This window comes from Pyrgilauda ruficollis, unplaced genomic scaffold (genome assembly GCF_017590135.1).
Source record: "Pyrgilauda ruficollis isolate IOZ18807 unplaced genomic scaffold, ASM1759013v1 scaffold139, whole genome shotgun sequence".
In the NCBI taxonomy this organism is placed as follows: domain Eukaryota; kingdom Metazoa; phylum Chordata; class Aves; order Passeriformes; family Passeridae; genus Pyrgilauda; species Pyrgilauda ruficollis.
This window is the reverse complement of record NW_024512432.1, coordinates 1,189,572-1,250,855: the sequence shown is the minus strand read 5'-3', so window position 1 is coordinate 1,250,855 and position 61,284 is coordinate 1,189,572. Positions and strand designations below refer to the sequence as shown.

General features: G+C 50.7%; 2 protein-coding genes and 2 long non-coding RNA genes across 12 annotated transcripts; 2 read left to right on the top strand and 2 right to left on the bottom strand.

Moving 5' to 3' along the window:
- The first annotated feature begins 20,537 nt into the window (after positions 1–20,537).
- Positions 20,538–21,415, top strand: LOC121349351. The gene is made up of 2 exons (XR_005954508.1): positions 20,538–21,069; positions 21,215–21,415. It is a non-coding gene; the product is annotated as an uncharacterized LOC121349351 (long non-coding RNA).
- A 42-nt stretch (positions 21,416–21,457) lies between these two features.
- On the top strand, positions 21,458–25,960 carry LOC121349328 (translation initiation factor IF-2-like). Its single transcript, XM_041459607.1, has 8 exons — positions 21,458–21,574; positions 21,687–21,731; positions 22,259–22,370; positions 22,530–23,294; positions 23,423–23,558; positions 23,992–24,084; positions 25,251–25,481; positions 25,657–25,960. Exons 1-8 carry the CDS (start codon positions 21,458–21,460, stop codon positions 25,721–25,723), a joined length of 1,566 nt encoding a protein of 521 aa, XP_041315541.1. The 3' UTR covers positions 25,724–25,960.
- Positions 25,961–28,906: 2,946 nt separating this feature from the next.
- Positions 28,907–36,539, bottom strand: LOC121349363. Of its 6 annotated transcripts, none has more exons than XR_005954514.1 (8): positions 36,338–36,539; positions 34,761–34,854; positions 33,630–33,741; positions 32,235–32,338; positions 31,405–31,619; positions 30,963–31,116; positions 29,819–29,958; positions 28,907–29,612 (listed from the first exon to the last, which is right to left on the bottom strand). It is a non-coding gene; the product is annotated as an uncharacterized LOC121349363 (long non-coding RNA). The 6 variants fall into 6 exon arrangements; XR_005954515.1 differs by lacking the exon at positions 36,338–36,539 and adding an exon at positions 35,469–36,255; XR_005954516.1 differs by lacking the exon at positions 36,338–36,539 and adding an exon at positions 36,202–36,219.
- Positions 36,540–38,438: 1,899 nt separating this feature from the next.
- RASSF6 (Ras association domain family member 6) lies at positions 38,439–53,407 on the bottom strand. Of its 4 annotated transcripts, none has more exons than XM_041459682.1 (12): positions 53,225–53,407; positions 51,750–51,862; positions 48,778–48,867; positions 44,729–44,807; positions 44,363–44,514; positions 42,491–42,582; positions 41,877–42,061; positions 41,678–41,779; positions 40,660–40,711; positions 40,024–40,142; positions 39,840–39,937; positions 38,439–39,120 (listed from the first exon to the last, which is right to left on the bottom strand). In XM_041459682.1, exons 3-12 carry the CDS (start codon positions 48,846–48,848, stop codon positions 39,045–39,047), a joined length of 1,026 nt encoding a protein of 341 aa, XP_041315616.1. In that variant the 5' UTR covers positions 48,849–48,867; positions 51,750–51,862; positions 53,225–53,407; the 3' UTR covers positions 38,439–39,044. The 4 variants fall into 4 exon arrangements, with proteins under 4 accessions (XP_041315616.1, XP_041315614.1, XP_041315617.1 ...); XM_041459680.1 differs by having other exon boundaries at positions 51,750–51,831; XM_041459683.1 differs by lacking the exon at positions 51,750–51,862 and adding an exon at positions 51,334–51,408.
- Positions 53,408–61,284: the final 7,877 nt, after the last annotated feature.

The following is a 61,284-nucleotide window of genomic DNA, read 5'->3' as shown; positions in this document are numbered from 1 at the left end:
CTGAACCTTTTTGTCATGTTCTTTTTAACGTGCCAGCTATGATTTTATTATCAGTGAATTAACACAGAAAGTTCATCTTGAGAAAAGAAATAAGCATGGGAGGTTTAAAGCATTTGAAGTCAAAGTCTCCCTTAATTCTTCCAATATAACTTTTATGTACCTCGTTAAAGTACATCCACTACATTAATCATTCCATATTCACTGAAATATGTCAAGATCAACAGTATAAAAGTACAGGTGGAATACAGAATCAAACAGAAATTACTGTTTCACTTGAGACCCTCTGTACATCACATTAAAGCTGAGGGAGATAAAAATATAGGTACAACTAGCATGCAAGCTTTTGCTTCCAGTTATGATCAAACTACCAAATCCTTTTGCTGTTTATGCTTCACTAGACTGCTTCTGTTTCTGAAAGGAACAAGCTGTGTCCAAGCTGCTGAACTGAACTTATCTAGAAAGCATGAAATCAGAGGTTCCCAACATGTGCCTTTACAGTTAACGTCCACCACAAAATTAGTACTTTCTTTAAGAACATGTGTTTTAAAGTGGGAGCATCTTTGGAACCTTTGATTAGGTATTTTTAGAATCAAAAACCAGACAGAATTTGGACACTCAAAGCACTGCCTGTATTCTGTGTTGGTGTAGCAGCAGGTAGAGCAGGTCTTGGTTGACAACCAGAGCTGCTGTAAACTGACATGATGTTTGTCTTTTAAAGAAAACCAACTCCTGCACTGTCACCTACTGCTGTGGGAATTATGGCCTTCAGAGGATCCTGCATTTTACACAGCTCTGGATTATGTCCTTTTTAGGGGCAAATGGAACCCTTGCATTTACCAGTCCTTTAGATAAAAGGTGCCATTTAGAAAAGACCCATTGCTGGGCTCCCTTTCCTTTGGGACCTGCAACACAGCTCCATGTTTCTATGAAGCAGTTGCTGGAGTATTCTTGAACAGAATTGGAATGTGGGAACAAGTCCAGTGTTAATTGTAAACATGGCACGAATTCAGTGACCAAGGGCAGCAGACCAGGTCGAAAAGTTATCAGTTTGCATTTGACCTTAAATATTTGGCTTCCACAAGTATGTCTGTTTGACAGGTTTGTCTCCTACTGGTGTATCTTATTCTTTGTACAGTCATTTATACCAGCATACAGAGGCAAGAAGATTATCTGGATCAGAGTGGTAACATGCACTCACTTAACCCTTCTGTCCTACATATTCATCAGTGCTGTTCCTTCTCTTGTTCTCAATTTACATCTAAGATGACATTTCGGACAAGGGAGCAGAAGAAAAGATCATTATTCTCTGCAGCACAAGGGCCAGATTTTCCATTGCTTTCCACCGTGCCAGGGAAGGACAGTTGGCTTCACTGTGGCTCAGGGGGAGCACAGAGCAGCCCAGGGGCTTGGTGTCCCCTCTTTGAGCCAGCTGCAAGGACAGCAGGAGATGAGCTGGGAGGTCGGGTGTATGGCTCATATTCTGTAACCTAAACAAACGCCATCAGCTGGGCTGCATCACGTACCTGTGCCCTCTGAATGCCAAAAGCTCAGTAAGCGCACAAACTTTCTCAGGACCCCTGAGCTGTAGGAGGGTTTTCCCTCAGCCATTCACAGAGAGGGACGCAGCCTTGGGTTGATCTGCTTGGTTCAGCAGCATTAGCGGGCTCCCTCACTACACGAGAGCTCATCTCCCTTGCAACCAACAAGAAAATTCCTTGAATGCCAGAAAAACTAACTCTTGCTCTTTCTTGCCCAGGCAGTGCCTAGTAGTGTCTTTGGATCCAAGTATAGTTTTAGTAAAGTAGTTGAAGTGATAAATCAGGTAACTCTGTAGCAGAGTGACATGGGGGGGATCATGATGATTGTTACTGAACTGCATTGCAGCAAACAGGAAAACAGCAAGCAGAGCTGCTCTTTGGCCCCACGCTGCAGGTAAAGAAACAGCCCAAGCCATATTTGACTAGCAGGAACCTCTGCAGCTAAATATAAAACATAATGTAATTGTATTGTTGGGGTGCTCTTCACACCAGTGTTGCAGTGCTAGAGAGAGGCAAAGAGAAGTTTTCAATTTATTTTTGAAATTATGAAAAACCTTCACCAACATTAAGGGTGAGATTTGAAGTATTTGAAGAATATAGACTTTGTATGCAGTGCTCCCCAGTGATGTTTGACACCCCAGATGGGAATCCTGTGGGTTAGGCAGGATCAGTCAAATTGCTTCTGACAAAACTGGTCCAAAACTCTGTTTGCGTTTTTCTGACCTGTGTTCTCATGTAATGGTAATTTGCAAGCTGTGGGTATTCAGCTTCACTGAAGGGACAAACAAAAAGCTCTCTGCTGCAAAACAGTTTAAGCAGTTGGGAGGGAGAGCTCAGGCCTTAGTTCACATACTCGTTATTCTCTTTATTTTGAGCCATTTCAGCATCAGTATATACCTTGTTCTGCTGCAAAACAGTTTAGGCAGTTGGGAGGGAGAGCTCAGGCCTCAGCCTTTCTCTGCAAAACACAGCCTTACTTCACATACTCTTTATTTTGAGCCATTTCAGCATCAGTATATACCTTGGTTTTGACCTATTGAGGGAGGATAAAACACATGGTCTGTGCACTCAACATATTTCACCATTTTAATGAGCTAATACGCATTGTTATCAACAGCATATTTCTTGTTTTAATACCTCGATCCTGACAGTCTGAAGTATGTCTTTAATAGCCCAGAAACAGTCCTGCTGTGAGGGGAATGAGGCAGTGCAAAGCAAGGCTGAAACACAAAGCCTGCTCCAGCTCACCAGCACCTTGTGCCAGCAGAGCACTGCAAGCTGAGTGACACACAGGGCTTGGCTTCAGACAGGTGGCAGAGCTGGGAAGGCAGAAATCTTCCAGGCATAACTCCATTAACCTCTGTACCCGTTTCCAAAGGGAACTGTCATTTCCCTGTCGGTAAGTTTTCATCCGGGCTGTTGCTGACAAGCCATCAAAGCATTTGGCCAATCCTGCTCACACAACCAGTTGTACAGTCACAGGGGAGAGGACAGGAGCTAGACCTGAGAAGGCTTTTGGCCTCCTGCTGTGCTTAGATTATGATTTAATGCTAAAAAGTTGGCATGGCAACCAAATGCTTGGCAACAAAAGGCCAAGGAATGGGTCCAGAAGAGGGCCAAGCAAAAAGCACTGCCCAGCTCTTCCACGGGCAGATCTGTGCCCTGCATACCCATCTTGTCAGCGCTTCTGTAGCAGCCAGGGTTACAGCAGAAGAAGGCATTATTAATAAGCTAGGCAGGTCTGCAATAAGTGAATAGCAAATTTCTCCAAAACACTTGAAATGGACCCTGGCGCCTCATTCAGGCTCCTTGTGCTCCGTCCACCAGTTGCCACACGTTGCCAGGAGACAGTCTTGCTCCACAGGAGGACTCGCCACTGGCTGCCATTGTGCTGTCTCTCTGCGTCCCCCTCCTCCCCTGTCCTGCTCTTGCCCTCTCCAATAGCAGAAGCCTGGCAGTGCTCTGTTTCTCAGTTCTGACACAATAACTTATTTTAATTTGAAAGTTTTCAAAAGCGTTTTGGTTTCTCTGCAGTGATTAACTGAGCAAAATCCCCAGTCTGCACAGCTCCAGGCTTGCGACACGCAGGCTGGAGAAGGGACACGATTGCCTTAGAGGGTAGGGCTGATCTACAGGGGGATTTACATGGTGAATACCACTCACTTGCTGCATGAGCACCTTGGGTGCATCTCCTGAAGTCCAAGGTATTAAGTTTGGGCACCTGGTTAGGGTACACAAGTTCTATTTAGTCTCACTTGTGCTGGGAACTTTATATAGTCCATTAAATCATGCCCTTGGCTATTTAAATGTTCCCAGACTGTTTTTGATCATATAGGGCCTCAGAAACCTCTCTTGCCTTTGGATATTGGCAAGCTTAGTCCCATGCGCATCAGAAAAGAAGCCCTTCATTCTTCAGCCTTCCTGAGGCACTTCCCTTATACCCCTAAGGAAACCTTTTGAATATAGACTCGGTACGGGCTGATACAGCGTCACCTTCCCAAGTCTGCTGCTGCCAGTGCCAGTCTCTTGATAAAGAGAGCTGGGCTGCTAAGCAGATAAGTGAAGTTAAAGGTTAATCAGTTCCAGGGCTGGTTTGCCAAATACTGTGAGCCAGGGATCTGTTTATGCTGCCATTTGGCATCATCTTCCGTGGTCAGAGCAAACTGAAAGGTGGCAGCTGAGGAGGAGACTGCTGTTGTGACAGAGACCTCGGCACTGAGAGGCTCCAACACAACAGTGTGGCCAGGGTGTAACTGGAGAGCACAGTACTTCAGCTTCCTCGAGGACCTTGGAAAGCAGACAGAAAATGAGCAGGGATTTCAATGTGCTCTTTGCAGGGACTTAATGACACAGCCTGTCCCTGTGCCTGTGGGGAGGGCAATTCCTTTGCCTGTTACTCTCAGTGCTGCATCCAGACTGAGGCATCATCCTGTCTCTACCTGGATGAGAAATCCTTCACTGTCTGCAAGTAAATTAAACTGAGTGTCCAATCTCTATCACTCCAATACTTTTTCTAATTCCAGCATTCCTTTTCTCTGTCCGATACTTCACCATCCCACCTCTTTTCCCTCCCTAATGTCAGAGATTTCGAGATGCTCTTAAACAGACGCACATCAGCTCTTTCCCTCCATATCATTTAACACAGACAAACTGACACAAAGAAAATAATTTTCATTAAGTGGACAGGCTAATTAGACTAATGTATTTCATTTCACCAGAATTTCACTGTTCCATTTCCAATTCACTCTGGCACCATGGGACACATTCTCCTCATTCTTCCTTCCCATCGCTAGGAGCAGTGACAAATGAGTTACATCTTGTTGCTCTTCTGAGACTCCCCAGTTGAAAAGGACATTGGAAAATAAAGCATCAGCCTCACTGTTTCCAGCTTTCACAATCTGAACAGAGGAGCTGTCTTGTGATCCAAGAGCACAGGAGTGGATTGCATATCAGCAATCCCAGCTCCATGCCTTACTAGGTGAAGATAAATAGTTGAGATGTTCCCTAGTACAAAACGGGAGGGGAATTTCAGACTACTCGGGCAGCAGGGTGACTCTCCAGGGTGCCAGGTGATCCAGTGCAGCTGGCCAGTGTTGCGGTGCACTTAAAGCTGCGTGGGGAGCACCAAGCTGCTCATTTCACCCTCTCTCACCATGCAGTCCTAATGACCCTGTTAGCAAACCAAATGAGCTGTGCTTATAAGCCTCACTCATAGCTGTTTTGTTTGTAGAACTCCATGAGGCGATTGTAGCTTGTCCTGGTTCATGTGAACTTACTTCCCAGCTCTGCTTTTATGAGCATGTGGAACTACAGACTGAAATCTTTCAGATACACCAGAGACAGACCGTAGGCCTGGCGCAGACAAACTGCAGGTTCCCCAGTGTGTGGAAGGGTTATGTTTGCCTGTCACTGCCTGCCCATCCCTCTCCTTTTGTCTTTGATTAAAGACACAAGCCACACACTGACCAGCACGTGGACAGCCAGCAAAGTAAGTGCAAGGAGGTTCACAAGCACACACACATACAGCTGAGGCTTTGTTCCGGTCGTGTTTACTCACAGGGGGAACAGTTGAGCATTGTTTCTGTTTGACAAATTGTAACTGTCCAGCTAGGAGAGATCTAGTTCCAGCTGGTTACAGCTGCTTGCATGTCTTACCTCCTCCCCCTCCCTCTTCCATTACTCTCGAATCCATCTTACCTAGGGACAGAAAGAACAAGTGCTAAGCTATTTGTTGGATTCCTTCCCACTTGGAGGTGACACTGACCGCATCAGGCTCCCTACTCCAGCAGAGGTAAGGTCCTTGTGAAGCATGGCTCAGAAGGTGAACCCACACCTGCAGGTGTCCCAAAGACCTTAGGGTCCTGCACTTGTCTTACACTTAGGAGCAGTGAAGAGTGAGCCTGTCAAAGTCCCCACCAAGTGCTCTCAGCTTGTCAGGCACTAGAGAACAGCAGACACTTGATAGTGTTGGAGCACAGCCACAGGAATCTCAGAGCTATTTACTACCTAATTACTTTTTTGCCTTGTATAGCACCTGATGCAGCAGACGCTGATCGTCCACTGTACAACACCAAATGTCATGTACGACTCTTGATCCCAGTCTCAGAAAACGAGTATCAGAGCACTCTATTGTCAGAACAAAGCTGCTCATTTTCTGTTAGACAGAGTAAGGCCAGAATGCCCCTAAGTGCTGGATTTGCATCCTCTTTCCATCCAGTAAATTATGTTACCTTTTTCAAGACAACTTCCTGCTTTAGAAGGACATCGAGGCTCTAGCACAGCAGAGGAAACAGCTGTCTCAAGGACTGTCACCTCAAGTCTTCACAGAGAAGGGGTGGCAGAATCAGTTTGGTGCTAAATGACATAAGATAGGTTAAAGATCTGCAAAGAGAACACAGTGGTTCTAGAAATACAGAACCAAACTGAAATTCCTGGCTCAGCGAGGCCTAAAGTCTTACTCCTAAAGACATCGGTGTCTACCAACTCCATACGAACAGGTGCTTGCTAGCTTCACTGTTCAGTCACAAAGGTGGATTCAGAAACTCTCTAAGCCATTTTCCAATTTATCCCACTTATGGAGCATTTCAAAACTGCTTTCCATTTCAGTTTTGTCCTTTCTGAGGGAAGGGGAAAAGGCCAGTGTTCTTTACCTAGTGCTGAAATGCCTCTAAATAGACACACACAGAGAGCAAATTCTTTGAGAGCGTAATTAAAAGCTAAGTTTATCCCATCATCCAGAACCTGATCTTTGACTCCTGACCAAACAGTAGGCCTGGGTACTGAGTGCATGGTTCATGTGTATATAGTTTGTGCTTGTATATGTAGTTAAAGTAATGCAGTTCAAGTAGTACACAATGTGTCACAAAATTCAAATGTAATAAACAGAACATAAGCCCCAAAGTTCTTTATTTGTTTATCCCACCATCAGTACACAAACCAAGGCTGAGTGCACTGTTAACATTTCTGCTGTGTTGCATTTAATGGGCTGCTTTAAGCTCCTTTGCATGCCAGCCTTGTGTGCGAGAACACTGATTTGCCGTTCAGAAGGGGAAATTGTTCTTGTGGGCCCTGTGAGGGAAGGCATGCTCAGCTTCGTATCAGCAGATCTCATGATTGCCCCTCTCGCTTGTTCCTCCAGTTGCTAAGAATTCTGTAGATAAACTTCACTTTATCTGCAGGGAGGAAGTTGCTGCTGGATGCAGAGTCAGGAAGGACAGCAGCCTCTTGCACACAGCAATAGCTTTAGAGGAACAGTCGTTTTCCCATGCAGATGGGAAAACAAGACAGTTGACCACCTGTGTGCCATGCCACCCATTCGGCCTCTACCGCTCCAGCAAACTGGAAGGAAAGGCCTTTTCCCTTACCGTTTAAAGGCGGGAAATTAAATTAGTGAAATTGAATTAGCTCAGGCTACCAAATCATTGGTAGCCTGAGCTGACAGAAATAGAAATCTTGAAATAAGAGGCTGTGAGGCAGGGACTCTGTACCTTGCACTGCGACCAGCATCAGGCCTTTCCCTCTGCTCTCAGCTCCCCCTATAACCATAACTGGTTGGGCTTTGTGATTTGCCAAGAACACGAGGCCCAGGAGAACTGGTAGCTGCTGGTCCAGTTCAGCTGCCAAGGGTCAGGGCAGCTGGAGAAAACCATCTATGCTCAGGACTTGATCACACAGTTTTAAGAGTCACTCAGGCTATCTTTGCAGGGCACTTGGAAGATTAGGCTGGTCTGAAAGAATGCAGACAACCAGGACATTCTCTTTTCACATGTGCTCTGCTCAGTCATCCTTTCTTTTGCTCAAGTAGGAAGTCTGAGAGCAAGTGATAGCACTTTCCACGTCAGGCTGCCAAACCCTCAATATTTGTCAAAATTATACTTCTGACAGATGGTTTCTGTGTCAGTAAAGCTCACAGTGCCCGTCTCTAGGCTCAGATTAAGTGGCAACATCTTCAAGCTACAGAGTACCTCCTCTTTCAGCTGCTAAGCAGATCATTTAGAGAGAATGAAAAAAGCAAACCCCTCAAGCCTTCCAGTGGTTATCTCCCCATGAAGCACTTCTTCCTGGGAGGGCTGAAACAAGCGGATAGATGCAAGGGCTCGTGCCTCCCAAGACAAGCTTCCCTGTACTGAAAAGGTGCTTTGCTGAATTCCAGCATGGTATAATGCAGGCACACAGCCCCAGAGCTGGCTCTTCCATAGGAATTGAAGTAAGTGGATCAGGATCTTGTTTACAGAGAGCAGCCATGTGAATTTGGAAATAGTGACATTGAACCTCAGAAGCTGGGAGGACTTGAAATATCCCCAAGTACGCAACGTGTGTATCCCAAGCCTTGGTGCCCTCTGCTTGTGTCTGCTGCTTTATGCAGTTCATAGTTTGCAACGTCATTTTAAATTTTTATTGCTCTAGGATTAAAGTCCTCCAGGACTTGCTCACCTTAAGGAACCAAGGCCCATCGATTCAGTGTTTACACAACCAAAAATTTACCACTTGGCCAGCCTCTCAGAGGCCCTGTATCTGTATATCCTGATAAGATAAGGATACATCAAAGGTATGATTAACTCTCCAATTGCCTCTCTGAGCTCCTTTAGCTTTGTCCCTGAAGCATTGTTACTTTGAAGTACGAGTCATTTGCTCCCCACTTACATAAGTCCTTCAGGGAAATCTCTACCTCGTGTTAGGTGCAGTCTGGCTGTCCCTCTGCCAGAGAAAAGTTACAGCAAAGCCCTGCCTGGAGCCTGGAGGGAACAGCATGCCATAATCTCTGCTAAGCATGAACAGCACCCTGCTGGGAAGCACAAGTCGCCCAGCCCATGGCTGGGGTGTCACCTCACTAGTCTCATGGTGCAGTGCTCCCCCAACAGAGTTCCTCTCTAGAGAATAGCATTCCTTTTAATGATTTAGAACAGATCTGAACTTAATCAATCACTGAGCCCCCCTAGTGCAACGCACATGTATAACTGGTAGTCCCAGCTGCCCTCATTCCTGGAGCTCTTGGCTCTCAGTACAAAATCCTTATCTTTCAGCCCTTCATAACAGTTTGCTGGATGTCCCCAGTGCTGTTCTATACAGGTTACTGGGTGCAGAGTGCTTGGGCTAAAGAACAGGCAGCTATAGCCAAAGTTAAGTGATTCCTCCCCAGAACTGGGGCTCCATCCCATAGGGAGCCACCTTTCTTGAGCCATAAAGTCGATCAGAGCATCAAAGCTTATTTGTGACTGTGATACAATCTTCCCTTCTAAGGTCTTGTTGTGTTTTCTGGACAGGACATGGCTAAACAAAGTGTTAGCACAACCTCACTGGCAGTCTCCTGGTCACACAGGTTAGCGTGTTAGGTCTCATCCAGTGGTGTTCTAACTTTCTCTGAAAGCAAAGTCTCCCAGGTAAGCGTGGGTGAAGGATGTTTCATGCTTTCTGAACTCAGTCTCCCTGTACACGTGCACCAAGGGACACAAACACCTGCTTTTCTCAGTAAGTCATTTTAATCAAATATCTGGAAAAAAATGGCTTGACAACAAAATCTCAAAATCTGCTAGAAGCTACAGAAAAATTTTATTTTCATTCTTTGAAACCACCCTGATATTTAACCATGCAGAGAATTCAGTGTTTGAGAGAGGGTTTTTTTGGGGGTAACGGAGAGGAAGTTGCATTTCCCTTCATGCACTGAGCACATGGGCACCAGAGGTGCAAAAAGCAAGATCCATTCCAGACAAGGAAGGGAAAGGAGGGGGCAGTGAGAAGCATGGAGACAGACCATGTAGGCAAAACAGGAAGTTCCGGCTGAAGAGGAAATGCTTCAATGCTATCTTAAAAACATTTTGCTATGAAGCTCCATGCAGCTGTAGAGAGGTGAAAGAAAAGCAGCTTTCTGCAGATTCAGCAGTCTGAAGCTCTCATGCTGCCACACAAGGGCTGTTGTCCCTGTCCCTGAAGAGGGACTGCAGCTTGTGCTTGTGCTGCCCCTGGGCAAGCAGTGGGAGAGAGGAACCAGGCTCCTGGGAATCAGCCTGAACACAACACTTCTGTTTCGTGTGTGCAGCCTGCTTGTGTCCTTTCAGGTGGTTTCTAGAAGTGGATGAGGCACGCTCATAATCATTCAGTAGCACATGCTCTTCTGCTTTAGAAGCAGCTTGTCCAGTGAGCAGACAGCTACATCACACCGCATCATTCCCAGTCTGTTTTTGGCTGTAATCCCACACAAGGGAATGTGGTTCAGCAGCAGCCTCAAAAGCCTCAGCGACACCTCGCTTCGTCAGCAGATTAATTTCCCCAGGACTCTCAGAAAGTCTTCTGATGTATAGGTTTTAAGAGAAAATGGATCACTGGGATCACAGTGAACCTCTCTGAACAGTCCCAATTAGAAGTAATGTACTGCTCATCTGCTTTACCTCATTTTAGTGCCTGTGTAACTAGAGAGGAATCAGACTCCTTTCTGAAGGCTGGGAGATGGAAAGTGTGAGCAGTAAGAAAAGGCCAGAAGTGGCAGCTGTCTAGAGACAAGAACAATCCTTGTGTATCAAGTTGTGATGTCAGGTAAGTCACAGATACCACTAATGCCCTGCATGGTTGCAGCCACACAGCTCCTTCCTTCTGTGAATTATAATCTTTATGCCCTCAGACAGCCTTTCTCCGAGCATTCGAGGGTGCTCCTAATGAATGAATGATAGGATGAGAATCAATGAGCACTGTTCCTCCTAATTCTGACAGCTCAAGAAGTAATTGAAACCCCATGGACCTCAGCTGTAACTTCCCACTTAGTTTGTTAAATGCCAGGACGCCTCTTGTGCAAAAGCAAGTCAGCCTCTTAAAGCCAATTTAGATAATCCCATGATCCATGGCACAACAAACAGGCAGAATTTCCGAGTACAAAGATAGCCCTGTAGTCAACATCTCTGAAGCTGAAAGACTCTTTGTGTTGTGCAACCAGCATCGTCTCCGAGTTTTCTCAGAAGCCAGTGTAAAGAGGCTCCCTCCAGCCTCTGTTCTGTGGAGGGTAAAGCTTTCTTGCCTCCTGTGCAGGGCTCCTCCAGCACAGAGGGCAGCTGCTGCAGGGCTCACACATGCCCAGACACACACGTACACACACACATCATCTACCCAAACTGCTTTTGTTGCTCGGGGGCTTCAGCAAAGCCTGTTATCCATTTTGCTGAGTAGTCTTCTTTTTCTTTCTAATAATGGTGAAAGGCAGTTTTCAGTTCTCTGTCAGTGGTGATCTCAAAATGACAGGCCAGCGAAACATCGCGTAGACCACAAAGGAGTGTTTTCCTTGGCTGCACGCCCAACTCTGTCATATTAATGCTCAGCCAAGAGCTATTGTCCTTGACAAGTGACTCTGCACTGGCAGAACAGGATCCACTGCAAAAGAGTTCTTCCCATGTGCTACGCTGCTGGTGACTTCCGAGCCTTTAGGAAGGCTGAGATGTCTCACAGTGCTGGAAAACTCACATCCCCTAAACCCAGTTATTTATTTCCCAGAGGTGTGGGGCAGCAGTTTGGTTTTGGAGAAGAGAACCACTGCCAGAAGTTAGCTACAGAATGGCACTAAATGCACCCAGAAGACACTCAGGCCAAACAGAGCCAAGCAGGCTGGGGGATAGTGAGGGAAGGGCATTCACACTGTGCAAGGGTAGACAGCCAAGGGAGCAGAGCAGGCAGTGCACAGCTGGCTCCTTCAGCAGCTGGCTTAGGGCAGGGGGTACTCTGCTTTTTTGATACCCTCTCATTTGTGATCAAAGAAAGTGCAGATGCCCAAATAAAAGGTGGAAACATTGTCTTTGCTTTGTTGTAAAGTTGTCAGCCCTCCTGAGTGGAGCAGGGCACTAGCAAACTGCTTAAATACTGACAGTAAGGATTTCCTTTGGAAAAAAAGGAAATGAAAGAACGTGATGTGAGTCACAGAAGACTTCCCCTGTGTAAGAACAGATCTGAAGGAGATTCTGGGGAGCCAGTGAGACCCGAGAGCACAGCACTAGCATGTTGGACACGTAAACTTCTGATTGCTCTTAACTTCTGTCCAGGGCCTGCATGTCAACAAGGCCTAGAGGAAGTCTGTACACACTAGCTTTCACCAAGGAGCAGAGCTGCCTGAGTGTGCCCAGCTTGTGTGTTAGAGAGATGACTTTCCCCAGCAAAAGTAGAGCTTGGTTATGGCTGCTCCATTCAACACCTGAAGCTGCTGAGCCCAAAAGAGAGTGTCCCCAGCCAGTGTGGTGCACAGAACCCCACTCGCCCTTGGGTGGCCCCGTAGGCAGTTCCTGGAGCCACCTGGAAGGTGTTCCCATGCTCAAGGAGGTACTTGTGTTCCCTGCTGCTGAGAATATGGGTAGCTTGAGGTCATGGCATGTTCTAGTCAGATACATGCAGGAGCTAAAAGGACACCCATCCACGCTATGCTGGCTGCTTCTGAGGGGAGAGATCTCGGAGCCTGAAGAGTCAGATGGTTCCAGCCTCCGCTTATTTGTCTTCCAGCTGAAAACTGTCTGGTGCCTTGTCTCATTCGCAGGGGAATCTCACCCCGGTCCCTTTCAGTTTGCTTTTAAGACAGAAGAGGAAAGGACACATTCTTTTCATTCTTTTTCATTCTGTAATTATTGGAACAGAACAGTGTGTGTCTGTTTTATTCAATTGTTGATGTTATTATCACTTTCTTATTTGGGATATTAGGCAAACCCTCCTTTCCCTGGTGAAAAAGGGAGAGCACCCATTGCATGTTTAAAGCAGGAATATAAAAAGGAAGCTCCATAAATGGTTTTGTTCTTTTATTGAGACAGAATCTGAAGAGGAGGTTTGTGAATGAAGTCTGAGCTGTATGGAAGTGCATTACACTTGTGGACTTTAAAGACAAATCTATGATTGCTATGCTGTGCCACTTGTAGCTTTTTGGTATTCTTTACATAGACCTTTTCTCTTTTCATACTTAGACAAGGTTGTGCTTCCTTTCTCATCCCAGGGGATAGCCAGTGAGGTTTGAATAGAGTCATTTCTTTTCCTCAGTTCAGAAAGTGTTGCCATTTCTTTAGCTGAGTCACCTATGCATGATCGGAGCTTTGAAGACACAATTTTCAAAGGTGGCTGGGGATTTGACTACTCAATTAAACCAAGAGAAACTGAATTTCCCAATCCTCTGAGGTGCTTTGGGAAAATCTCTTGCTAAATGTAGCAGCTTAATGATGATCTAAAGATACATAAAGACATTTTCATCTCTTTTTACTGAAAAATCAAGGGCTGCTTCCACACAGTGGAAACTTGACAGGCATTAAAGAGCATCACAGACTCCACAGAGGCAAATATTACTCCATTCTTCTGGACTGCAGCTCAGTTAGTAACCCTGTTGTTTCTTTCCTGAAGCATGGCTAAGTTATAGGGCTAGGGCAGCATATCTGCTGTACTTTGGGGTGTCTTCCCACAGGAAACAGAGAGAATGGCACATCAGAGGTGTGCAGCACACTGTTAGGATGTGGGAAGTGCTGTGCCTGGCATGGGGAGCTGGACATGCCGGCTCTCCTGCTGCCGCTGCTCCTTTGGGCAGGCGCTGCCACCCGTCCCTGCGAGGGGTCACGGCAGGGGCTGCCCTAAACCCTGAGATCCAGGGTGTCCCGGGCACCAGTGCCAGGCACCACTCACTCCGTGTGCCAACGTGCTGCAAGCTTAGCTGCAGCTCCAGTGAGGTTTTGATTGCTCTGTAAATTGTCACCACACTTTGTTGACTATATCTCCAACATGAGTCTGTAACCACTCCAGAGGACTTAGCTATGCTATTGCTGCTTACATATTGAAAGCTTTTTAGTTCACAGTTCTGTTTGGTGCAATAAATTATTTTTCACTTAGTCCCTTGATTTATTTCATTTAAAGCTGTACATATGAGCTTGATGAGTCATGTGACTGAGAAACATGGTGAGAATCAGAGCAATAGCTGGTGGGTTGTTCTGTTTATTGATAGGCTGTATTTCCCACAGCACGAGCTATAAACAACAGATGACTTATGGCAAGAAAATTTGTGGAAAATGATGGATATTATCTACGTGAAGGTTGTCTGTGACATTCAGAAAACACGACTTGCACAAATTCTGAAGCTGACACCATAGCAGAGGATTGCAAAACACATCCATCTGGTAGCTCCCTTATGTTTTTCTAGGCCGAATCTGTGAAGTGGTTTGGCTTCAGTGATAATACAATCCAGATGTTGGACTACAGGGAGCAAAAGTATTTACTCAGCAGAATAATTCCCCTTTTTTTTCTGTGATAAATTCACTAGATACCCCTCACCTGTGAGAATGGAACATACTATGCTGAACAGTAGCAGGAAGCTCTGCATCTTATTAAAGGGCTCACTTACACAAGTTGCTGACAGGCACCCAGTAATGGCATCAAGCTTTGTTTTTGCCAAGTATTCATGGTGTGGGAAAGGGGGAATTTGGATTCATTTTACCTTACAGGCCAAAGTTTCTTGAAATCTGGTGTATTCACTAAGCAGGACACAAATTGGGGTGATTTGCTGTGAGAGAGCATGCAGTCTGTCAGCAGTCAAGTGCTTCAGGGAAGGGGGGGACGATTTGGGATTTATTTGCTTGGAGAATACTGGAGAATTTATTTGCTGGGAGAATATGTAATTGTTAAGGAAACTCCTTTTTACCCCAAAGCGGGCTAGCTAACATGATTCTGCAACTGTAAGCTTTCTGCAGCACTTGGCTTTGGCTCCAGATCATTCCATGAGGGCATTCTGCTGATGTTTACACAGCTGTAAATGCTGCAACACTAAGTGTGCTCAGGAGTGAAACTGGGAGCTGCATCCTGGTGCCCTGATAACCCAGGTAACTGCTTCTTTGGCATTGCATTGCAACTGGGTGTAAGTGGAGCTTGGTATGGAAAATATGGAAGTATATGGAGCTGTGTTGCTGGAAGAACCCTGCTAAAAAGACAGCTGTTGGTGAACGTTTAGGGGGATAGGCAGTAAATCAGCAGGAGTGGGAGGTTTTTAAAATAGTCTGAGACTTGCTGTAGACCTCTTGGTTTCTGTGCAGCTCCGTGCACACTGCCTTTCGTGGCTCTTTTATGAGCACTGTTGTCTTGAGTTCTGCAAGCTGAAGTGAATTGACAGTACTGGCAGCCAAAGCTATTGCCCCAACAGAGAATGCATGTAGGGAGAAATCCAAATCACACTCAGGCTGTGGAAAGGATATCTCTGTTGCTCTACAACCAGCAAGTTGCCCCAGGAAAATGCAGGCAGTGTGTTACTCTGTCTTCCCACCTGCTGTCTATAGATTTCAGCCAATTTCTACCCAGGGGTTATTTTTAATCTATTAGATTGTATGGAAGGATTTTTGTCAAGGTGGAAGCCAGAGCAGCCACTGATTTTTCAAGAGGCTTATTTTATTTTATTAAATCTTGTGCAGAGTTAGAGCCCTTGGTACAAGGGAAGGTAACAGTTTTACAGACCTGGTCTGTAGGGAGCTTAATGGAGATGGCTTTTAATAAAAAGCATCTGGAAGGATGCCATGATTTAATTGAAAGGCTGCCCCATGGAGCAAGGCACATGCTGAACAGGAGGGTGTGGGTGAAGCCCTGCGCTGGCCGGTGTGGCCATGAACATCCTGTGACAGCAGTTTTGTGGCCCAGATACCTGTCCCAGCGAGTCTTTCCCAGCTCCTGCTGGGAATATTGTCTGGAATGCTGTGAAGGGCTTCCCAGCTGGGTGCCTGCGGGCAGGCCTGCCCTTGTAAGGCTCCAAAATGTCCGAAATGTCCCAGCTGGTGCCTTGCTGCTCTTTATGTTCAAGAGGAGCTTACAGGACCTGCCAGCAGCACTCTGGGGACACATCAGAGTAACCCGAGTAACATCAGTGTAACCCTGAGTACTCCAGCTCTGCTGGAAAACCACCAGAAGCAGGAAAACTGTGCTGCCTAGGTGGAGCTGGGAAGGTGATGGAAGTTCCCTAGGCAGTCTTTCATTGAGAAAATGGCTAGACAAGCTTCTCCTGCCCTTGTTTTCAGGAAAGTGCTTTGGTTTGAGGCTGGTTTAGGAGTCACAGCGGTGCTGATCCCTTTCCTTGTCTGGTGTGGTAGGCATGAGCTCTGTAACTGGCTTCCTGTGGCCAAGGATGGGCACATGTTGGTGGCAGCAGCTCTCCTGGGAGAGAAACTGGAGCCTGGATCTAGGAGCATTGTGGAGCTTGGCAGACAGCTGTTTGTCCCAGGTCAGTGCAGTGCCTCGTGTTCCATTCCCAGCATGTTTCTGCTAGGGAGGTGACACCACCTGGTGCCAGCCTGCAAAGCTGCCTCTTTCTCTGCCTGGGTACAGCCACCTCTAAGAGCCTGTGCTGCACTAAAGCTGGGACAGGGAAATTCAGGCAGCAAGGACTCCAGTTTCTCTCAGCAGCGTTCCCATGGCTGGGTGGCAAGGCTGCACGCAGGGTATGGGGTTTATGGAGGTGTGCTGAGTGCCTTCAGGAAATCCTGACCAGATTTGGCAACTGGGAGATGGGAAAGCACGGACTTCTCTGCTCTGCACCTGGTCTGGTATTTTGTAGAAGGTCATAAGGTCGCCAGCAAATGGGAGACAACTGTTTCCTAATCCCTGAGATGTAAAATCATGCCAAGGGGTGAGGAAACATGGGAAGGTGTGGAAGACTTCATGACTTCTTATTGCAGCTGTAATAATTAAAAAAATAAATAAATAAACACAAACAAAAAAAAAAAAAAAAAAAAACCCAAACAAAACAACAAAAACCCAAACAAAAACCCCATAACAAAACAACTACAACAACAAAAACCCCATGACTCTCATGCCCTCCCACCACAGTAACAGGTATTTCCCTTTTGTGGTAGCCTGGTAGATTTAGGGGTTTTCTGTAGCACATTATTGGAAAGGGCTCCTTTACAGCCTACATCCTTAACTGCTAGAGAAAACAATCAGTGTAGCAGCAGCTTAAATAACAGTGAAGCATAAAATCAGAAACAGACACTCAAGCTTGCTATAAAAACAGGCAATGAAGAAGCTCTGAAAAACTATTGCTATTTCTAGAGAATTTTTGTGAGCATAAACACCCAAGCTGAAGTGGAAGTGACCATACAGAATCTTCAGCAGTGAGAGGACAGGTCCACGTGAGAGGAACAAAAACCTGCCCTCATCATCAGCTGGGTCCTGGGGAGCTGCTCCGTGAGCAAGGACAGAATTGTGGGCAGTTCTCCTTCATCTCCTCAGTCTTTGATTTATGTTGGATAGAGCAATGCATTGCCATTTGCTTGCCAGTTTGTTATGACTTCTACCTGCATTTTCACAATCTCTCTGTAAGGTTTGGCATCTCTTTTTGCTCTGATATTAGGCAATATGGAAACTTGTCTTTAGATGTGCAGCTGGGTCTCCAGGACTGGTGAAATGTAACTGGCACTTCCTAGCATGAAGCAAACACGTAAGGAAGCAGAAGCAAAATGTCATACTCAGATATCAGTGGATTTATTGGAGAAGAATCCAAGGTCTAGGCAGTTTGCTGGCAAAACTTAGCTAGGAAATTTGGATTGGAGGCAGCTTTACCATTTCAGTGGCTCCAAAGTTGTGTCACGTTTCTTTAATGCCATACAGCTGCTGTCGGGCTGGTAGTGCTTTCAGGGATGCTTTTACCAGTCTCTGTATTTGGCAGAACCAGCCTCTGATAATATTTAAGCACAGACCACAGCATGTGGCAGAAGAACTGTTAGCAACTGCCTGAAGAAAGCCATTAAAATAAGCAGCTGTTTATTCTGATGCTTAATGAGACAGCAGTTAGAGTGGTGCAATTTTACACTCACTGAAACACTGAAGGCTCTTCAAGGCAAACACAGTCAACTGGGGTGATGTGAGTCTTGTGTTTGTTAGAGCTTGCCTTCAGGTGCCTCCTTGGAGCTTGGGGCCATGTGCAGCTCACAAGTGTGACACTGCCCCAGAGGGAGAACAAGGGGAGCCACAAGGCAGTGAAGCCTGGGGGGCATCTCTGTGAGGTACTGCAACAACAGCTGTTGTTCTGAACATCAGTTTTTGCTGCTGTTTACCTGGAACCCCTCGGGTTTTTGATCAAAAAAAATTGATGTGTGGAGGTAGAGATGCTTGCTTAAAAAAACCCAACAGTTATTGGGTTTGGGGGAAGTTGGGTAGAAGGTGACTGTAATTAGTTCAGTGGAATCCATAATAATGAAAGATGGTGCTGTAGAATGAACCTGCTCAGACTCATCTATTGGAGAGTGGAGGTACTGTTTGTTTATTTAGGGTTTGGGGTGTTTTTTTTGTTGTTTTATTTTTGTTTTGTTTTGTTTTGGTGGTTTATTTTCTAATTTACTAAAGGACTAAATTTTTAGGAAGCATGCTAGAGGTAATTGCTTGTTAGAAACTTAAGGTCAGTGGCCCCTGTTACGGTTTGACTGGCAGTGGTTTAAACAGATCCTAGCAAAATGAAGCAGTGCTTTAATTGTGGCTGATGCTTTTAAGTTTAAATGAAGCTTTGTTTCCTGAGGTCATTATGGTACCAAGTGCAATTTCTTTTCTAAGGAAGTCGGGTCCAGGGATATTTTAGATTACCCTGACAAGATTCTCATTTAGACTACAGGAATGAAAACACATCTCTGCCAAAGGCTTTGCTCCAGGCCATCTGAATTTAGCTTCATTATCTTAGCAGAGCCAACCTGAGAAAATGTGGTTCATGATGGAGAGTTTCATTGAAGGATATATGTAGCTAACATAAAAGCTGCTTATGTACGTATGTGCATATATTTGTAGAATATCCAAATAAATCCTGATGTGAGGGTACAGCACTTGGAATAAATGCAGTGATGCCAAAGTGTTGAGGGAAGAAGGGGACCTGGATTACTTCATCAGTGCCTGAAGGGGGTCTGCAGCATCTGTGCACCATGGCCTTCCTTAAAGAAATTGATGTGGTGTCATCCATGTCATAAGTAATGGTCAAAATTTTAGGACTTAATACGCAGGGGTTTGAAATCTTCAAAAACTCAGACAGTGATGACAGAACAGTGTTCCTGCCTTTATCAGCTCATCTCTAAATTCAGCATGTCACAAGAAGGTGTGCAGAAACCTCTCAACAAAAATTTCACAAAGCAGTCTGAGTAAAAGTGTGCTTCATTTCAGATGTGCACCAGCACCGCTGCCCCTGGCCTCTGTAGTGGGTTGGACAGAAGCTAGCATTCCTTCTGGGAGCGTGCTGACACCTGCTCAGGATGGAGCTGATATGCCTAACTTAATGCCTGAAGTGAAAAATACTACCCAGAGTAATTACCCCAACAAACGTGTCAGAAATAGATACTTGGGAATAATATTGCAGTGGCAGTATCTCATTACTTTAAACATTCTGTCACTCCCCTCAGAGCTCTCCTGGCAAGGTAGGCCAGCCCAGGCCCTGCAGTGATCGTGTTTAACAGCAGCGTAAGGAGAAGTGACAGCCGCCGTTCCCTCCCACGTTATTCAGTGTAGCAGCACACCCAAACTGAGCTGGGAATGTATGTATTCACTGGATAATGTCTGTATCGCATTCACAAGCTTTGACACTAATGCTAATGCCTCACTAGAAGAAACATGACAAGTAGGCTGGTTCAAGGTGCATTCAGCACTGAAGGATTTCTAGCACACACAGTGAGACTTTCGTTGCTGCTTGACAGCTTTGGCTATCTCAAATTTAGTCAATCACAGGGGAGGTGAAGCCGCAGTGCTGCCTTCCCTCCCCGGCTGCACTGGGGCCCTGGTGCAGAGACCCATTCTTCGTGTGCAGGCACGGACATTTCATCCTCAGGCCTGTTTCCTTCGGGGTGTCCCTCGGCAGCCGCTGCACAGGAGAGCGGGCTCTGTGGCTTTGCCGGGCTGCTGAACGGGCGACAAAACCAACGCTCCTGACGCTGCAGAGCTTGCAGAGAGAGTTTGGAGCGGGGAAAGTTGTTGCCGTCTCGTACGGGTCAACCCGACCTCAACTTGGCATCACTGAGATAAAGCGGCAAGAGCCCCGGGTTTAAGAGCAGCAGAACCCGCCCGAGCCGGGGTGTCTCGGAGCGGCGGCACTCGGGGCGGCAGGGCGCGCCGCAGCCGCACGGCCCCTCCCAGCGGGCACCGTGCGCGACCGCCAGCCGGCAGCGGGGAAAGGGAGCCGGCGGGGGAGGAGGGAAACGGGAGCGGGGAAAGGGAGCCGGCAGCGGGGGAAGGGAGCCGGCGGGGGAGGACGGAAACGGGAGCGGGGAAAGGGAGCCGGCGGGGGAGGACGGAAACGGGAGCGGGGAAAGGGAGCCGGCGGGGGAGGACGGGAGCGGGCAGCGAAGGAAAGGAGCCGGCGGCGAAGAAAAGGAGCCGGCGGCGAAGGAAGGGAGCGGGCAGCGAAGGAAGGGAGCCGGCGGCGAAGGAAGGGAGCCGGCAGCGAAGAACGGGAGCCGGCGGCGAAGGAAAGGAGCCGGCAGCGAAGGAAGGGAGCAGGGAGCGAAGGAAGAGAGCGAAGGAAAGGAGCGGGGAGCGAAGGAAGGGAGCGAAGGCAAGAAGCGGGCAGCAGCGGAGGAAGGGAGCAGGGAGCGAAGGAAAGGAGCGGGCAGCAGCGGAGGAAGGGAGCCGGCGGCGAAGGAAGGGAGTGAGCCGGGAGCGGACGCGTGAAGCGGGGCTGCTCGGGACGCGGAGCGCTCGGGACAGCGACTGCCCGCCGCGGTGTGCGCGGGGCTCTCGGGACGGTCCTGCCACACTCCGGGGACTGACATAAAGCTCGGACTCGTGTCAGTCAGGGAGCTCTCGGGCACGGGCACCTTTGTGTTTTCAGAGCCTGGGGAGCTGATGCAGACCTGGCTGACAGCTTACGGCACGCCCGGCCAGAAGATGCTTCTCATCTCTCCGGCACTCTGGGAGAGGGGGAAACAGATACCGCACACGGCCACGGCCCTGGCAGCTCCTTCCCAGCCTGCGCTTTCTGACCGCCAGAGGTTTTAGGGACTGCCTGTCTCAGAGAACGGTCGGAGAAACAGATTTCTTGTGATGGGGTGCAATACACCACCTTGGCAAGATGGTAGAACCACCCCAGTTTCAGGTAACCATGTCCAATTTCATATTGAGGTTTTTTTAACATCAATGGTAGCTTCTTGCCAACAAGTTAATAATATGCCTCAGCACCATATCCTTCAGCCCCAACTGGTCTGCAGCTGTCATTAGAGGGGTGGATTTTTGCTTTGTAGTGACCACGGTGAGCAGTGATGTTCCAGCTGGGGCCCAGGCACAGGCCTCCTTACCCGTGGGAGGGATGTGGCCCTGTTTCCAGCTGGACTTTGAGGCTGGGCCAGAAACACCCAGGTCTCGGCTACAAGTAACACTAAATGTGCACAGCTGGAATTAAAGCACTGGCACCGTCTAGGACTAAGGGCTGTCCCTCAGTCAAGTGACTGAGTTTCCTCCTGTGTTTTTGAAGGGCTGGAATTGTGATGTGTTCTCTCTTGTTTCTGATTTCTTTCCAGGCTGTGGAGGTGCACATACAGCCCCTGGCACAGCCACGCGAGTTCCTTTGTGCTGCGCTGGCTGGGAAGCTGTCCGACAGGGCCGTGAGTGCTCAGGCAGCTGCTGAGTGGCTGTGCCCTTGCTGGAGATGTGCAGGGCACACAGTAAAGGAGAGTGTTCCCTTTGGCTCTGAGCTTCCACTCTCACTTGTTGCAGTGCGCCGTGGGCAGCTGCTGTGGACAGCAGGGCTTTGGCAGCCAAGTTTGTATCTCTGTCTGTGTCACAGCCACGGCCAGGACAAGCCACACTCCCGCCCGTGACCGAGGCAGGGGCTGACACACACAGACTTACCACTGGCTCCCCATTTCCCGGGTGGGTGCCCACTCCTCCTCATCTCCTGGAGGAATGGATTGCTCTGGATTACCTCCATTTTTTCCAGAGAACCTTTGGTTCTCCAGGAGGAAGGTTTTGCCCAGCTGATAAGTGTTCCCTGCTGGGGCCTGGCTTCCCACATTTCCGCGGTGCCAGGTGCCCTGCCTGCCTTCTGTCCTGGTGCAGAAGGCTCCTTGCAGGCAGCCCTGGCACGCCGCCCTCCCTGTGAAGCTGGGGAAGCTGTCACAGCCCGGGGCACTGTGATGAGGGAAACTGACTTGTCACTGTGGTCTGTGCCTGCCGGGACATTGGGGTTTCCCTCCAGCCTTTTTTTATTTTGGTTTGGGTTTGTCTGTTTGCTTGTATCTCTAGGTTTGTTAGTGTTAGCTTGAGGTTTGCTTTCGTTCCTGTTGCAGTTTCTGCAGTGCAGGTCCCTGGGTGATCCCCATTCTGGGAGTTATGGGGAGGAGCCCATCCCTGTGTCCCCAGGCGTGCTGTGGTCAAGCTCCCTCACCCCGGGGCGTGACGGTGAGGCTGCTGCTCTCGTGCCCATTAATTAGCGCGAGTGCAGCCACAGCCTAATGATCTCCTGCCCATCCCGCGCTCCCGTCCGTGTCCGTGCGAGGGCCGGGCTGCCCGCGGGACGCGGCAGCCGGAGAACACCGAGCTTTGCGTGTTTAACGTGAGGCGGCGCCGCTTGCCCGCCCTCAGGGAGCCGCGCCGAACGGAGCCGAGCTCTGCCGAACGCACCAGCGGCTCCGAGTTCAGCCGAACCGAGCCGAGCTCTGCCGAACGGAGCCGAGGTCTGCCGAACGCACCAGCGGCTCCGAGTTCAGCCGAACCGAGCCGAGCTCAGCCGAACGGAGACAGCGACTCCGAGTTCAGCCGAACCGAGCCCAGTTCGGCCGAACCGAGCCGAATCTAAGTGGAAACAAAGGTTACGGGTCAGGGGTGGTTTGTTAGCCATCGAACCACGAACTGATCTGGTGTGGGATGCGACCCGGCTGCCCCCTCTCCAGCGGCCGTTCGGGACCGGGGCAGAGCTGGGATCGCTTCTCAGCGGGAATGATCGGGGAGCAAACCCGGCCGCCACTGCGGGGGACACGGGTCCCGTTCCGGGAGCGGGCAGGGCCCGACAGGGACACAGGCGGCGGAGCGGCGCGGCGGGGCCCGGCCGTGAGCACCGGCAGGGGGCGCTCCCGCAGTACCGCTGTGCGTCCCGCAGGGGGCGCCGCGGCGGGAGCTGCCCCGAGGGGGCGGAGCGCTGGGGACGGGGCCCGCCCGGCGCATGCGCCGTGCGCGCCCCGCAGCCTTTCCCGGGGGGCCGGCGTGGCCCCGGCGGGAGCTGCGGCTTGGCGGGGTCCCGGGAGAGACGGGCACGGTCACTGGGCTTAACGGGGAGAGCTTTGGGTGTGTGCGGCGGTGGACGAAGCGCTGCGGAGCTCGGCCCGGGTGAGTGCGGGCTCTCCCAGCTCGGGGCCATCCCGGCCTGGCGCCTCTCCCGCGGGACAGCGTGACTCGCTAGAGAAGGGAGCCAGGAGGTGCCATGGAACCTCCAACCTACACTGGTGTTTCCCAAGCATGTCGGCAGCAGTCCAGCTGCGGGGAAGCTGCCGAGGAGGGAGCCCGGCGCTGCTCCCCAGAACGGGCCTCCCCCGCTGGGGTCTCGCAGAGGATGGGGCAGTTGCAGCCCCCGCGTCATTCCCGTGAGATTCGGTAAGTCCGGGGAAGCGTTTCCTGACCGGCCGTGTCCCCAAGGCAGCTGTGCCTGGTGCGGAGGCCGTGCCCGGCAGCCCGGCTCGGCACAGCCCGGTCCCCGAGGGAGGCAGAGCCCCCAGAGCGCGGGCCAGGCTGGAGGGGGCGGCTGGGAGGGAGAGGAGGCAAAGCCAGGAGAAGCCTGAGGGGCAGCGGGCTCCTGTTTGCCCGGAAAGCTGCGGCTGTCGGGGGCTGAGCTGGCCCTGCAGCGCTGTGAGAAAAGGGGCAGGTCAGGGCCCTCAGGGTTGGCTGCAGTTTTTTTTTCAAGGCAGGTTTTGTTTTCACCACTGCATTTTGCTGTCTGCAGGGACCTGTGGTGTGCATTGGGAGCTCCTGCTGGGGAAAAAGCTTTGTCTTCCCAGCCTCTTCCTCACCAGGGAGTGTCTCCATGCAGGAAACAGCACGGGGACTGGCCGAGGGGCTCAGCCTGGGACACGGCCCCAACAGAAGCAGCCCTGGGCACGCTGGCACGGCAGGATGAGCCCAGGTGAGGAGCACAGCCCCAGCGTGGCACCAGGAGAAGCTGGCACAGCAGGATGAGCCCAGGTGAGGAGCACGGCCCCAGCGTGGCACCAGGAGAGGCTGGCACGGCAGGATGAGCCCAGGTGAGTGCTCCGACCCGGGCAGCTTGGGGAAGGTGGCAGGATGTGGCAGGAAGGAAGGAATGGCCCAATGCACGTGAGCTGAGGAGGCTGTGCCAGGCTGTGGCTGAGGAGAGTGCGCTGTGCTGCTGGTTCTGGTGCTGGCCCTGCTGTGGGGCACCTTGGGCTGGCAGCAGGCTGCAGCAGCGCCAGGGTCGAGGCTGTGCCCTGCCTCTGCATGGTGCTTGGCTGTTCCTGGGGAAGAAAATGGTTGTGCTTGTGGTTTCTGGTTGTGGCCTGTCCTGCTGTGGTGTGGTTTGGGGCTGCCCTGGCTGCAGGGGGTCAGCACAGGACCTGGGGGTGGGATTCAGCTGTGCCTGACGTTCGTGGCAGCCGTGGCTGTGAGGGGAGCTGAGAGCAGGGGCTGCAGCACAGCTACCCGAGGGTGGCTTCTCCCCACAGCATCAGCAGCCACCCCGTGCTGCTGCTGGTTTGGCTTCTGGTCACAGACACCTGGGGACAATCCTGCTCTGCTCCCCCTCCGGGGGCTTCTGTTTGTTCTGGGCCCTTTGTGGCCGGTGTCATTTGCTTCTTAGTGCTGGGCTTGGCTCAGCGTTGCTGCATGAGCATGCCCTGTGGTGTGTTCGGGCTGGGGCAGGGTTGTCCTGGCTCAGAGGTGTTTGTCAGGATGTGCAGCACAGCCTGTGGCTCCCCGGGCAGGCTGAGGGTGGCCGGGGGAAGGCGCCGGGCCAGGCCAGGCCCTGTGTGGGCACAGCCCACCCACAGCCCCCTGTTGTGTGGTTCCCACAGTGCCCCTCACTGAGCAGAGGGCTTGCAGCAATCTGTGCTTCCTCCTCTGCTTTCTGGGCAGAAATGTGCAGTTTTTGGGCTGAGCCCTGAGCTCTCCCGTGGAGAATTCTCCCTCCGTGTCCTCAGTGCGCAGTCTGTGCCCAGAGCAGGGGCAGCAGGGAGGGAAGGGCTGCCCCAGCCTGGGAGGGGGACAGGACAACATGTGGGTTGTGTGGGGCTGTGCTGTGCACCCTGGGGATGCTGACTGAGCCCCTTGTTGCAGAGACAGAGGAGACGCTGCTGCACCTCGTGCCCAGGAGAGCCCCTGGCTCTCTCCTGCTCTGGGATGGAACTGGGAGCCACCTCCCTGCAGAGAGCAGCACCTGGCCTGCCTTCCCTCCCCGAGGGAGCAGCCTGGGCTTGCTGCTGCTCACAGCTCCTGCTTAGGGACATCCACGCCTGGAATCCGGGCTGCACTAATTGGGGATCCAGCCACGAGACCTTGGTGCTGCAGGTGAGCTCAGCCCTCCCTCAGGGACACCTCTGCCTGTTACAGCTCCAGCTGATGGACACTCTGGACAAGAGCTGTTCCTGGTGCTCCCAGCTCCTGCTGATGGACCCCTGCTCACACTGCTGAGGATATTTGAGGACCCAGGTGATGTCTGTTCCCTCTGCTTGTTTCATTGCAGGTGTTTCCCAGTCCAGCTTGCTGAACCTCCAGCTGTGGCGTGTTCTTCAGTCCAGCTCTGGAACTGAGATGCTCCAGTTAATGGCTGCTCCAGTTCCTTCCAGCTCTGGCTTAATAACTGCTGCTTTTTGTTACTAGCCAATTTAAAGCTCCAGCTAATTGCAGTTTTCTGGGATTTTGGCCAAGTTGTAAATGACTTGCTGTCATCAATCACTTGTAACTATTAACTGTCATAAAGTTATTGTTTAAATGGAAGTCCTAACTGTTGTAGTGGTTGTACACAATAAACAGCTGGATGTGGAAAAGGGGCTGCTGACAAGTGCTTTTCTTTCCTGAGACTATCTCAGACCCTTGAACCAGCCTGGGGCGTGCTGACATCCCTGCCTTTGGAGACCAAGAGAGGGTCCCCATCCCCAGCCCTGCCCCAGCCTCGGCTTTGGGGGCTGAGAACGGCCCCCTGAGCTGCTGTTTCCAGGTCTCCGGGAAGTGGCACTTGCTCATTTTTCTGAGTCCCAGAAACACTGGACTAGACTTGACTTGACTTTTTCTGAGCTTCACAAACATCGGGCTGTGCTTTTGGGACCCAAGGTCAACCCCCAGAGCTTGGTTTCAAGGCCAAATGCAACATTTAGTCTCAGTTCAACTGTGGAAAATGCAGGACCTGGTCCCTTTCTGAGCTCCAAACCCAAGCCCCTCAGAGTGTTCCAAGCACCCAAAACATGCCATGTGGCAGTTCAGAGCCAGCACTGCACCTCTGTGACCCCGTGTGTGAAGGAGCAGTGGGCAGCTGGAAGGGTATCCAGTTTATTTATTCCCGTATCCAGTTTATGGGAAGTGCTTGGGACTGGGATGGAGGCACCGTGCTGTGTCTCTGTGGGGCAGCACCCGGAGATGTGGAGAATCACTGAAGTTTATTTCAGCTGCAACACCTCAGCCCCGGCCCGGGAGCACAGCCCAGCGGGAACACGGGATGTTCCAGGTGAACATCCCTCCTCACAGCCCACACTCCTCCAGGGCTGCCATGCCCCGACCCCCCCAAACCTCCTCCAGGAGGAGCCTCCCGCCTGTCCCCCAACCTGCGCCAGAGGAAACCGCCCCCCTGCTCCCAGCGCTCCCCGGGGAAAGCCCCGGGCGGCAGCAGCCGCTGCCCTCCCCTTCCGGAGCCGCAGGAACGCCCGTGGCCGGCACTGCCCGGCCCGCAACGGGAGCGCCAGGGCCCGCCGGCCGAGCGCCGCGGTGGGGCTGCCCCCCTTCCCCTCGGCCCCGGAACTCCCTTCCCGGCCCGGGGAGGCTCGGGCCATGGAGTGCCTCAGCCCCGGGACCCGCAGCAGCTACCGACGGGCCCTGCAGCAGAGCCCCGGTGCCACTCCCGGAGCCGCCTCCGAGCCCCGCGCCCCGCGCCCGGGGCAGCGCCGCTCCGGCCCCGCTGTGAGGGGCGGGGCCGCCAGCCATGGCCCCGCCCCATCCGGGCGGGGCGGCGGGCTCGGGGCGGAGCCGGGGCGCCGTGAGGCGGGGCCTGCAGGTGGGTGGGGCAGCACAAGGGGCGGGGCCTGGCTGCACAGGAGGCGGGGCCTGGAGGCACAAGGGGCGGTACCAGGGGCGGAGCCTGACGGTACAGGGGGCGGGGCCGAGCTGTGCCAGGGGCGGTACCGGGGGCGGAGCCGAGCGGTGCCAGGGGCGTGTCCGAGGGCGTGTCCGGGCGGTCCCGGGGCGGGGCTCGGGGCCAGCTCAGGTGTGCAGGGCGGGCCCGGCTCAGGTGCGCGGGGCCCCAGGGCGGCTGCGCGGGGCGGGGCCGAGGTGATTTAGGCCCCGGTAATCGCCCCTTCCGCCATTTGCTCACTCAGAGCGAGGTGCGGGCGGGAGCTCCCTGTGCGAGCTCCGTAGGTGAGGCGCGGAGGCTTCGGCCTCCCCTCCTGTCCCTCTCTCTACCCCTCCTTCATTCCCCGCGTATTCCCTTTCTTTCTGCCCCTTCCCTCTCCCCCTCAAACTCTCCTTTCCCCCCAAACCCGACCCCCCCACAGTCCTTCCTGTCCTGTCTCTTCCCCGCTATTCCCTTCTATTCCCCCTCTCTCCACCGTCCCTCTCCCCCCCCGGCCTTTTCCTTACTCTCCCGCTTCCCTCCTCACACCGACCTCTCTCCCTTCCCGTCCTCACCCCCACATCTCTCCTGTCTCCCCGTCCTCCCCTCTCAGGGGATGGAGAACGGGAATAGGGAAGTCGAGGAAAGGGTGACAAGCACGGGGCAGGTGGGGAAGAGGTCGGGGTGTGCAGGGCAGCAGAGGAGGAGGAACGAAAGGACGGACTGACGGCAGGTTGAGGGGAAGGAGGTGAGAGGTGTACGGGGGAAGGTATCATGGAAAGGGGGCAGGTATCATGGAGCCGGGGTGGGCGGGGGAAGGAAGAACGGATGGATGAGCAGGATTGAGGGCAGGTGGGGAGAGACTGGAGGGGGGGCGAAAGGGAGCAGGGAAAGGGGACAGGGGGGAGCCCGGTTGGGGACGGAAGGAAGAGGGAAAGGATGGAGGAATAGGGTAGGGTTGAGGTGTGTAGTGGAACAGAAAAGCGGGACCGCGCACCTGTGCCGGCCCCGCCCCCGGGCCCCGCCTCCCCCCGCCCATAAATGCCGCAGGACCGGCCCCTGGCGCGCTTTGTGCGGGGGATGCTCATCTGGCGTGCTGCGGGACCGGCGCTCGCAGCGCTCTGCGGAGACCCGGAGCGGGGCTGCTCCCGGCGCTGCGCGGTGTCCGGCGCGCTCAGGTAGGACCGGGATCGGGATCAGGGCCCGGGGGTTCGGGCCCTGGTCCTGCCGGCGTCAGCTGCGGGAGCCGGGCAGAGCCGCTTCTTCCCCGGCAGGCAGGGTGCGGCTGTTGGGGCTGGGATCGGGACCTGCATTGCCGCGGCCGGCACCGGGGCTATGCCGCTGCCCGGCCCGCCAACAGGACAGCGATTCCCTGGAGCAGACGCTGGATCGCGGCTGGAAGCGGGCAGGACACGGAGAGCGCCCGTGCCGGGCCTGGGACCCACCGGCACCGCGGCCACCGCACGCCGGGGATCCCCGCCGAACAGCGGGGCCGCCAGGAGCAGCCGCTGCTGCTCCCGCTCCGGCTGTGCCCGGGGTGGGACTGCAGCCCTGCCGGGGCTCGCTCCTGCTCTGCCTGCTCACCAACACCTGCCAGCTGAGCCCTGATGCTCTCCTTCCTCTCCCCCTCTTTCCCTGTGGCTCCCAGTTTCCAATGGAAAAACCCCTCGTGTTAAAAAGCCAGTGAAAAGTATTTATTCTTTATTTCCAGAACCACGAGGATCATCAAGTCAAACGCTAAGAAACAACTGGCCCAGCTGCACGTGGAACACAGAAATGTGGCCTTCTCAGCAGCCTGCTCCAAGCACCTGAGGCAATCCAGGATCATGACAAGTGACTGCTGCCAGTAAGAGAGCTCCTGCACAAATGCAGCTCCTTCCCTTCTGCTAAGGCTGCTTTACACACCAGCCCCTGCAGTGGCTGCAGGGCAGAACTGCTGGCACCTGATGTGACAGCACCAAGCTCTTCCCCATACCTCTGATTTTTCTGCCCTTTCCAGGATTTGCTCAGCTGTAAATGTGGTCACACCACATCCCTTTGCAGGGAGAAACAATCAAGATGAGTCCCCAGGGTTACCTTGCTCCATGGCTGAAGCTCTTCTGGAGAATGGCAGGGGGCATTTCCTGCAGGTGAGTGCTGCCAGGTCAAATCGATGGTGGCTGCTGAGGCCAGGGCTGTTTTTCCAGCCCAGAGGCCTTGGTGTCTCCTGCTCGCTGCCAGCAATGTCCCCTCAGGGCAGGGGGAGGCCAGGAGCCCCCGAAAGGCAGCAGCACCTCTTGTCCTTGGGATCTGCAGGGCACTGCCTGCACCGTGGCTGCTCTGACCAGGACATGGAGATGCTCCAGCCCAGAAGGACTCCAAGGAGTAGCTGGCATTACCTGGGAATGGTGGCACAGGCCAAACGTAGAGGGGCTCAGACAGCAGTTCCCAGTCCAGAGCTCCCACACAGCTGCCAGGTATGTCTCGGCCACCCCAAATCCCTCCTCTCCTCTCCAGCCCGAGGCCATCCCCCATCAGCAGCATTAAAGCCAAGGCAATCTTCCCTCACAGACATTAAATCCCAAGCAACAGCCCTCAGAGATACCTGAAAATCCGAGGTTTGAGTGGGATGAGGTCTGGAGTTTTTCAGGGAGCCAGCTGAGGTGCAGGTGCAGAAGTCATGGAAAGCTGTCACAGGTGAGTCCCACTGGAGGTGCACTGAAGACAGGGATGTGTGTCCCTTTCCTGAGGGAAAGAAGGGAGAAGAACTTGTGGAGGCCACTGGTGAGGCTGTGAAAAGAGCTGAGCTTCGGCAGGGAGAGGTGTCCCCAGCTGGGCACAGGGCTGCCTCAGCACGGGCTGGGAGTGCATCCAGCCACTGCCTTCTCCTGCTTTGGAACATCAACTGGAGCCCTGGGGGAGGGAACATCAGCTCAATTCCAGGCAGCTCTGTCAAGTGACCCCAGGGCATCACTGGGGTCCGGTTATAAACAGCCACTTCTATGGAATGTAAACCTGTCCTTGTCCCAGTGTTGTACTCCATGAGGCACTGTGAGGTTACTGCAGCAGGAATGGAGCAGGGAATTTGGGGCTATGGGTATAATTCATCAGAACTAGCAAAGCTGACAGAGAACCCCAAATCTGGGCACTACACAGAGAACCATCTTTGTCCTGCTCTGTCAGCTCAAACCCCTGGCCTGGGAAGTTTTGGGAATTAAATGTACAGAATTATACAAATCACAGCAAGCAGTATCACCCAGAGGGACAATCCAGGTCCCAGACAATTCCTCCACAACCATTATGGGGGAAAACACCCTGTGCCTGCCAGGAGTTCTGACTCTGCTTTTCCTACCAGCTCCTGAGCAGTGTCAGGGCCACCACGAGGGCTTTGAAATCCAAACCCCATGTCCCACACAGTGAATAATCCAAATTAAAAAATGCATTATTGTCATCGAAAGCTCAAAACTGTGTTAGGAGTTCCATGACAACAGGGTAATGGGATTCCCAGGATCTCATTAAAGCTGTTATACGTATTTTTAATCCCTCAGTGGGCAGCCTGTAAAACTTAGGGGCTTAGAGGTTGAGCAGGGTTGGCTTTGGATTGACCTTCACCTCTGGCCCCAGTCTGTGCCAACACAACTTGTGCCAGGGTGGGTGAACTCTTCACCTCAGCTTTTCCCTCCTAAATATCCCCTGCTTATTTCCCTGTGGATAAACTCAGAATTTGCCCCAAACCATCCACTCCTCACCTCCATGTGGCCTCCAAGTGTCTGTTCTGTCTCTCACAGGTGTCCTGGTGACAGCACAGTGGTCCCTTTGCCCTTCTCCAGCCCGAGGCCACTCCTCTCCTTGTTCTCTGCAGTCTCATCCCACAAGGATCCTCTTCTCTCTTCCCTCCAGCTGCTGCCAAGGAAGGGAGGACACAGTGAGCAATGACCTTAGCAATTCCCTCAAAAATGCCACCTCACTCCCCCTGACAGCCCCTCACACTTTCCTACACAAACAGTTCTTGTGTCCCCTCTAAAGTACACCAGGCTTTCAGCTAAATCAGTGGCATAATCTGTGCCCACTGCTCATGATTCACCCAGCCAAAAGCAAGTGTTGGCTGAGCTTTAAGAACTTGAAATAACTTGGAAGCAAAATAAATCACCTTTTCCTTATGTTTTGTTTTCTTTCAGATGCTGGACTTACCTCTGTGGATGTGTGCTGAGCTCTTGCTGGAGGGGACTGTCAGGCCTCAATGGCTGTGAGTTCGTGTTCTCACTGGGGAATCAGGAATTTCCCCCATCCCCTTTTCCCAGGCTGTTCCATGTGGCTGTGGTCAGGCTGTGGCAGCTCTCAGCATTCTCTGCTCCAAACACAACTCTGGCCTCCACTGCAAACTGCCTCTGCTGTGAGGTTTTCTCCTAGAGAAATCAAGGAACAGCTCATGGCAGGGTGGAAATGAAATTATCATGAAGAGAAGTAAATAAAATATTTCTGTAAGAGCCTCTGGGATCTGTTGGGCTGATTTGGGAGGGGGCATTCACTCCCTGCAGTGCAAACCCACCCCAGTCCTCAGGGACTTCTGCCACCAGCTCTGAGCCTGACCAGCCCCAAGCTCTGTCTGCAGCCCAGGGACAGAAGGACACTCCAGGGATGAGGCCCATTCCCAGCGAACGCTCCCAGCACGGCACAAAGGCACCCCTGGAGCTGGTGTTGGGGCTGGCAAGGGCTGCCAGGAGGACACAGCCCCCAGGTGGGGTGGCAGTGGCAGTGATAGCAGCAAACTGCCACGGTCTGATGGCACAACAGAGACACCAAGGCCAGCAATGCCCATGGGGGGTGCACACTTAATTCTGCTCCCTGGGCTGCCTCATTCCATCAGCAGGGAATCTCCAGGGGGGATGGAAACTCTCAGGGTGTACAAAACACAGCGTCTGTCACCCTGATCCTGCTTCAACTCAGCATGTGGGGCCAACTCCTCCCCCTTCCCCCCAGCCCAGATACACACTCCCCAGTTCCCAACACCCTGCTCTCACCTCCAGCCTGCTCCCGGGGCTGCTGCCACGTTCCTGACAAGCTGGCAAAGGCCACTTTGGACAGGGCTCTCTGTGTCTCAGGCCTTGGGCACAGCAGGGACAGCCTGGAACCAGAGCAGATCAACAGGGTTAGCAACAGGCTGGGGACAGGAATTCCAAAACCCAGAATTCTGAAAACAGCCCCCAAAATGTTCTACACTGACACCTTTACAAAGGCTCCAAAGGGCACAGCTCCGGTGCCAGACCAGGACCTGCACGAGTCCTTGTGCCAGCCCTGGCTCCCTGAAAAGCACAATAAATGAACCGTCACACAGGCCTTGTTTGCACAATTCCTGATCCAACCCTCCCCTCTCCTGCCCAGCACTGAGGGACATCTGACACGGTATTAATAAGTAACTTTTGCTGAGAGCAGTCACCACCCCAGCCCTCCAGCCTCAGCAAGATTTTGCAGTGAAAGGACCTAAGTTCTAATCCTTGATCTAAATTTCTGTCAGTTTTCACTGGAAAGATACTTGACAGTAATTCATACAGCACAATTTAGAAATTGCTTAAGGAATAACAAGGCCCAGACCAAACCCAACCACCCCCATCACTGCTCCACCCCAATTTCTGGAGAAATATTGATATCATTTATAAATACTCCCCTTCCCTCCCACCCAGTCCTTCACTGCACATCCCTGGAAAGGATTTACTCCATCTTTTGTTTCCAACAGCACCTCTCCAGCCCAAATCCCACGTCTCACAGACACAAACTAAGCAGACCTAAGGTAACGTTTCCAGCAGTGGATGCAATTCCTGAACTCCGTTTTCCCTGGATTGCTCACCTAAGCACTTGCAGAAAACCCAGCTGCTCAGCCCAGAGACTCTGTGCTCAGAGGGCAGGACAGCCTGACGGGACACAGCTCTGGCACCACATTCCCCCTTGTTCCTGCTGCCCTGGACAGCCACAGATAAAGGCAGTCCCTCAGACCCTATCCCTGAGCACCAGGAGAGCCGGGGCTGTTCCCAGATCCCTGCACGGCTGTGCTGACACGAGCACAGGCTGATCACTGCCCAGCACCAGCCCTCATTTCCTCCCATTGCTCCCAAATCCTGCCAGCCCTCCCCTGCATCTGTGCCCAACCCACCCTGCGTGAGCTGCCCCCTTGGCAGAGCTGGGAATACACACAGAGCTCCTGGAGGCCCAGAGCAGTCCTTAGGGGCACAAACAGTGCCCAGCCTGCCCCTCTGCACAGCCAAGCACCACAACTCCAACATCCCAGGAAACTCTGGCATTTGCCTCTTCCCCTCTGCCCTCTTCCAGCAGACACAGGTAGGGCTGGGCTGTCAGAAATGGCATTCCCTAGGCAGCTCATTCCAGGAAAAGAGGAACGCTGCTGTGTCACTCTGACTTACCCCACAGCACGGGCAGGACCAGGAGCCCTCCAGCAAAGATCCCTGGTGCTGAAGCCTCTTAAACACCGAAGCTTTTGGCAAGCATGTGCAGAGTTTGATGATTTTTCCTGTCCTGAAAGAGAGGAGGAAAAGAAAATGAAGTCCACTGCAGAAGTCAAAGGATCCCAGCTTTCATATTTCTGCTCTGACTGCTCACTATGGGGTTTTTTCCATGAGAGGTGACACCAATTCAAACATACAAGTGCCCTTTCCCAGCATTTTTGTTCCTGACTATTTCAGACATTAAAAGGATGCTCATTCTTCTTACTGCATTCTTTGTCTAATTTTAACAGAACCATTTCCATCCCACACCCCACCTGTCAGTTATTCAATCCTTTACCACTGGACTCTGCACAAAGGAAGGGACACCCGGGATGCTGCATGACAAGAAATCCCAAAGAGAAACCCCTCCAAAACCCCACAGGGAAAGGTTTTTTGCTTTTGGGACACAAAAAAGGCCTTTAGACCATTTGCATCCACGTGAAAAGCCCACACTGAGATTTAAAGGTGTTGCACTTGAAGTCACAGACGTAGAATTGCTTTGGGATTTGGCATTCCTGCACCCACACAAACACATTAAAAGAATCAACTGCAGAGTCCTGAAGTTCAGGTAGTCCAATTCTGTTTTGGTAGTGTCACTTGACATACCAAAATGCACAGCAATTCTCAAAAAATGAAAAGCAACTTTCACCCCCACGTTCCCCCCCACCCCAACTTTAAATTTTGCAGTTTTGGGGATCTCTTAAGAACAGGTTAAAGAAAAGAAGAAGAAAAGCCCAAGGCCTACTCTCAGCTAGTGTACCAACCACCTGTTTTCCATAGATTTCCATTCCACCTGATGGCTTTGCTAACAAAGCTTCAGTTCAACCTCACAGTAATCACCTGGCAACACTATTAGCCCAAATTCCAGAGCATCACCTGGGTGCCAGCTCAGGAAGCTCAGGGGCTCTTTGTGGGACAAAGCCTGTTCTGGGCCCAAGAGCTGACCCCAACCCCTGTCAGCTGAACTATCCAGCTGCAGGATCAATGCTCAGAAGGAACACTGACATTAAAGCCACCACCAAGAGCCACCAAGCAGAAAGAGATCCTCACCTGGCCCAACGGCTCCGTGGCTCATCCCCCTGGGGTGGCCCTGCTCCAGGGAGGAATCCCCACACAGCCCCCAGAGCTGGGCTCAGACGCTGCCCTGCCAGCAGAACACAAGGGGTTAATGAAGATTTTTGGACACATTCTGGCCCCAGAGTGGTTTGACAAAGCACCCACCAATGTGGATCTCTCACAAAGACAGCTTGTACCTAACACTTGCAACAGACTTTCACAGGCTATTTCCTCAAAGTCTCTGGTTTCAAGTGTTTTGGTATTAAAAGTGTTTAAACAAGACTGACCAGGAGCTCTGCACCCTGCCATGCTCCAAGCCCGAAGGAAGAGCTGGATATCCTCACACTAGGGAGGGAGCTGCTGCTGCTGCAGCATCTAAAACATTTAAAAAGCAGCCCTGCCTTGAGGGTGCCCAGAGCTGGGAGACATGGGAGCCCAGGAGCCTGACCAGACAACAGCCACTGCAGCTCAGTGTCCTCATTCCTCAGGGACTCCTGACAGGAAATGAGTTTGGCTCTCAGGTGCCTCCTGAGACCCAAATCATCCCAGGCGGGTCAGGAGTTCAATCAAAGAAACTCGTCCCTTCTAGGGTAACAAAGCCTCTTGGTCCCCAGTTCCCGTTTCCCAAGGCAAAACACAGGGATCAGGCGGGGTCAGGGGGAAAACACCAACTCCAAAACCCAGCCAAACCAGTTTTTCTACCGGTTTCCATCAGGACTGTTCCGGTTTTCCCACTGGCCCTCAGGCACAGGAGCAGTTTCTCTCTGGGACCCACGGGGTGGGCACAGGGACACCCATTTCCTGGAAAACGGAGCTCAGCCCAGAATTACAAATAACAAATATAGTTATTGCCTTTGGCATTTATGCATCAGCTCTGGCAAGTTGTTACTGCACAGAAATCCTGAGAGAGTACCGTCTGTAATTACTGCTCTTGATAAAGAATAATCTGCCAGTTTATGTATGCGTTGTATACCTTTTATAAACAGCAGTGTAACAGATCCTGCTTTCAGACTGTAGCATAATAGACTGTAAAATGTTAAACTGCTTTCACGTGTAAGTAACTCAGAAAGTGGTGTAAAATAATCAGGTGCTTTCCCCCATTCGGGGACTGCCTTATCTGAAACACAAGGTAACTGAAACAGAAACCAGAGCACCGAAAAAAAAAAAATTATTGACCCTCGTTATCAAATAACGAGGGAGTGAAAACAAAACAGGGCGGCACCACAGGGAGAAATAAAATATATTGGCTTAATCTACACGGTGGCACGAAGACAAGTGAAAGGTTAAAACCGAGCAAAAGAACATCTAAACTCAAAGGAACTGTTTGAATGCGTATAAACTCATGAATATGCACGAACCCCCTGTAATGTAACAGAACACAGAGAACACGGTTTACAGCCAAGCACCCCACGCTGCATTTCATCCCTTAACAAACCTTTACAAATTCTAAAGGGCGAGCTCTATCCCAGGGAACAGGATCCCAGGGGACAGGATCCCAGGGAACAGGATCCCAGAGAGCCGCGGTCCCGGCACAAACGCGTCCCCGCAGCTCCCTCCGCTCCGGGCCTCACCTGAAGGCACCGAGCCAAGGCCATCCTCGCCGCTCCTGGCACAGCACGGCACGATGGGGCGATCCCCGGTGGACAAGGGAGCGGGTGAGCCGGGATGGGGCGGCTGCTCCAGCCCTCCGTCCCCTCACGGCGCTCAGGCCGCGCAGCGCGCTCCTGCCGCAGGCCGCCATTGCACCGCGGTGCACCTCGGGATTGGCCGAATCTGGCCGAGCGCGGCCGACAATAGCCGAGTGTGGCCGATAATGCACGAGCGTTCACGAAGGGCCGAACCTGGCCGAGATTTGCCGAATCGATCCGAGTTTAGCCGAGGTTAACTGAACGGAACGGAACTAGACAAGCCGAACCACGGTGAACTTTACGAGGCCGGTCGAAGCGAACCGAGCTGAGACTCGAATGCAGCGAGCGGCTCCGAGTACGGCCGAACCGAGCCGAGCCCGGCCGAACCCGGGCTGCTGCTCTCGTGCCCATTAATTAGCGCGAGTGCAGCCACAGCCTAATGATCTCCTGCCCATCCCGCGAGCCGAAGCGAGCCGAGCTCGGCCGAACGCAGCCTCCTGCTCTCGTGCCCATTACTGAGCGCGTGTGATGGAGTTTTAGGCCAAAGCATTTCCCTGTTGATTTCCCTGCCTCTGTTTCCCTCTTGCCTTCCCTGTGCTGTCTCAGCCCGCTGAACTTCATACCCCAGAACCGCCTGGTCCTCTTGACCTTGCAGTAAATCCCATCTTCCCTACTTCTCTCTTTACTGTATTCCTCAACAAACCATCCCTGACCCGTAAGCTTTTATTATGTTTTTTCCCCAAGTCTTGGCTTGAAATGTTACAATAGAAAGAATTCTATTATTAATTTTTTCTTCACCCCTGGATGTGTCTGAACAGCACATTCCCCAAAGGATTATACTGATTCTTCCCACCAGAACTGCTGCGAGCGGCTCCGAGTTGCTCCGAACAGAGCCGAACCCGGCCGAAGGCAGCCTCCTGCTCTCGTGCCCATTAATTAGCGCGTGTGATGGAGTTTTGATGGAAATTCAGGATTTAGCTGCAGCCACCATCTTCTGGCGTGAAATGTTACTGTATTATCCCAAATAGTCACAGAACAAACCAAAGAAAGGCATTTTAACCCCTAGGCTTATGAAGCGTAAGTGCAAATGAGATCAGATGTGCAAATTCAGGTGAGATACAGACTGTAATCACCGTTTCTGTGGCTAATGGCTTCGTGTCCGAACCAGAACAGCTTGGAAGAAATTCTTCCTCTGTTTGTCAGGAATTTGTCAGGAACAGTTCATTCAGACAGCACAGAAAGAACCAACCCCACAGGAGTGACAGCTTCATTTCCCTCACCCTGAAACCCTGGCCAACAGCACCAGGCCTGTGTCCTGTCCCTGAGCTGCCTGCCAGAAGTTTGCAGTCCCAATTCAGCAAGACAGCTGAAAAGGATTCAAGTCTTGAACATCAGATGGTGACAAAAACGGCCTCTTCAATTCCTACCTCTTAGCTGTGAATGGTTTTTATTTCTGCCCTCTGTGCTCCCCTGTCCCTAACCATTTTCCTGGGCAGGATTACAAACTGTCCTTTGAAATAACGCACTTGCTGCAGCCTGAGCAGCTTCACTATCAGCACCCTGACCTTCCCTTTCTGAATTCACATCCCAGCAGTGTGAACTTTTACAATTTGATGTACTCCACACAATTTCTAGGATGTTCTGCACATCCCTTTCCTCCCTCACAAGTGCCTCTTACCTGCATGAGACAAAGGCAGCTGAGGTGAGGCGCAGACACCAGGTAAAAAGCACCAGCTACTGAGGAGGACACGGAGCTGTGTGTTTTATTTTATTTTATCTATTTTATTTACATCTCTGCAGCTGGGGCTCTGACACTGAACACGCTCAGGCAGGAAGGAGCTGGCTGCTGTGCCCTGCGTGGGGCTGGGCTGGAGCCAAACTGCATCCCTGGGGAGGCCGTGGGCCCAGCCCTCCGTGGCTGTGACACAGCCTCTCACTGAGCACCCCTCAAACAGAACACTCAGGAAGGAACACCACCACTTATTCCAGCTACAGAAACCACTGAGATGCCTTTCAGGACCCAACAGTGTTCAGTCAGTTCTTGCCTTGCAGTTCACGAGGTATTTCAGCAGTAGATTCCCTGTCATTGCTAAGAGCTGAGCAGCTCCTAAGGGGGAGAGTTTCCAGTTATGTTTTCCTAACAGCAGCTCAAAGTTTAAGCAGTTTCAGCACCCACCAGCCTGAAGCCAGTGGATCTCAGGCATCTTGCATAGATATTTCATAACTTAAATGGAAATTCTACCTGCAGTCTTAAATACATAAATATCTTCTGCCACTTGGCTCTACTGAAAAGCTTCCTGCTAATATAATGCAATATTTCTTTAACACAGGGATAACCATATTCCTAGTCTGCGTATTTTCTACCAGCACATTGGTTATTTTTCTATGCCAGCCTCTTGGTGCCAGGTCCCACATCAGCAGGATTCAAAGCCTTGGGCTCTTCAGGGGAGTTTTTCCCATGTTCCAAGTCAGACCCAGCATCTGATGTAGTGCATCTCCGCGGCTGCTTCCAGCCTGCACCCCAGCGCTGCAGGAGTTAATGGTGAGGAGAGCCTTGTCCCACTGGGCACTCCGGGAGGCTGCAGCCCTGCTCAGTCCCAGCCCCAGCAGGCAGCAAGGACAGCCCTCCGGCATTCCCGGCGTTGTCCCATCACACCGTGGTCTCTGTTTTCTTCACACTTCGACTGCGAAGGTGCTGCTGTATCAGCCTCTTCTCTCTGATGTACCTGACAGGGAGAAGGCATCTAAATAACCTCTGCAACCTTCCAGCCCTAATTCCAGCGAGCTGGACACGTGTGTGTCCATCCCCAGCTTTCGTGTCCGTGTCCAACTTTCCCAACACAGGGAAATTTTATTTTCTATTATTTTCTAAACGTTTCCTGGACACTTGGATTCAACACGATGATCAGCCCACCATGCAGTAACAGATCTGTGCTGCTGTAGCCTCTCAGTGCTCCTGGACCTAGGAGAGGCTCACAAATATGGGAGCTCCTCTGGCTTGTACCTGTGGGGAATTTTGAGCTGCTGCCAGGGGGATTCCGTCGCTCACCTCAAGTTTTGAGGGGACATCTGGCACTGATGTGGCCTAAATGCCACAGAACCAAAATGGCACCAAGTGTGGTACTGCATTTACCCTTCCCAAGGGAACAGCAGCAAGTACAAGCTGAGCCAGCCAAAGGCCCAGAAAGCAAACAGCAAACAAAATAAAGAGAAGTTACCCTGGGGGTCCAAATTTTTTTTAAGACCCCACTCTGTGTGTAGTCTGTATTAATGATGGAATCTTTATGAGCAGCAGGATAGGGAAAGGATTACAAACCCTCCCCATCCCTTCAGCCTCCCCATCACAGTGTTCTGCCTGCACCCTGCTACATCTGCACGTCCTCCTCATGAGCCAATTGTACAGATTGCCCTGGGCTCTGTGACACCTCATTTTGTGTCTGTGTACCTTGCAGTTGTCTGCTGAATCTCCTGCTCCTCCTCTTCATTTATTCTGTGCAGAATGGATTCCAAAAAGGGAAGATGAAATGAAATGTACTGAGCAACCTAACAAGGAGAAGACAAGAAAGGCACTGCCAGCTGTGGTCACTGAGGAAAACTCCATGAACTGTGAGAAGTGAGGATACACTTACATCACTGCTGACCTCTTCCACGTCCCCATCCATGAGAAAGAACTTGGCAGCCTTCTCAGAGGGCCCCTGCAGCAGCCTGTGCAGCAAGGGAACATCTCTACTCCTCAGCTGCTTCTTTTCTGGAATTTATCAGCAGGGTCATAAAACACAGAACATCCCACGGGGGCTCCATCTACCTCCTGAAGTCACGAGCCTTTTCTCCTGACACGGATCCCATACTGACTCGAGTGCAACCACCAGATCCCTAACAGATCCCTAATATTGTGCCATTTAAAATACCTTCTCCCCCAGCTCCCTCCCGTTCTCTCAGGTGTTCCCTTTACTAAAGATCAAATCTGCCTTTTCCTGGAAAAGCAGGAGTAAGCTGCTGTGGAAGTAACCTTTTCCCACTGATCAGTGAGTACTTTGAACTCAGCATATCCAAAGCTGTCAGGAGAAAGGGCCCACAATACAATCATTCAGTTTTCCTCTTCAGAGGACAGGATCCTTCAGGATCTCTGAAGGGTCCCCGAGAAGGCAAAATGCCACAGCACACACACAGAGGCCTGGGACAAGTCCTGTTACCCCAAGGGACACATTCCACACACACACAGAGTGATTAGAGCTGAAGTGATCAGGCAGCAGTGGCTGGCTTACCTCCAGACGCATGGATAACGTAAAGTGCAAATTCGTGGGGGCTGTTTTCTATCTGTGGAAAAAAAACCCAACAAAATCCATTCAGACTCACAGACCTTCCCAGCACTTCCCTCTCAGCACATTTTCCCTGTCTCAGCTCAGAGGTTTGGATCAAAGCCTGAGACAGGGATCCTGTCCGTACGAGAGTTACAGATACTGGATCTGGAGAAGGCAGAAAGCTGTGCTGCCATGTTCACTGTCCCTGTGCCAGCCCAACCCTTGTGTTCCCATGCTGCCCAAATCAGTAACACACTGGAAGCCCAGATCTTTGCTGCCTGCTTTCCTTGCAGCATCCTTCACTGCTTCCTCTGGCTCACTTCTCTCAGATCACATGCAGATCTGCTATCTGTGCTGCCATCAAGGCAAACCTCTGTGACCTACCCTCGTGCCTGACAGCCACATTCAGAAAACAGCAGAGCTTTTGAGCACTTACTTTGCAATTTATTCCCTACAACTTTACTCCCTGCTCTGTAATTCCCTTCCTTATTACTCCTAGAAGTTAAGTTTTCCTTCCAAGACACTCACAAGTCTTACTAACCACACAAAGTAATTCTGCAACAGCGAACTCTCTAGAAAAGATAAATGGGAAGTTTGAGAACATTACAGTATAAATTAAACACTAAGCAGCCATGCAAAATCAAGATATTTGAGAAATATGCAGCAGGAAGGGCAAAGCGACTTCTGACCACATACGACGTTGCCAGTGGGAGATGGTTCCAAGGAAATAAAAAAAAAACAAATAGTTTCAGACAGCATGGCACTGCCCTTGAGCAGTGCTTTTAGCTCGAACCCTCCCATCTTTCCATATGCCTGGCTCTCAGAGAAAGCCCATCCCAGACATTTAAAGTTGCCCATCTGGGTGGGTTTTTTTCCACTCTGCTCCATGCACTATCCTCACCCAGCTATTCCCCATCTGGAGTGCACATTGGAATGAACATTTCCAGAATACAGCCACGCCTCCTCCTGCCAGCAGACTCACCTTAAACTTCCGGAGCAACTGTTCTATCACTTGTCTGGTCCTCATCTGGCTGTTGATTCTTATTTTGGTTTCCGACCCAAAAGCCGGAGTGAACACCGATGTCTGGGAACGAGAAGAGCCACGCCGCAGCGTGAGGCACAACTCACTGGACAGGGCTCCCTGTCCCCCAGGCGACAAAGCCAAGCCCAAAACGTCCTACCTCGTGGTTGTAGAAGTGGCCATTGATGGAGAACCTGTGAGTTTCCACTTCTGTCCTGGTTATGGTGGGGAGCTTGGTCCGCCTGCGCACGGCCGCGGCGTCGCTGCTGGTGCGGGGCAGGGTGGCACAGTCCAGCTCCTGCTCCCTCCTGGCCTTCAGCGTGTGACTTCCACAGCACGGATAACCTGGGCAGAAGAGAACCACACATCGTGTGCAGCTGCTGGCCGCTCCCTGCCAGCCCCCCCAGGGGAAGGAGGCTCTCTGTGAAGGGCTTCATGTACTATTTATTATTTTTGTGAGGGGGTGGAGCAGGAAAGGAGCACGGCACAGAAATACAGTGAAGAATAGGCTGATTGCAGCGGTTGCAGTTTGCTGCTTTGCTCCCTTGGGAATGATTCCTTGGATGAAAGCACAGCTCAATCCCACTGGCTGCTCACCAAGTCACCTGCACAGCCCTAAGCAGCGCCAGGCTGGTGTTTCCCCAGCTCGCAGTACACGCTGCACAGAATAAAGAGATTTCCCTTTGCTGGCAGGGGAGGCCGGAGGTGTGAGAGGCCTTTTGCACTGTCACAGAACACAGAATTCTTGGTTAACCCGAGAGCACCGACACTAACTTTGCTCGAGGTCTGGCTGTTCCTCAGGAGATTTCAGGGTGTCCCCGCTGATGTGATGGAGGTCATCAAACTCTCCCCAGCGAGTCATTCCCCTGGAAGAACAAACACGTAGTTATCATTCACTGCTCCTCATTAACTCAGTGATTTCAGTTTATCCTGTGGCCAGGCTTCATGTCACACATTCCTATCCCTGCTCAGCTTACAGACTTCAGCATGGTAATTTTAGTTTAAGTCATAACAAAATCATATTAAAATACGGTATGACCAGGGATCCCACATGCTACACATCCAATTTAAAACCTGTTGAACATCAACCAGGACGTAACTTAAACAGCTTGCAGTAATTCCTGATCTGTTTTACAGCAACATCCTGGATTAATCACACTCAGACTACCAGGCAGGCACGCAAAACACACAAATTGTTGTTAAATAGTTACAGAGCACAGGTCTGTTACACAGGTTGAGTTACACACAGCCCCCTGTGCTGCCCTAACCAGATGTGTATGAGAGCAGCAAGCTCCATCCAGCCTTTCAGAAAACCTGCATTCATGTCAACATTTCCAGAAATCATTGCCTGAACTCTTCAGCCTAAGGTCTTCATCCAGTTACTGCTCTGACTGAGAATAAACCAATTTGTAGTGCAATATTAACAATGAATTTCAAATGTATATGTATATTATGTATGCCCAACAATATTCAGCTACCCCCAATTTACACGCCAAACAAGATCTTGGTTGTATTCCACACATTTACCAAGTTCATTTAAGATCAGACAGCCAAGCTGCTCTGCATACCTTCAAGCATGTCAGGGCAGCCCCACGTTTCTGGGATCATGAGGGAATGTTTACTTTAGCATACAGATTTCCACCAGCCAGAAGTTTTTTAAGAACTGCCCTGCAGGCCGCACCAGCAGACCTGGTCAAGGTAAATGGAGAGCCAGATCTGCCCAAAATGCAGGTTCTTTCCTAGTTACTCCTGTCAAAATTCATCCCTGATTTTCAGCAGCCAGAAATGGGGAAGAAGACTTTACTGGAACTCCACAGCTGCAAAGGTGGCAGAATTAAATCCCAGTTCAGTTCCAACATGTCCCACATGCAACCTAAGACAATAAGTCATTAGAAAAATAAACTCTGCAATACTCAATTCATCAGGGAGTCATTCAGGGTGAACATTGGCTCTGCCTCTGTATTACAAGATTCAGCTCATCAAATTCACCAACCAAAGTTGGGGAAACAGTGTTCAAAACAAAGGATAAGTACACTGAGTACCTGTATCACTGAGCACAACACACTGGGGTATAAAATGCCATGGGCAGCAGCTGGAACAGCTGGTCTGTGGGCATTTTAAGGGGTTTTTACACCAAATTTTGCACAGACAAAGCCACTGTCCATTCCTTGACTTGAACTTCACCTGAGCAGCAACGGCTCCAGAGCTCACACAGCTGGGAATGTAAGCTGGGACAGACAATCCCTCAGCACTTACCTACCAGATTCTGGCTTCATGCTCTAGTGTGCGCACCAACACGAGGCCTCTCAGGGGCTACCAGTGTCAGTGCACATGGAAACACGGGGGGGTTGTTTGGGTCCTTTCCTATATTTCTACACACATCAATTTCCCAGTCCTTGCACAGGAATGGTCAGTTCCCATGAAAAAGAGCAGCCTCCTCCAGCTCCTCAGGCTGAGGCCAAACACAGGTGCTACAAACACACACCCTCCACCAGCCCAGCAGAAGCTGCTGAAAGGCTCTGCTGTCCAGCAACCACCACGGCCTTTGGGAAATCTGGGATATGCAGTGCAGCCAGCCACAACCACTGAAGGCACAACACGAGCTATCCTGCGATGCCAGCCTCCCTAGGGAAGTGCACACATTACCTTTTGCTAGGGAAAAGCCCCACGTTCTCCGTTGACTTCAGGGTTACAAAAGAGGGGATCTGCTTCTCATCCTGAATCTTTAATCGGATCGGATGTCGCACGCCCCAGAATATCGAGAGGATTCCTTCAATGAATGGGGCGCTTCCTTCCCGCTGGAGAAACACAGGGAAATAGTCAGTGCTGCATAATAATGGAGTAAAAACAATCAACTAATAATAATCGATTACATTTTTACACTCTTCATTTATTACATTAGATGGAACATGTCGTGCAATAGCAACACCACAGCAAGTGGAGCTGTGAGGAGAAGAGAGCAATAATTTGTGATGTCCAGATTAGTGGAGTTTCTCACCCCTAAATCCTCACCTGATTATATGTCAGTTGCAGATTCTCTTGGTCTGAATAGTAAGAGTTATAATTCCTCAGAAGAGAACTGAGCTGCTCTCTAGAATAAAGATCACAATGGGAAAAAAAAAAACATTTAACATCTCTGTAAAATGCAGGTGGCACGTGGCAGGGTAACACCCCATAATTGTGCTACCCACTGCATCCTTGTGTAGGTTTATTAATGATCCATACATCATTTTCTGAGAGAAACATTTTGTCAAGTTACCGGGTTGCTCGTAACTTGCTTCTTTAAAGACCCGGAGGAAATTAATTAGTCAGTCTCACATGACCTTAATAACGCTGCCCCAGCACAGCTCGCACTTTGCACCTCTGCAGCAGCCATGAGGAGGAAGCAAACAGAACACCCTCCCCATGCACCAATGCTGCAGGCTACTCTAGCTGGGCTACACTTGGTTCTCCCTGCACCCTGGCTTCCACTCATGCTGCTTCAGACACTTTTCCAGTCTCCAAACACCTACAGGATGGCTAACATTTCTAGAAACACAACAGCTTTGCACCACGTCTTTGCTGAGAGGAGAAGGGAAGGAGATGAAGAGAACCTCTGCCAACAAGCAAGGAGCCATGGAGACAAAGCCAGCTGCAGCTCGGGCTGTGGAGGGCTGAACAACGACAGAATTAATTGAAATGCATTTCAAGGCCATCGAGAATGAAACACTCTTCCCCCCACCATTTGAAGACGACTCAGACTGTAATTCAAGCAAGCAATTCCCACCAGCAGAGGTGGTTAACCATGGGGAACGACTGCATGGAAGTGTACAAATTCTTCCTCGTGCACTAACGATTACAAAGGTTTCATGTCCTGCCTCGCAGTGATGTGTGAGCACACCGAGTTTGTTTCCAAAGAGTGCCTGTTATTTCCACGTTTGTGGGAGCTGGTGGAACAGCAAGGCCCACAGATGGAGCACACAGCACCTGCAAACTCTGCAGCACACGTTCCTCAGAGAGCTGCTGGGGCTGTTCACAACTCCTGTACCATCAGAAACACTATCACAGCTCCTCCAGCAATTTTAAATAAAGAGGAACTGACAGCCCAGCACGGCGACAGGCCCCAGGAAGGTGGCTTTTCCCTGGGCCCAGGTGTCCACACACCAGAGAGGAACCAGGAGGGCAGGTAACATGTCCAGGCTGTGCTTGGGGCAGAGGGCTGTTCAGAGTATGAATATGGAAAGCTTTCCCTGGCATACCTATCCCTCCCTCTCCACTTAATGAACAGGACAGTGTCCTGTTGCTTCAGAGAGCCTTTTCCCACCATGAGAAGGGAGAAGATCAGCTGGGCTTTTACCTAGCAGGTAACATGAGGACAGGGGCTGCAGCACTAAACTCAAGGTTCATTGCATTCCCTGCTAATTCTGTGGATGTAAATTATTTACTTTACACTACTGCAATCCCACACACAAAAAAATATCTTTAACTAGCTTTATCAACTGGATTCTGAACAAGGACTTGCAATATTTACTTCAACTTACTTTGGTCTTAAACCCTCAGAATACTGGTGGCAAAAGCCCTTCTCTGCACTGGGCTGAAATAACTCATTGGAAGTTCTTTGTGTCTCTGAGAGGGACTGCATTCAGGTCATCCCACCAAAAGGGAATGCAAATAAGTTTGGAGATGAATCAGCTGCAAGCCCAGCTCTGATCACACTGACTAGAGGTAAGCAAGATGAAGCACGCCTTGGCCCCGTACACGGGCAAGCTCCAGATGCAACTCGTGATTACCAGGCAAGAAGGAGATAGGCAGCTCTGTCCAGCAGATGTTGTGACAGACCTGCTGATCCTGCTCAAAAGGTGCTTCACACTCAAGTCTCTGCACTTGACAGCATTTGGCAATCATTTTATTGACAGCTGCTATCTCACAAGTTTGTTCCAAGTAGGACATTGGGAAGGTGAGCTCCCTGAAGATGGATTCGAGATACTTAAGGACTTGGGGCACACTCTGGGGCTCACCTATTACTCTTAGTCCATGCTGACTGCAAAGGCAAATAAAATCACAGACTAACAGCAGTAAGTGGTCTGCTAAGGGTCATCTCTGAAGCAGATTCTGTTTCTCAGAGCAAGCCCTCGAGATTTCCACACAGTTTCTTGCCTTGTCTGGAAAAACTTGCCATTACCTTCCTCAGAAGTTGGCATAAGTAAGTCTTTCAGGTTCCAGCCTTGCATTAGTGCAACGAACAGTGACAAACCACACAAGCAATTAGAAAAGCCCTGAGGGAGAGATTAACAGCAGCTCACTCTGACTTGTTTGTCCTTGCGTAGTAGAAACATGAGAGAAAAAAAAAACATTTTCCTTCTTTTCGTCCCAGAAGGGAATATGTGCACCAGCCTAGTTCCAGGAGTATTCTTACTGTAACACGTCTTCCTGCTGCCCTAACCTAGAGACAGATGCCATCTCTGCTGAGTCTGGTGTCTGGAAAATCAGCAGCTGCTGTGACAACAGCCAAACACAGCCATTAACAGAAACCAAAGCCAAGTAACTGGCAGAGCAACTCAGCCCAAAAACGTGCAGATTCACCACTTTCTGCAGCAGCAAAAGCAGGATACAAAGGAGCTGCAAGATCAGGTGCCCCGGTGGTGAACCACATCAGAGCCCAGGCTGCTCTCTGCAAACACTAACCCAGGACAGCTCACCTGTGCTGTCTCCTGCCCAAGCCCTGCACACAATCCCTGAGTATTTATGGCAGTTCTGCTGGAGACGCAGCAGTTCAGCCAGCCAAATCATCCCACAGCCTTTGGTCAGCCTTTTGATCCAGCCGTTGTGCAATTCCCAAACAGCAAGCTTGCCCCATCAGCAAGATTGCAGGATAGAACTGGAAGAGAAGCAGTGTAACAGCAGATTCAAGGCAGAGATGAGGGATGACAGTCTGGAAATTGCCTTGGAAGCAAGCCTGAGTGCATATGGAATGTCAGTGGTTCTTGAAACGCTTATTTCCCGCGATGCAAGGCGAAGAAAGTTTAAACCATGGCTGTCATGCAGAAAGGTCTCAGCTGGGATGCACCTTTCACCACATGAACAGGCAAGTACATGGAGGAATAAAGCCCCAGAGACACTGGGTCACCTCCAAACGCTTTTGCACGCCCAGTTCACACACATGAATTACCTCTGACACAAAAGCACTGCAGCCCAAATTAGCAGCAGTACAAAGGGAACAACTCTTGAAGAGAAAGAGAGTGATGCACCAGCTGCCTGTGTGCTCTGGCAAAGCCCTGACACCCTTCCCTGAAAAGGGAGAAATCAGCATTGCCCAGGCCACACAGGAGAGTATCAGGAGCCAGGAACAAATCTCTCCTGCAGCACCATGAATTCCATTGCAGACCCATCCCTGCCTGAGTCCACAGGTGGTTTCTTTCCCATGGGAAGCCCAAGAGCAATGGAAATGGAGAGAGAAGAGAGGCCCTCCTTCCAGCTCCTGTCAGCAGGGGAAAAACAATCCCACAAGAAAGGGCATGGAGCTAAATGCCAGGTGGCTCAAACTTTGGGGCAGCAGTAGGAAAAATTCCTCCCAGGGAGACTGAATTGTGAAAAAGCATCCCACAAATGACAGTTAGACTGCAATTCCAAGCTTTTTTTTTTTGTGAAAGAGACACTTCCTCTGACCACAGCAGAGAGCTAGCAGCCCAAAAATCTTTCTGCAGAGACACCCTGCAATCCAGGGCTGCCAAACCCCAAGCTGCAGACAAGCTGAGCTCAACTCTGAAACTTACGGTCAATTCCAACAGATTTCCAAGACAGGAAGGTCTTCTTCCCTAACTTGTAATTTTCTTTCAGAATCCTCTAGAAGGGCTGTTCTCCTTAAGAAACAAAAATCACAGAGCCAAAGGCTTAACGCTCTGTTCTTTTAATTCCATGTCAAGGCCAACTCTGTTCTGTAGGCAGGTTAAACTAACTAAGTGGTAGGGATTGCTGTTGCTACAGGCTCAGCTCTCTACAGGATCCCCTGTCAAGGAATACATGTGGAATAACTTGAAAGAAAGCAGCAAAGTCATTAAATGTCCAGTGTTTTAATAATTTACCTGGTTACGAACTTCTCTTCATTGACGAAAACAGAAGGCAGATGCTGTGCCTTCATAGTCACTTTCTTCATTTACTCAGAAGAGATGAATCTAAGGAAAAGGTGAAAGAAAAACAAATGCATCCACTACTGTTACTACAAAAGATGGAATTGTAATCAAGCACAAAGCTTTAGCTGGCTAAGTGAGACAGGCTGGGACACTCAAGCTCAGGGCTCACTCACCATATTTTGAATATTTCATACTTTGCCTTAATACCCAAGTCCTAATAAAAAAAGCCACAAGCCATTCCCATCAAGTGTATAACAGCCCCTTAAATCCCAGGCACTATATCTACCAGGACTTTCCCAAGCAGTTTTAGGACTTCTTCAACTCCAGGATTATGCTCAAGTTGTCAGCAGTCTGAGACAGCAGCCCAGGTACTGGCCAGGATCCATGTGTCCACTATGGACACAGCATGACCCAGGGTCAGCAAAACACACTGTTTTAGGAATCCAGATTCCTAAAACTAGGCAAGGGAAGGAGTGGTGATGGTTAGCAGTGTTCTGCAGCACACCAAGGAAGCAAGTGGAATAGCACAGATAGAACAAGACAGTGATTTCAGGGAGGCAGCAATACAATTTACAGATTTCCACACTGGGATTCAAGCATATTATGCAGGCAACGAGCCAGAGCAACGAGACTTCAACAATGCATTCCTCAATAAACTTAATTATGGAGTCTAGGCTCTTTCCTTCACCCCCAGGTACCAGAATAAAAGGAGGACTTAGGAGTTAACTGAACAAATGGCATGACACATGGCTGGGAAAAAAAAAAACCTCAGAGAATCCCGTGAAAAGCAGTAACATCTCCAAAGACTGCACTGGAAATTGATCATTCCACTGCCATTTCTCTTATTTGGACATGATGACAGAGGAATTTGGCTCACAGCACTCGATGCCCATTGTCCCTTAATGCCAGGGGATTGACTTGAATCTTATTTCAGACTGCATTGGACAGGGCCTGGTCAAAGGTATCTGCAAAGCAGCTGATTGTCTGTAGTCCCCATGACAAGCAGCCTTCCAAAAACTGATTTAGGGAACATTCAACCTTGAACAGGTCATGGCTGGGCAAAGAGGAAACACCTCACCTCTGTGTACTGCACTGCTGAGCTGCTTTTTTAGATGTCACCCATTTTCCATAATCACAGATAAACAGCTTCTAAAAAACAACATATGTGGACAAATGGCATATAAAAACCATGATCTTCACCCTACAAAATATACAGGAAGTTATTTCCTAAGCCCTAAAGCCAGAGTGCCCTACCAAAATGAGCTTCACCCGAGCAGCTGGTGTTTCTAGCAGGGCTCTGTCAGGAGCTCACTGAAAGGAGCAGCACTCCCTTGGTCCTTTGGGTGACATCCATGAAGACAAAAACACACCTGCAAGCCAAACAAGCCCAGGGACTTCTGTACAGACATGAGTTTGTGTGCGAGGAATACACTGCTGTATACCACCGCTTGGCTTTTCCCTCTGAAATGACTTCAGTAACCACTGGCCACACCTTGAAATCTGATTTTATGTGATCTGCTTAAGACCTCTAAGTGAAGCAGCTGCCCGTGTTAGCGTAATTTCAAGCCTTTTTTACAAGATGCAGAGGAGCTCATGTACTTTGGCACCTGAATAACTGAAGACAGACCTCAGCTTCCTCGCACCTGTCAGGAAACAACATGTTACGAGCAGTGGATAGCCGAGTCACCTCTATTAACTGTAGAGCAGCAACACTGGCAAGCTCCAGCAGCGCCTCACTGCTTGTGGCTGCACTCTTTTCTACACTATTTGGCCTTAAAATGATTCATCTGAAAGAAAAAGCTGATCTCTGCACGTGGAGAGAAGTGACCTTTACACACACACACAAAAGAGATGAACACCGTGTTTTGCTACGCAGTGGATGGCTCCCAGTAAATTATTTGCCTCGGACAGATTTTAAATCAGCCAGGTGCTGGAAATAAAGCTAACTGGAAGAGCGGGTGGTGATGGGGATAATGCTTCACCAATGCCTTTCTCTTTCTTTCCCTCACGGCTGCAATATCCAGGGCTGAGCCTTCTCTCCTGTGGCTGGGGAGAAGCACAACTCTCACTATGCTCTCCCCAGTTATGTGACCTGCTGTGCTTATCAGCCTTGCACCAAACACTTCCACACCACCAGCTCGCTCCAGAGGTGAGCCTCTTCTCCCTGGACCCTTCCCATGGGCACATTCTGGCTTATTTTTAGCCAAGACCTCAACCTGGGGGTTGCCACCGCGCAGTGACTTCCCCAGCACCAGTACCTGACACAACAGATGCCAGGATGTTTGCACTGGCGCTCCCTAAATCCACAAAGCTCTTAGATTTCCCATCACCTCCTGCTACCTTGCTGCTTTCCATGCCACTTCCCTGTAGTCCTTTTGAGGAAGCAAACAGAAGTAAATGCCTTTTCCACTGCTCCCTTTGATTTGCACTAAGCCAGCCATGCTAGTTTTCCAGCCACTCCAACCATATCTGCCTGTGCCATTTATTCAAAGCCATCTCCTGACTTACTTGGTATCACACAGGTGTCTTCACCATTATGTTAAACTGGTCTAGAAGGGCAGAATTTCCTCAGATAGGTTACACCTGGAAAGAGGAATCTTGGCTGGACTAAACTGCTGGCCTGAGACTTAGCTAAGTAGAAACCTAATGCTTGGAGAAAGACTGACTGAAGCCTGAAATATGTAGTGAAGGAAAGAAAGGAAAGCAGCGGGAAACTCAGGAGGACATGAAAACTGGGGGTCCTGCAAACTGAGCACCTCTAGAAGAGGATTGCAACTATTGGAGGAGTCTAGGAAAAGCAAAGGGAAAACAGACCAGTGCACATTTCAAAGCTGCAAGAGCATTGTCTTGTGCAACATGTCAGGGCACAAGACAAATCTCACAAAGGTAATGAGCTGTACTTGTCTGTAAGATTCATACCTTACCTGAAATGGTTTTGGTTTTTTTTTCCCCCAAAAAAGAAGTCCAAGTGTCCATGCAGAGGCAGATAAGAGGACTTGCTCCTTTCTATTCAGTACAGTGAAATTTAAGTCATTTACTTAAGGGGACAGACCAGGGACAGTAGAGTGCAGGAATGAGAAAGCAAAAGTTAAGAGCAAATGGCTACACAGATTTTCAGACAAGGATAAAAAAAGGCAGCTGCAGAGGAGCACTGGAAGGAGAGGGACACCCGGAATTGAGCCAAGGAGGAGCAGCAAGGCAGCACCTCAGTTTGTGAAAGAGCCTGGATGTGCTTTCTGGTGCATCCACAGGCGAAGACAGGGCCCGCAGAGTGCAGTGCGCTACGCAGAGCCTCTGCCCGCGCTGGAGGAACTAAAACCCCAAAGCTCAGCAAAGACCCCTAGGTATTTTAACCCAGAGCTCCCCAAAGCTCTTCCAAACCCACAGGAAGTCAGGATAGGGCCAACCTCTTCCATTTCTTGTACAGAAACCACAAGGCTCAGCTGCCCTTTAACTCAGCTATCCACTACAGACACACAAAGAATATTTTGTACATAGGCACAACACCATGTCCAGCTGAGTCATCTTCTAAACTCACAGGTGTCTGGTGTTTAGCAAATTTTTCAATCCTGATTGGTAGCTATGAAGGTGAATTTAAGATTTGTTCAGATAGATAAACTCCGTACCAGCAGAATAATTTTACTAGTCACATACTCTAGTTATGGGACTTCATGTTCCCCTTTTTTGTTATTTTTGTTTACCTCAGGTGTCCCTACCACCAAAGAAAAAGGTGGTAATTAAAACCAAGTACTTATTCTGAACAACTGTGTTTCCCCACTAAAAAGGGCTTTGTTTTTTCCTCGGACTTTCAGATTTCTTCACGCCTTATTTTAATAATTAGCTGTTCAGTACCGAGCACTAAGAGCACTCCTTGAGTACAAATCGCAGCATAAACCCCCTGCTCAGGCAGGCTCGGAACGGGATTTGACAAAAACAGCGGTAAACTGGATTATGCGAATACGGCCCCTTAACTTTGCCCGGCACAAGGCAGGAGGCACGCTGTCTCCCCGGGGGCATCGCTCGATCGGGGCTCGCACGCATCCCATTCGAGCCCCCCGGTACCCCAGTGCAGGAGAAGCTCCTTTCTGCCCGCAGCCGAGGGGCACGGGCCGTGTCCAGCCGCACAAGGTCACTGGCGTGGCTCCCAAATCCCTCCCGCACCGAGGCAAGGGCGCACCGAGGAGCGGCACCGCCGCCCGCCCCAACCTCAGCCGGCTCCCACGGAGCCTTAGGGACTTCTGTGGAGCTTTCCTCCTTCTGTGGAGCTTTCCTCCTTCTGTGGAGCTTTCCTCCTTCCCCCCGGCACCCCAATGCCCCAGCGGAGTGTCCGGAGCCTCCCAGGACCTCGCTGCCCAGCCAGCACAGCGAGCAGACCAGCCCGGCCGCCCTTGGCACTCACCTGGCCGGGCGATCCGAGCAGGAGAAGCGCGGCTGGAGTTTCACGAGCCTTTCCCGGAGCCCCCAAAGAGGCATGGCAGCGTGGCCAGGGCGGACAGCCGCCTCAGCTGCTGCTGTTAATTACTGTTTTGTTTAACAAACTGGGAATGCTGGAAGCCCGGGACACTCCCCGCACCTCGGTGCACGTCGGGAATATTTACCTAGCACTTTCCTTTCTCCGAGCGCTGACAGGAGCCCGCCCTTAGTCACGGTTCCACCTCCAGGAGGCTCCGGTTAACGCTTTAATCACTAACTTGACCGAGGGAGGCAACCTGCCGACTCCCTGGAATCATCTGGTGAGACATCCTGTGCCCAAAGCTCTTGTTAGGCTTTAACCTCTTCTGTTTCCTAATCCATCATGAATGGATAAAGCATGCTTTCCCTCAGATGCACGCCCATCCTCAGGGTTTGGGGGAATCGCCCATCAGATCACGTCCCAGCATAGATACACAGATTTAGAACGTTATGGCAAATTGTGACAGCAGAGCTTGATCCCTTAACCCCTCACAGTTGTTTTTGCTGAAATGTGTAACACCCTTATGGACATTACTGGGCAAGAGCTGTGCCTGTAAGAGGGAAAGCACGGCCTCTTACTTTAATTGCTCAGCAGTAAACTGCATAAGCAGATGCTTAAGCTAGAAAAAAGAATTGAACCAAGACACACCTTCACCATTCCTGCTGTTTGCCCATCTGTTTCCAGCAAATAATTCGTTCACCAGATCAACCCCAAAACAAGAAGTTATTGGGCCACAGAGAGGAGCATGAAAAACACCAAACGTGAATTTGCCTTCACACCCATTATTTCACTGATTCATATCAAGTTCCTTCTGCTTTGTATAATTTGATGTTAGGGAGAGGCAGAACAGACTCAAATACTCAAATGTTTGATTCCTGGTCACATCCTCTCCTGTGGTGTACTTCTGTCCAGAGATGGACACACCGCCAGACACACACCACAGCAAGCCTGGTGTTTGGGATTAAACTTTGTGTTGCAGTTTCTGGCTTTGCACCTTGAAAATATTGACACAAGGATTTAACTGGCATTTACAACACTGAGAATCACTCACAACGGGAGGGAAGCAGCACGCAAAGTTTTTAAACTCAGTTCACAAGAGCATGGGAGCTCTGTGCTGGGGCTTGGGGCTGCTCCATCTCAAGTGGGACAGTTTAACAAACCCACACAGCTTCCCAGCTGCTCTAAAACCAGAGGTTTGGTTCTTCCTCTCCCAGCTTCAGGTACTGGAGCACGCTGCCTGATGCTCTGGGACCAGAGAGCTGGAGCAGAGAGCAGTAGCAGCCTGACTCCTTTCAGTCTCTAACCCAAGATAATGTCAAACACCTGTTTCTCACAAGTCTGCCACCCTGCTGGACACTCACACCCTGAATCTCTGGGCACCAGGAGCTACCCGAGTGTTTTTATGACTGAAGACCACACTGTTGACTTACAACAGCAAAATGTAATGTTAACTTCCCCCCAAAGGATAAATCAGGCTTCATCCTGACCTCAAACTTTTCAGCTTAAAAAGCAAACAAAACCTCAGATTTCTGCAGACAGCTTTTTTCTTTTTATCTTTTTTTTTTTAAGTTTGTAACCAAGTTTTGAAAATCCACTGCTTAAAGTACTTAGATTCATGCAAAGATGTCTCAGTAAGAAATTAATACAATAAAGCAAAGAAACCTCTAATTGTAATAAAAAACTGCAGTTCCCATTTCCAGTAAAACCAGGTGTGTTGGTCCTTACCTTGGCCTGGGCAACGTGGCTCTGGTTTATTTCTAGTTCTCTCTCTCACCCTTGAACTCTTCCTACCACTGGGCAAGTTTTGACCTCATCTGAGTCACACAAAATTACCTGGTGAGTGGTTGGGAAGGACTGGTCAGTGCAGGCTGGGAGCAGGGATGGGGAGGGGAAGCAGGTCCTCAGGGCCACAGAGCTGCTTTGCTGTCAACCCCAAGAAACAGAAGGCTTTGATCCCTTTCATAGAAATTCAATCATCAATGCACAGGGACAATTATTTTTTTCGTCTTTCATAATCAGCATAGTTTGCATGCCCTGGAAATCTATGAACAAGTCACAGCTTGGTAATACTGCTTCACCTCTTGAGGGAAAGGGTAACAATAATTTCTTCAGAACAGGCAGGGAGTGTGATGATCCTGGAGTCTTTACAGGCTTTGTTACACTTCTGCTCCTTGCGTGATTAATAACTAAGTAATTTTAGGTTAATAAGTAATTGGAAGTTGGAGTTGAGCTACTTCATAACTTGCCCTCAAACCATTAACAAGCACACTGCTGAAGATAGGAGAGAACCTGTAAGGGGAAAAACAGATTCCTGTTCTATTTTTGTAGTAGACAATCACAATAAGCAGGCTGCCATGGCAGCATCACACACGTGCTGCACTTCAGTGGAAGGACTTTGATAAACACAAAGTATTCCTTTGTTTCACAGTGAGAAGGAAAATCCCTAATCCTGTTTGCAAACACCTATTTCTAGACAACTCATTAGCTTCAAGCACAGAAAATTCTTCCAGGATTTTCTGAGCTAGCTCCTCTAAGTCAAAAGGAGAGCCTCATATGAAAAGACCTGAATTTAACTCAAAAAACAAGTGATCAATCCTTTCATTCTCATGACAAATGCTACCAGAGGGGTGGCATGATCATAGGAACAAACCAAGAAATTAAAACCCGAATTTAGGCTGCAGAGGGCCTCCCACTCCTTAGCAAGATTATTTTGTGTCATCACAACCAAGTGCCAACAGCAGTACTTGTGTGCCAGGACGTGTTCTGGAGCCACGACTGATAAGCACAGCAGCCAGAAACTGGGTAACAGATACTAGCCCAGATACTGAAGTATATCACAAAAATGAAAAGCACACAAAGGCTTATGCACTGCCACAGGCCATAATCCCTCTCACACACCATTTGGTGGATTTGAGGGCCACAAGTTTTTAAGGACTAGAAAAGAAGCAGAGCTGAAGTTGGCAGCAGCACACACGTATTAAAGGCTATGGTTTTGAATATCACATCAAGAACTGGAACTTAGCAGACACTGCCCTTTGCCTGCATGGGAAGCAGCTTGCAGGTGTCACTGTTATTATCCTCATGAGCCACTGGTGGATGGGCAGGTCTGACCTAAGCATCTGGAACACCTTTAGTCATGCCTCGTGGCAGTCATTGCCTGTCCACACCCACCGAGTCATGCATTTAATACGACAGGACTTCACAGAGGTACACGGGGATTTCTACTGCCTGGAGCTACAAAATGTCACAGAGGGCAGCACCAGAGGGGACTGCCCTGTCCCAAAGAGCGACAGCAATACAGCTTGTCACTCCCACTAGTGCTCAGCCAGGAGTAAAGTCACCACCTCATCACACCCACACTTAAAAACTGTGACCTGGCCACACTCAAGGTTTTCAGTCCATCAGACATAATTTGACCAAGTTTGTTTTTTTGGTTTTTTTTTTTCTGAAGGTCATGCTATACATTTGGATTATTCTGTCTTCAAGATACAAAACCCTTGGTCTCCCATACTTCTCACAGCTGCTATCAAGACCCTCTCAATCCCCACACAACAACCACCCACCAATGCATTAGAGGATCCTTTTATGCTCAGTCACTCCTCTGAAATTACCAGTTAAGGCCATGTGACTGTATCCCCTGACTCCCTTTTCCCATTTACAATGACTTTTCTTCAGTTTTTCCTTAAGGCAGGTGAGTCATGATGTGGACTGTCTCCTGTTTTCTATTTCTTTAAAAAATGTCTGTCCAGAGCTCCCCTCAATTGAGCAGTCACTTCCTGGAGTTCTGGGGAAGATTCAGATCTTAATCCTGAACTGAAATTGTTACCATCATTCCCGGAAGGGCAGACTCAGCTGGGACATCCTTGCAAAACAGCCTGTCATTTTTTCTGATCCTTCCATTTAGATGAGGTATAAATATGCGTTTTCCATTTGAAAGGTGTTACACATCAAAGCTTCTCCTGTAGAGACAAGAGGACAGTTTGTCCCTGCAGCAAAACACACTGAGATAAGTGCCAGTGATGCTTACATGTGCAAGAAATGGTGCAATAAAAGGGTGACAAACAGCTGTCTCTTGTTTCAGCTCTGCCTGAGCAGCAGGGGATCAGAGGCTGGTGGGCACTGGGGAATGGCAGCAGTGGCAGTGTGCCCGAGCAGCCCACGCTCCCGTGCTCACAGCCCCTGCGCGCTGCAGGCATTCCTCACACCCAGGGCACGCGGCTCTGCACTGTGTGCTGCTGAGCACAACTCCCTCCTGATAATCCTGTGCTCCTGAGCACAAATCCCCCATACCTCAGCCTGCCGGGAAGCTGTGAAACCGGCCACATCTGAGACCTAAAAAATGTCCCTGTAGTGAATATTGGCAAGCAACAGCCCTGAAGCATTAGAAAAATTGTTCACGGAGAGAACAATGTAATATCTGTGCATTAGAGCTCTATACAGACAGTAGAGTGGATGATCTAGAAGCATCCATGGCACATATTTATTAATTTGGTCTTGAAAACATGAGCCCAGAGGGCACTGGCAAGGAGACAGTGCAAAGCAGAACAGATCAGGCTGACTCACTGAGGTTCTGCCCTAAGCTGGGCGTGTTGAGGGGACCACTGTGACTCCTCTCTAAGCAAGTTCGTGCTCTGACACCGACACTCCTCAGCTCAGCTCAGTCTTCCCACTGGAAATCACCCCGCAGACACTGCAGTTGCCTGCTCCGTGTCACTCCTGGCATTCCATATTGCTGCTTTTCCCTTACAGTATCAAATAACCCCTTTGAGTGTTGTGCTGTTGAGCACGTTTTACCAAAAATAAATTCATTTATATACTTACTGCATCACGTTCATATCCTTCTCCCAAGTGTCTGGTTGTATGGATCACTTTTCTCTTCCCATTCAGATATTCAAGGCTCAAATCCTTAGGGTCCTGGAGCTTATGGTGGCATTTATAAGTCCCCTCCAGGGCAGAGGCGGTGGCATTTCAGCAGCATTAGAGGAAACAATAGAGTCTCTAATTTGAAGGGCCAAACCCTCTTTCATGCTTGGCTCACACGTTTTCCAAACTATGCTAGGCTTTATGGGAATTAAGGGGGCTAAACTTTGATTGCTGAGGACATCTGAATGGCTTTTTGGCATAGAGGTGCTTTGGAAAAAAGTATCCAGATGAGAAGGCCATGGAACATGGTGGGGTATCAAACCACTATCTGATTTGGACTAAGAGCTCTGCCTGTGCCTGTGTAAGGCAACGTAAACAAGTCAATAGCTGTTTAGGAGATGCTGAATTGTGGAAAGACTCTTCCCTGTGCAGTTTTTTGGAGGGTGTGTCTTCTAATTTGGAATGTGATCCGTCTGAAACTGTCATTCTCAGCCCCATGGGCAAAACCTTGGTTCTAGCCAGTACACATGTCCTTACAGGTGAAGAATCTGAGAGCACTGGGAATGCAGAGTCAGCCTCTGAGATGATGTTGCCCTAGCTTTTAAAAAGCACACAGGAAACCACAGGATGCTGGCTGGCAGAGCCCACCTCCAACAAGAGGATGGTCAGTCAGCTAAAAAGCTGCAGAGTGTCTGTGGGATTGTTACCTGGAAGCTGTGCTCACCCTGGTCTGTGCAGAGAGCACAGGTTCTAACTGGTGCAGGAACGGACACAGTTTCAGGCATGAAAAGTGATGCCTAAGTTGTTGCAGAAACACGAACTGAGCAGTAAATGTCAGAGGTAGCTCCCAGGTGAGAGCAAAGCCTTCTCGTACGCGCGTACACACACAGCTCTGGTGGAGTGAATTCGGTGTGCACGACCAGGACCAGACAGACAGGCGGATTTTGGCTCTGCTCTTGGACTGGCTGTACCACGGGGGGCGCGGTGCCTGAGCGCGGACACGAGGGGGTGCTGCTCGCCCGCGGATCGCGCCCGGGAGCGATCCCGCTGTTCGTGCGGGATGCGCCTCGGTGTTCCCGGGAAAAGCGTGTTCCCACCGTGAATGGACACGAGGGGGTGCTGCTCGCCCGCGGATCGCGCCCGGGAGCGATCCCGCTGTGCCTGCGGGATGTGCCTCGGTGTTCCCGGGAAAAGCGTGTTCTGAGCGTGAATGGACACGAGGGGGTGCTGCTCACCCGCGGATCGGGCTGCGGAGCGATGCCGCAGTTCCTTCGGGACGTGCCTCGGTGTTCCCGGGAAAGCGTGTTGTGAGCGTGAATGGACACGAGGGGGTGCTGCTCACCCGTCTAACGGGCTCCGGAGAGATCCCGCAGTTCCTCCGGGATGCGCCTCGGTGTTCCCGGGAGCAGCGCGTACGGAATGTGGATAGTGCGGGCACGAGTGGGTGCTGCTCACTCGCCTGAGGGGCTCCGGAGCGATCCCGCTGTTCGTGCGGGATGTGCCTCGGTGTTCCCGGGAAAAACGTGTTCCCACCGTGGATGGACACGAGGGGGTGCTGCTCGCCCGCGGATCGCGCCCAGGAGCGATTCCCGCAGGTCCTCCGGGATGCGCCTCGGTGTTCCCGGGAGCAGCGCGTTCGGAATGCGGATAACGCTGGCACTAGTGGATGCTGTCTACTCGCCTGACGGTCTCCGGACCGCGGATCGCGCTGTGCCCGCGGGATGAGCCTCGGTGTTCCCGGGAAAAGCGTGTTCCGAGCGTGGATGGACACGAGGGGGTGCTGCTCGCCCGCTTAACGGGCTTCGGAGCTATCCAGCCGTTCTTCCGGGATGTGCCTCGGTGTTCCCGGGAAAAGCGTGTTCTGAGCGCGGATGGTCACGAGGGGGTGCTGCTCGCCCGCGGATCGCGCTGCGGAGCGATCCCGCTGTGCCTGCGGGATGCGCCTCGGTGTTCCCGGGAAAAGCGTGTTCTGAGCGCGGATGGTCACGAGGGGGTGCTGCTCGCCCGCTTAACGGGCTTCGGAGAGATCCAGCTGTTCTTCCGGGATGAGCCTCGGTGTTCCCGGGAAAAGCGTGTTCCGAGCGTGAACGGACACGAGGGAGTGCTGCTCGCCCGCTTAACGCGCTCCGGAGCGGTCCCGCTGTTCGTGCGGGATGTGCCTTGGTGTTCCCGGGAGCAGCGTGTTCCCACCGTGGATGGACACGAGGGAGTGCTGCTCGCCCGCGGATCGCGCTGCGGCGCCATCCCTCCGGTCCTCCGGGATTCCCGGGAGCAGCGTGTTCCGAATGTGGACAGCGCTGCCTTACAGGTCTGTGGTACACCTTCCTCGCTCAAACACACGCGGGGAAAACTCGACTTCCCAGCTAGCCCGCGCTAAGGAGCGCTGCTGTTGCATTCTCTCGCGCAGTGCCCCGCGGCAGGGCAGGGAAGGAAGGACGGACGGACGTGCAGCTGCCCTCCACACGCTGTGTGGCACATGCCGGACACCCACACCCGTGTTTCCCTGCCAAAGGGCTGCCCCTGTAGGGTCTGAGGCTGCGGGAGTGCATGTGGAACTTAGAAAAGGAGTCCATCCTCAGGGATGCTGGTACATCTTCCTGCACAAGAAGTAAGAGCAGGAAAAGGGTATGAAAATTCAGTTTTGGTTACAAACTCTACAGTGTGTCAATGACAGGAAAGGTAACTGGTCCTGGACAATATGGTACTACAGGATCCTGCTTGGCTGAAGGTGATAAGGAAGCACTTGAAAGAGAAATCGCTATATTCCTAGAAAAGCCAAATACTATTAAAGGAAAAAATCTGCACCAAAAGTGCTGAGTCCTGGACAAAACAAGAAATGGACCTGGCCAGTGTAGCCTGTTCCGTCCTAAGGGCAAGCTGCTGCTTCTGCCCTTGTTGTCAGGAAAATACCCTTTATTTTTGCTTGCAGATTTGTGAATTCCTAGGCAGGAAACAATGTCTCCTCCCATCAAACACTGCAATCACAAATAAACAGGGAGCCTGTCAAGTGCATCTCTAAAATGTTTGAGACACTGGTGTTGGGAGGCGTACCAACACTGGGTCACCTGCAGGAAGTGCAGGAACTGTTTTTTATCCCAGCTGCTGCTCTCCCTGTCTGCTGGACTCTGTTTGCATTGGCTGCT

Bases quoted from the DNA above. Each gene is read 5' to 3' on its own strand.
- LOC121349328 (XM_041459607.1), top strand. From the start codon at position 21,458: ATGTGTTCTCTCTTGTTTCTGATTTCTTTCCAGGCTGTGGAGGTGCAC. The intron at 21,575-21,686 runs GTGAGTGCTCAG...CACTTGTTGCAG, and splicing joins GGAAGCTGTCCGACAGGGCC to TGCGCCGTGGGCAGCTGCTG. The intron at 22,371-22,529 runs GTGAGGCTGCTG...GTTTAACGTGAG, and splicing joins CCTCACCCCGGGGCGTGACG to GCGGCGCCGCTTGCCCGCCC.
- RASSF6 (XM_041459682.1), bottom strand. From the start codon at position 48,848: ATGAAGAAAGTGACTATGAAGGCACAGCATCTGCCTTCTGTTTTCGTC. The intron at 44,808-48,777 runs GTAAATTATTAA...TCTTTATTCTAG, and splicing joins GAAGAGAAGTTCGTAACCAG to AGAGCAGCTCAGTTCTCTTC. The intron at 41,780-41,876 runs GTAGGACGTTTT...TCTCGTTCCCAG, and splicing joins GCCACTTCTACAACCACGAG to ACATCGGTGTTCACTCCGGC.